A 72,089-nucleotide genomic window follows, 5' to 3' on the forward strand; every position below is an offset into this window, starting at 1 on the left:
GCGCGGGTGATCACATGAATCTTGTTTCTGCAGACACACAGTCCCTACACGCGGTGTAAGCAAACGTTTCTTTGTAGAAAGCACGTTGGTGTATAAACATAGACACAGGACAACTACAATTGTTTTTGCCACCGGGCGGCAATACTTTTTTATTGTCCTACGGATAGATTCCTGCACCATATCTGCCGCTACGCCCAAAAAGATGGTGCGAGTCAAATTGGGAAATCGTGGTAGTGGTGATATGATGCGACACGACAACTGTCAGCGCATCATCGTCTCCAAAATCATAGGAAGCGTTTCTTAGCGAACCAGCGTGGCTTTTTCAGGCCCCCCGCCCCCCCGATCATGCCCACGTATACTCCGTAAGAGAGAGTGCAGCAGAAGCTACAAGAGCGAGCTCCGGGCTTTCAGCATTCTTTCCAAGCACCCGCGATCGTGCAGTGTAAGCGGTGTTGTAGCGCGTTACTTTTTTTCGGTGACGTAGTAACGCACTCGTTACGTTTTCAAAACAGTAACGAGTAACGTGCTCACGTTATTTATGTCAAGCAACGGGTAACGTAGCTACGTTACTTGTTACACCTTCCCAAACTTTAAAAATTGCTCGTCAATTTGTTTGTGTGTTTTTAATCACCAAGCAAGGTGCATTTTTCAGTGTTTGCGTTCTTTTGTGTTTTTTCTTGCGAACATTTACGTGAAACCGTAGAAAAAGTAACAGAATTATGTTCAGTTCCTGCATGAATACGTGCATAAAATATGGCGATTTCGTATCCCTATGACAACCTGGAGCTGAGCTGGCTGTTCAGCTGGTATTCTAGAAAAGTTGCATTTCTGTACCGTCGAAAGGGTCAACGTATTAACTCATAATTTAGAAAGTAACGAAAAAGTAGCGGGAGGTACTTTTTTTGGCGGTGGTAACGGAAACGCGTTTGTTCTCGAGGTAGCTGCAAAGTATATCTTGTGAGTCTAAAACTATAAAGGTTGGGTGATGTGTTAAGGGTTCGCTGCAAGCATGCTCAATTGATATGGAAGTGGCGCGTTCCTCTAAGCCATCGATGGCGTGTGGGTTAGTGTGTTCTAGAGCATGTTCGTGGTGTTCAGAGGAGTAGGAAATCGTTCGGGTGTTGCTGTCGGTTGGAAGGCTCGCATCTGTGAGGTAGACGCGAGCATCTTCTTGTTTTGGCGTGAGTACTCGCTGCGTAAGAACCCGTGGTCTGAGTTCTCGGTGCTTTTTGTTTCTGTGAAGTTTATGTTTTGTGGGATTTGCTCTACCTGAAATTCGGGAAGGATGTTCCACGGCTGTGGTGCTGGAGGATGTCTGAGAGAGTGGAGGTGTCGTAGTTGATGAGCGACAGTATGTGTCTTCCCTGCTTGGACGTTGTATGGCCTTAGTAACTGGGAGGCTAAATGCAGCGGTATGAGCTCGTCTATTGTGTTGTATGTTCCCGTGCCGATGACTTGTAATGCCGAGGCATACTGTGCAACCTTCAGCACGAGATGATAGGGTTTCATGAGAGCTCTTTTTATTACTTGGAGCTCTAAGGCAGTAGGCTGCAGGTAGGGAAGCAGATATAGAATTTGGGAGGTGATGAAAGCGTTGATTATATTGAATATTGTGTTTCACGGGGGCCTTGATTTATTTTTTATACTCTCCTTATGAGATATGTAATTTGTTTGATTCGTATGTGTGGTTTGACTAACGTACGGTGTGCCCTGCCTTTTGGTTGTATATCGAGGCCAAAGACTTTGACTGTAGGTTTGCTTGGGAAGGGCTGGCCGTCACTAGTAGGGTTGAAGATGCCCCGCTCTGGGACAGCTCCCCGTCGGTTGGAAACGACGAGAAGCTCCGACTTGTCCGGAGTCAGTGTGAGGCCCAGGGAGGTTGCGGACTTTGAGACCCTATCGCAGCAAGCCTGGAAGGCACCCACCTGTTCCCCGGGCGAGCCGGTGTTTTTCCAGATGGTGACGTCGTAAGCGTAAACTGAGTGAAACTGGTCTTGGATTTCGGTCAGTTGTTGGGGGAGTTTGAGCATGGCTAGATTGAACCGAGTCGGGGACAGAACCGACCCTTGTGGGGTGCCTCGAGTGAGGTAAAAGGAAGTTGAGTTTTTTCCCGGCAAATAGAAGGTGGCTGATCTGTTTCTGGGGAAGTCTCTTATGTAATTATATATATTTGTGCCGCAGTTGAGGGGGTCTTGACAAAATTTGTTATTAAGATGTCGTTGTTTACGCAGTCAAACGCTTTGTGAATGTCGAAGGCCAAAATACAGCGTAGTTAGGATGCGCTGGCTTCTTCGAGGATGTCGTGGTGTGATCTAAAGTGTGTGTCCTGTGTAGATATGTAATGACGGAAGCCTGTGAGCGTAGGTGGCATTATGTATTTTGTTTCCAAAGGCCATTCAAATCATGTAAGGACCATACATTTTCTCCAACAGCTTGCCAATTGCAAGATCTTAGAGAGATAGGCCTGAGGTTTTCTGGAGTCAGTGACTTACCGGGCTTAGCGATGAGTATAATATTGGAGTGTTTGCATTTGGCCGGCATTTTCCACGTGTCATATGTTGTGTTGAATATCTCTAGCAATTTGGTGCCGGCTGCTTTGGGGAGGTTCTTGAACAATTTATATCTAATGGCGTCTTCCCGTGGGGTGGTGCTTCGCCGGAAAGAGGAATGGGCACTCATTGGTTCGCCTCGTGTGAAAGGGAAGTCCAGTGGGCTTACGCCAAGCTGTCGAGGTGTGAGATTACTTGTTGGTGTGGGAGTGCTGTCGGTGTAGAGAACCCTAATGAGTTCTTGTTCTAGCTTATGTGGGTTGGCGTTTGTGGCCACCGAAATTTTAGATAGGTGATCCTTGCGTCAGGAAGGCTGGATTAGACTCCTTATCCGTGCTAAAGTGCGTTTCGAGCCCATTTGGGTGTTTAGCAAATGACAGAGATTCTCCCTGTTCTGCTGTGTAAGATGTTGGGCGTAGTTCTCTGCTTTTAGAGTAATATCTTGAATGCGCTTCTTTAGATTCTAGTTAGATTCCTCTTTATTCAATGTTTTGATTAGCGAGCTTTTGGCCTCCCGAAGGTGTGTGAAATGGGAGTCTAGGCATGCCGCTTGTTCAGTGGTATATATTGTTTTTGGTGTGTTACAGCTGGTGCCTGACAAGCATGACGAGCCATTCCTGAGGATTTATGTTCGGATCCGGAGGGCACATATCGATGCGAAAAGCATCCCAATCTCTGAGGGATTTGAGTATGTATGTATGCATATTCTTCGGTTGATATAGTGTCATGGTAAGAATGCTTTAATCACTGCCGTAAGCTTCCTGGGTGTTGGACCAATTCGGAGTGTACGCCGCTTAAGAGAAGGCGAGATCGGGATTGGTGTCACGCTCAACAGAATTACCGATTCTTGTAGGGAAGTGTATGTCATTTAAGTGGGTTAATTGTAATCGTTGACTGACAGAGACTAGTTTTTTGCCGTTAGGTATTTCGCGGGGGTAGCCCCAACTGACATGCGGACAGTTGAAGTCTCCTAGTACAAGGGTGTCGTGTGTGTTGCTGTTATAAGGTGTGAATATCGGTTTGACTAGCCGTAAGGGCTGTCCTAGGTGAGGATATACATCTGAAGTGTTGTGGGTTTTTTTTTTGTCCAGACGCACTAAAACTCCGAGGGTGAGGCTGTGCTCGTCAGACCGATGGGCAATATCGATTTGTGTGGAGCTCAGGGATTTTCGGCCTAATGTAAGTAGATTGAGCTTTGTCCGGTCGGTGCCGTCTCCGTAGTGGTAAGTAGTGTATTCGGCAAGTTTAAATAGAAGAGACGCTTTTTGGCAGAATATCATGACAGGGGGGGGGGGGGGGGGGGGGTGCGTGCTGCTATACGTAGAGGTGTAATGATGATCATTTAATGTGTAGGCCATGGAAATTCCATTGCCATATGACGAGTGGTGTAGGCTTGGTTATAGCGGTGAGATGTAACAAATGACGTGCGGTCTCGGCGTTGTTTAGGGTATTGGTGCTTGTGCCCTGGGAGCGCGAGGGACATTTCCGGAGAGACGTAGTATACGATGAAGCTTAGGGGGGCATCCATAGAAGTATTTTTGCTGTCTTGCGCAGTGAGGCGTTGCTCGTGTTGTTCCTGTTGAGCTTCTAGGGTGGTAATGTGCTGCTGGAGGACGGGTAACTGTTCGCAGAGGGTTGGAAAGGGAGTTTCAATAGTCGTCATTGGTTGTGAGGGTGTCGGCGAGGGCTACGCGGTGCGCAGTGATGGAGTGCTACTGCGTTGCGGTAAGATGCCACTCCCTATTTTATTTTACTGTAAACACAGTAAGCTCACTCATCAGAAATGTACACGAAACGTACTATTTTCGACCGCCCACATAAAAAAAGAACTTAGCTCAATATGTTAAGCCCCCGAATTATGTGGCTCAGTGACTTCTCAAAATGAAATAGCAATGCGGGATGCTCATATTCACGGTTTTCACGAGATTATCATCCCCGTCAGTCATAGTTTAGACGACGACTGCGAAAACGATACAGCGTTTTGACACAGGCAGAACAAGAGCCAGAATAAAACGACAAAAATTCATACGCAAAATCCTATATATAAAACGTACAAAAAATATTGGGGAACCTCGTATATTAATAGCAAATTACGCGCGATATTGAGCATCTAGAAAGAGCGCGTGTTCTTAAGTTCTTTCACGTGACTACCGCACCGGCAAAACCAACGTTCATAGGTATGTCAATTGACAAGCTTCACTTAAGAGCTTTGAGCCAGAGAAGAAATGTTCAAAAACAGTTCTTCTCTGTGCAACCCGTGAACTAACTGCAGTATTGACAATATTTGTGAACAGACCATTTGCTATATTACCCAAGCTTCAAGGAGAATGCAGGGATTGGTGTTTCACGCGCCACACGCGCACGCCTTCCGCGTATAAACAAAATTCGATGTAAATAACCAAAATAAAGCGCTAAATAACGCGCGTGCAAGATGCCATTTGTTTTAGGGATTTTCTTTAGAAAAAATGCTACTGCTGACTCCAGCACGTGCGGCGCGTGGAACACCGATCCCTGCATTCTGCTTGATGCTTGGGTAATATATCTATAGGTCTATTTATTTGAGCAGACTCATACTGTGTTAAACCCCACTATGGAGTGCCATGTTCTTGACATTTTCCATAGATATAAGCCAGATTTGTGAAAGCCTACTTTATTAATGCTGGGAAACAGTAATCACAGTGCTTCATGTTGCGAAATGAATTTAGAGCACGCAAAAATGTGTGATAGTATAAGTCGACATGTACTTAAATACAAAATAACACTAACATTCCTGGAATCAATGTTGCTCTGGATGCATATTTTGTTCTTTTTGAAGCAGTTGCAGAATAATATCCTTAACTTAAATCTGGGTACTTTTTTGGACAAAGGTTTTGAAATTGCAGGATCGTTTTGTTTTTTCTTGATTTTAACCAAAGACGTAACAATAGTAGCCATTATTTAACATACAACTACGATGGTTGATGCAGTGAAACCAAAAAATCTATAGAGCTTTCAAAAACAATCCGTGACCTGCAAATATCGAAACACCTAAAGTTATAACCAGCGAGCAAAAAATCGAGAGAACAAAAGCTAAATGCATATTCTTTGAAACATATTAGTCTAAAATAAAAAAGGATATAATTCTTGGAATATATACAAAAATATTTAAAAAAAAGTGTTAAGTACCTATACTGTAACTCACAAAATATTGCTGCGCGCGCAGCCGGCCACGTAAGCAGCGCGCGCGTAGCCTAATGGTTGTCGTACTGGCCTCCCACGCGAAAAGCCAGGGTTCGATTCCTGGGAGCGACCTATCTTTTGTTTATCCCAGCATTTTAGTGTTCTTGCAAATTCGGGAATCCTGGTGCTTGTTCGAGGTGCGAATGTTCTACGCGTCGAACTTTCTGCGCCGATTATTCCAGAAGCTCACGCGTGTACACAAGGGACTTCGCGTAGCGATCCAGAGTCAGTCTCGCCCCAGCGTTCGACTCTGCTGCCACGCCGACTTCGACGCCCGCGACGCTCTATTATTATCATTTGTACTCTTCTATTTTTGGCACAAGTTCGCCACATTAAACGTTTATTTCTTCCTGTTTATTTGTTGTTTTTGGTCACCACCCGTGACAATATGACGTTACAACATGACGCTTTTCAAAAGGCACAAAGTTTAAACGTTCCTTTGCGCTCTGTTTTCACTGGGCGTTAGAAATAAAAGCACAGCTAGCTCTGTTCTAGATGAAACATTGCCCATGGAAAATATAGCGTTTAAAATAAACGATATGGTAGTATTATAAGCACACTTATAATATTTCAGAGGCTGCTTGCTGAGCTTGCCTGCCAACAGAATCGCGAAATATTTTGCTCGTTCAGAGTCCCCATATGTGAAAATTATTTTTGAAACGTCACTGAATAATTTATCTCTACTAGATGATTTGAAGATAGCTTCGGTCGTATTAGTTCATACATCACGGCCTCAAAACGACACCTTCAATTACCGTAATAATCAAATGGCATATGTTTTTTTGTAAAATTATGTACCACATTTTGAACACGTCAATTGCGAAACATATGGTTCCTCATTCATTGTTCAATCCGAAACGACATGTTTCCCTGAAGGAGTTGTCCTGCGTCATGCAGGCAGACATGTACGTAACGCGTTACAAGTAATCGATTACAATTCGCTACAATTTTGTAACGCTTCACTTGCGCCATTTAACGAGTAACGATTCTTGTAATTCAATTGCTTGTTTTTACTGCAATCGATTACAAACATACCCATTAAACTTTTTATCTTTTTTCTTTTTTTTTTGCGAGAGGGGTTAGATATGCTGGAGAGACGGAAGCTTGGAGCTTGCGGCAGCCGCCGACTGCCGCGAGCTCCAAAGTTTCTGAGAGCGACCGAGAACCGTTTGCGCTGAGCCCGAGATAAACATACCCTGAGGTTCAGGGCGATTCAACCGTTATTTATTTGTACCTTTTTCCCCATAGATGGCGCAGAATTTTTCTGGAACAAACGAATTGCATGCTCGCAGCTGCGCATGCAGGTCGGGGGCTTCCGGTGGGCTCGGCCCACGGGCTGTTCGCCGCCGATCTCGAGCTAGATCTTCTTCGCTCTGTGTCCGCCGCTGCCTTCCCAACAGTCAGCGCGAGATACGAGCCAGTACATACGTAAATCATCGTGGCTTACAAAACGTAGCATAAGCTGTGATTTACGAATGAATTCAAAGTTCCTACCACGTTCGAAATCATCGAAAGCACAGGGTGCAGCGTTGCGGCCGTTTGGACCACCACATTTGGCACGCAAGTCTTGTGTTGCGTAAAAAAAAAAATGTTCATTTTTAGAGCTCAATTCAAAGCTAGAAAACCAAAAAGAAATCAAGTGGCAGTTTTGCACTTCCTATGTTCTATATCGGCCTGCTCTTTGTCTGAATGCTGGTTTGCAAACCCGCTCCCAGGATGTGTGGAGTAAAGCCCATCAATCCTGGAGGAAAAGTGGCGCGATACATTTTGAGGAAATGCTTGAGACACGTGCCGCGCGCCACGTCTGGGAAGACCTAAAGCCACTAAATGAGGTGCGCTTAGAGTATCGGCACTCTGTTCCCCAACATTGTTTTCGGCGCCGCCATTTTGTACTTGTACAGAGCAGACGCAACTGCCGATCATAATGATTCTAAAGTGCGACTTCCTCAGCATTAGATTCGGTGTTAGGAAGCTCATATAATATTCCTTTGCTATGCCGTGAACCGTCTAAACATTTGTGGAGGGCGGAAAAGCGTCTCCTGTGATTTCAGACAAATCCTCAGATAACTGGCAAACATGATATTAAGCCACAGTATGAACGCGTGTTGTTACTCTGAAGCGCAGCGTGTTTACTGGCACTAGGAAGAGCATGGCGTCTGAAATCTAGCTGATTGCTCCGCTGTTCCCCCATGATCTTCCCTACGGCCACTAATTAAGCTACGCTTCAGAGTAACGACGCTTCTCCCTATTGTGGCTTAAAATCATGGTTGCCAGTTATCTAAACATTTATGTGAAATCACAGGAAACGCTTTTACGTCCTCCACAAATGTTTAAACACTTCGCGACAGAGCAAAGCAATATTACATGAGCTTCCTAACACTGAATCGAATGCTGGCGAAGTCCCATTTTTGAATCGTGACGATCGGCAGTTGCGTCTGCTCTTTACAAGCTCCATGATGGCGGCACCTACAGCAATATCGGGGAACTGAGGGCCGACTCTAAGCATAGGTAATTCAGTGGCGAGGTCCACGCTTCCACGCGGCGAGTCAAAAGCAACAAGATGCAGCTGTTTTCCACCCGTGAACTGTACCAAGGAGGTCTCTGTTAGAGGTTTATATGTAAAGAAGTATGCACACAAAATGACGGAGCACACGTGGTCCGCAGCCGAGATCGGCCTGCCAGCATTCCAACTGTCTCGTGGCCGCTGCACGCTGTCCTACACGGCGGCCGCCCGGTACGTGGGGCTAGCTGCGACCACAACACCCTTCCTCCAAAAGTCCGTGGTTATGGCAAACAACGCTGCGGCGCCTTTCGGACTCTCGTAGATTTTCGGAGTGCTGGAGACTGTTGAGCTACTGGAACCTCTGGGCGACAGCTGTCTGCTGGGCTGACGGACAGCCCTGGTTTTTCTGTGATGCCAGAACGGAACTCGCTCGTCAGCTCCACCTGCACATCTGGAGCTTCCCCATCTGCCTCCTCTAGTTGCTGCCCGATGGACTGCGGCAGATGCTCTCTCGATTCGCCCTCCATTAGTTCAGCCTCCGTGACCCGATGCCGCAGGTGGTCTCCATGACGGTTCCAAACTGAACCATCTGTCTGCTGAACCTCGGCCGACGATGCGCTGGTGGTCGCCCCAGCAATTGCAGGTACCGAACGAGGTCCCGGCCTGAAATTCTTGGCCCAAACAGCATCTCCCGGCTGGGATACCGGCTCTGCTCGTGCTGACCGTTCACTGTATAGTTTTTGCTGCAACTGTCGGAACTGCACTTTGCCCCGAAGATCCGGCCGGAATAAGTCCAATGCTGTCTTTAAGCTCCGACCCATGAGCAGCTCTGCTGGGGTGCGTCCGGTTAGACCATGTGGTTTTGTCCGGTACGTGAACAGCACGCTTGCGATCTGACACTCGAAATCCCCAGGCGCAGACTTCTTGAGTTTCTCTTGCACAGTCTGTACCACCCTTTCTGCGGCGCCGTTCGAGGCCGGATGGAATGGAGGGATAAGTATTGGCCTGACCCCGTTAAGATCCAGAAACAACTGGTACTGTGCGCTTGTGAATGCGGGACCATTATCAGTCACTATCACATCCGGCAACCCATGACTTGCAAAGATCGACCTCAGACATTTCACGGTAGCCTCTGCCGACGGTGACGGCACGCGGACTACTTCCACCCACTTGGAGAACGCGTCCACCAACACCAAGAAGTAGGCACCTTGAAAAGGTCCCCCGAAATCTACATGGAGACGTGACCACGGACGCTTCAGAAGGGCCACAGTGTCTGCTGCACTGCCGGTGGAGCCTTCCGATGTACTTGGCAGAACGCACATCTGCCCACTCTGGCCGTGATGTCATCATTGATGTACGGCCACCAAAAGTGACTTCGACCTACCAGCTTCATCTTCTCCACTCCCGGGTGACTCTCGTGCAACAGATTCAACGCTGCCGCTCGCAGCGAAGCTGGAATCACCACATGGTTCCCCTGTAGCACGTAGCCGTCCATCACCAAGAATTCCTCCATACGGTTTACAAATGGCTGCCACTCAGCTCCGGATGGTGGAAGGCGGCCAGTCCACAACGCGGTACGTAATGACGCCAGCACTGGGTCTCGGCCAGTCGCCGCCTACGCTACTGCGGCAGACAGAACCTTTGGGTATGTCGCCTCGAGCATGAACACATCTAGGACTCTTGACTCCTCCAACATTTTGACTGGTAGTCGCAGTCGACTCAGGGCATCTGCATTACCCAAACTGGCACCTGGCCTGTAGGACAGCTTGTAACCGTAGCCAATCAGTGTCAACGCCCACCGCAGTATCCGCGGTGAACTCTGGAGCGGAATACGGCAATCGTGCCCAATCAGAAATAACAATGGCTTGTGGTCTGCAAACATTTCAAACAACCTTCCCCAGAGGTATTGGTGGAATTTCTTCACCCCGAACATCACTGCCAAAGCCTCCTTGCCCAACTGGCTATAGTTCTTCTCTGCTGCTGTTAACTTCCTTGAGCAAACGCCACAGGTCGCTCTGCACCATTTGACATTCGATGTGCCAACACTGCTCCAACGCCATACGTCGACGCATCGCAACATAGTAGCAACGGCAACTTGTGATCGCAATAAATCAGCACATCAGCAGATGTCAGCAACTTCTTACTGGTTCCAAAAGCTGCCGCTTGCTCACGACCCCACTTCCTAGATGTTCCTTTCTTGAGTAACTGGTGCAGCGGATGAAGCACAGATGACAAGTTCGGCAAAAAAAACGTCGGTAGAAGTTAAGAAGACCCAAGTAACTTTGTAGTTCACGTACATCCATTGGTTGGGGTGCTTGGACAATATCCTCGACCTTCTGGCGTGCCGGATGCAGGCCATCCTTGTCGATGACGTAGCCCATGTACTCGACGCCAGCTCCAGATGTGCAGGTGGAGCTGGCGAACAACTTCCGGTCCGGCATCACAGAAAAACCAGGGCTGTCCGTCAGCCCAGCAGGCAACTGTCGCCCAGAGGTTCAGTAGCTCAGCAGTCTCCAGAACTCCAAAAATCTACGAGAGTCCGAAAGGCGCCGCAGCGTTATTCGCCATAACCACGGACTTGTGGGGGAAGGGTGTTGTGGCAGCAGCTAGCGCCACGTACCCGGCGGCCGTCTCTTGGGACAGCGTGCAGCGGGCGCGGGACAGTTGGAATGCTGGCAGGCCGATATCGGATGCCAGCCAAGTTTGCTCTGTCATTTTGTGTGTGTACAAACAGTGCTGTGAATTTGCCGACCCAATTTTCAGCACTGTCGACGCGGTGGACGTCTTGCAGACTGTCGAGCGGCATGGCAAAAGCTCTCGCCCAATTCCTCCCTTGAAGAGCCCGGTACCCTCCTCTGACAACGAACAAAGGCAACCAAGCGTTCCTTCTGCGAACTCGGCAGCCACCATGGCCTTCCCGGCAACCACCGCCTGTTGTCCGAAGTATCCTCGCAACTTGACGTCGGACGGTTGAAGAGTCACTGTCGGGAAACACCGTTTGAACTCCACCTCATCCATCACCGAGCAGACGGCCCCCGTGTTAACTTCCATACGCACCGTCTGACCCTCAACCGTTACCATAGCACATATCGGCGGTACTCGTGGCTCTAGAACGTTCACGACTTCGGTTTGCGCAACTGCAGCAGCATCCTCCGCCGACCCGTGCTCCAGTAACCACAAGCTGTCGACGTCTGTCCCTCCAGCTTCGTCGTCGGACGCTGTCTCCACCACCATCACGGTTCGTCGGGCGTTGTTTCCCGCCCGGTCACCGCCATGCTGTCTGCTAGAGACCGTTGTGCCCTCCGAATTCTTCGTTTTCTGCTTAGACGGGCACTTCCTAGCCGCATGTCCTTTCTTCTGGCAAAAAAACACTCTAGCCTTAGGAATCTACACGCAGACTCATAGTGTCGGCCACCGCAACAATGGCGGTCGTCGGCCGCCTCCCTGGCACTCGATACTCGATGCAGAGCCGTCCTCACCGCCTGGCCAGTCATCAGTTCCGCTCCCTTGGCTGCTGCCTCCGTGCTCGAAATAATCTGTACGGCTCGGTCCAGTGTCCATTCGGGCTCCTCCAAAAGACGTTTTCTTACGAGGTCGTTCCGAATGCCGTGTACGAGTCTGTCTCTTAGATTGTTGTCCAGCTCCCGACCGAACTCACATGGATCCGCCGGCTTACGTAGCTCGACGACGACATCTTTAATCCCTTACAAAAATCTGCAGTTAAATTCTTTTGAATTTTTGTTGAAAATTTTCCGGAGTCGTATTGAATTTCTTTTTAAACTTTTTTGATGTTTTTTTAGACTTTGCTTTGACAACTTATTTAACTCCTAGTTAAAATTGGCCACTTAAATTTTTTAGAATTCCTTCTTACATACATTCTTTTGAATTCCTTTCGACGGAACCACAGATTAACGTTTAGAAAAAAGAACTCAATTTTTTAAATATATTTTTGAATTTTGTTGGGAAATAGCGTCTTTTTGGTACATACACATCCCACAAATAAGCACCAGAGCCTTATATAGCCTACATATTAAAAGTAATCATTTGGCCGGTGACCACCTCAGCACTTACTAAGTTTCCCAGTCTCCGGTCTCCTTCTCGAAAGTCTGTCAAAGGCGAGACAGTGTTTCGAAGTTCGTGGATCCCATCTCTAACTAAAAAGCATTGGTACAACTAATAAAAATTTCGTGTAGTCGCTAAAACAACATCCACAAAAACGGCTCATTGAACAAATAATATCGCTTCTCTGCATAGCACCACTCGGGACGAAGCCAGTCAAGGCGGTTGCTCCACTTTAAAATAGTTATTTTGCTCTTCTTTACTATCCGAATAGGGTCAATAATGCCACGATAGTCATTTACAAAGTGAGAACGGCTGGGCGTGTTTTTCGAACGCTTGGCCTCCAGCACGCGCCCCATGCCTTCCGTCGTGCTTTGACTGCGCGGTCGAGCTTGAGGGGCGCGAGACGTCGAAGAGTTGACAAGGATAGAAGAATCGCGCTGGAGGCAGGAGAACGGAAGCTCCTCCCTACGATTCTCAACTTGTCAGAGACTATTCAGAAACTTAGTGACTTTTGACATTTAGTCAAGTTGTATTATGTTCAATAAAAAGTCAACAGAAAGTCTGTAGCTTTTCTTTCGACATTGACTACAGAAAGTCAACTGAATAACTTAAATATGAAGTAAACGGAACGTCTGTAGTATTTCTGATAATACTTTCAACAGGAAGTCAACAGAAAAAGATCCAACGAAAAGTTATTAGTAAGTCAATAGCTTTTCTTTTGACTCAGGCAGAAGAAAATCATAGAAAAAGTTTCAACACAAAATCAACAAACTTTCTGTTGACCATGTCAACAGGAAGTCAGTCAAAAGAAAGTAATGAGTGAACAAGAAGTCAACACATTTTCAATAAAAAGTAAAAAAAAAATCCGTCATATCGCATCCCGCACACGACCTGAGACCAAATAAAATAATAAAAAAAATGTCTCTTTTCATAAAATAATAAAAAAATGTCTCTTTTTTTATACACTGTCTACTCTGATTCTATGGCTGCTATACGCTCCTTGCAACAGAGACAAATTCCTGCCGATCTTCGAGAGGACCTTGAAATGGCCCTACACTCTCTCTCCTCATCCTCGGTCACGATTCAATGGGTCCCTGGTCATGCAGGGATAGCAGGTAATGAGCTGGTACATCAGCTCGCCCGCGAATTTCACAGCCGGGCACCGGCAATCCCCTGGCTAAGCCCCCCGACCAATGACGAGGCAGCAGAGTACAAAAAAACACTCAAGTTACATTACAAACAGATCAGTATATCTCATGATATCTACCTCGACCACATCCACAGCTTAGTGTCGCGCAGACCCACATTCTTCGTAAAATCCAGACAAACACCCTCGTCACACCTGCTCGCCTTTACCTCTTCCGCTATCGATCAGACCCTTCCTGTCCCAACTGCCCAGCTCCCTATACCAATCAAGAACATTGTCTCCTTCATTGCCCGGTCGCCTACACCACCTCATTTCTTCCTAACCCCCCACCACCCTCCTGGAGTGCATGGTTGGCGTCGCCGCAGCTGGAAGATCAGCTCGCCCTGGTACTTCAGGCGGAGGATACCTTGGGTACTTAATCTGTGCTCTAATTAAAGTGATTTTCTCTCCCTCTCTCTTTTTATAAAATAATATGAAGAAATAATGTCAATAAGTTTTCTTTTTGTTTTTTAGAAAATAACCTACAGAAAAACGTCTTTACAAGTTCTTTTTAATTTTTTAGAAATAAGTCTACCAAAAAATTCAATATTTTTTCTTTTGAAAGTTTTTTGACAATAGTCAAAATAAAGTGCGTTTTTAAAGGAATTCAGTAGGATTGCGGAAAGGCAATAAGAAGTCTAAAAAATTAAAAAGACTGTTGAGACCCGTTTTTGTAAGGGATTGCTTCACCTTTGTTTTGCATTCGGCAATAGAAGTGGTAGCGTTTGACAATCACGGACGGTCTTGGTGCATAATAATCCCTGAGCAGCTATAAACTTTCGCTGAGGGGAACTTCACTGGGGCGTCTTGGTGCCACCGACCTCCGGAGCAGGGAATAGGTCGGTCTTCCGTACGAACTCAGGAATACTGCACGGTGTTTGTCCGCCGGAACCCTGTGAGCGATGAGGTATTGCTGCAAAACTTCAACGTACTCTCGCCACGCGTCCCCACCCTCTCCGGTAAATGCTTCCAACTTCGGCATGGCGCCGGCCCGGTACAGAACAACACTGTTCACTCACGTTTCTCCTCGTCGCCAGCAGTTACAGGTTTATATGTACAGAAGTATGTACACAAAATGACGGAGCAAACGTGGCCCGCAGCCGAGATTGGCCTGCCAGCGTTCCAACTGTGCCGTGCCCGCTGCACGCTGTCCCACGAGGCGGCCGCCCGGTGCGTGGCGCTAGCTGCTGCCACAACAGTCTTTGTCCAAGCAAGTGGCGCGGCGCTACTATACTCCGTTTCACCTTATGTTGTACCGCAGAGAAGGCTAGGAGCGCGAGGTCATAGCGTTGAGAGCTGCTTTTAACGGACGAGAGCCTGTGCCGCCGAGATATGCGCTAGAACAAGGAGCTCGCGCTTGTAGCCCTTCCTGCGGTACATCATAAGGTGAAACAGAGTATACTAGTTCACAACCGCGCGCCAAGTGCACAGCAGCTGACAACATTGGCAACGGGTATGGCAAGAAAGAACACGTTATGTCGGTCTGCCTGTCAGCGAAAAAGTGCCACTCAAATACATAAAGCCATGTTGCACTCGAGCTATTTTCGGAAATTCTCTTCGTAAGTTGAAGGCGCTGCCGCCAAGTGCGGCCAAAATTTCTTTGATAAAATTCACGTTTACAAGTGCCGCCAAACATTGTTGTGGAAACGCGCAAGACACGTGCCAGGAGCTGGTGCTCCGCTGCCTTTCGCTTCCAAGGGAAGCTCATTTTACTGCCTCGACAACTGATTCCAAGGGCCGCTCGCGGCTCAAGGCACGGGCCTCGTTCACTGGCGTATTTGACGCTACTTCCAAGACACACGCAAACAGATCGAAGGGCTTATGCCCAATTCACACGGCAGCGTAACGGTACCTTTAGCTTAGGTCCCTTAGCTGAAGAAACCTGTAGTGAAAGGCGTTCTTGATCACACGATAAATAAACGGAGCACTTTAAGTTGATGTCGATTGCATCACAGCTTAACCGTGAGAGGAGCACGTGATAAACAATTATTCCTTGAAATCGGTTTGATGCGCAGTTTTTTTTTTTATTATCATTGTGTGTGAAATATGACATTTGAAATATAAATATTATTTCGGTCTGCTTTTGCGGCACTTTCCTTTTTTCTCTAAGTCTAAGGGCGCACCTAAATGAGTCTTGCTTTAAAACGTCCGACCCGTACGGCCACACTGGCCCTAAATCATCTGCGTTTGCGAGTTAGCATTGCGCGGTGGGGGACCTTTTCATGTTTAGCAGCTCCATTGTATTGCAAAGTTCTCACTGAAGTGGCTAAATAGAACCCGGCAGAAACAAACCACGACGGAGTCTCACGGTTACGCGGCCAGCCACGCGGTCGAAAGGGATGGCGGACGACGAAGATAGAGGGTCCTGGGCGGGAGAGTCGGGCGACTCATCTACAACCTCGAAAAAGAGCTCGCAGTGGTCCATCGCGTTCGGGTTCGTAGCAGACATTGTCTTCCACGTGCCGCCGCTGCTGCCTGATGGCAAGAGCCTGCGTTCATCGTTAATGTATTATTCGATCACATTTGTGTTCACAATCATTTCATAATTTGATACTAATATATATTCAATTTGTTAGAATCCATTAAACAAGATATATTTTTATATTTGTGATATTATTTTAAGTTCGGTGGCCCGAGGCTACTCTCTGTAGCTGTTACTGGGGTATCCACACGAAGGAGAAATCCGCCCCTTTCCTCCGCGGAGCGCGCATCACGTAAGACATACGTCATCCCTTTTTGACGTCTCGCGACGCCGTTCTTCTCCGTGGCGGAGGCGCGGAGGCTTCGTGCTGTCAGCACGAAAGCTCCGCAGGTCTACGCGGCGGAGCCGGGGACGGAGTTTCCCAGGTTGTTGACGTCCCGACATCGGGACGTCAACAACCTGGGAAACTCCGTCCCCGGCTCCGCCGCGTAGACCTGCGGAGCTTTCGTGCTGACAGCACGAAGCCTCCGCGCCTCCGCCACGGAGGAGAACGGGAGAACGGAGCCGCGAGGCGTCAAAAAGGAATGACGTATGTCTCACGTGATGCGCGCTCCGCGGAGGAAAGTGGAGGATTTCTCCTTCGTGTGGATACCCCTTGGTATCCACACGAAGGAGAAATCCGCCCCTTTCCTCCGCGGAGCGCGCATCACGTGAGACATACGTCATCTCTTTTTGACGCCTCGCGCCGCCGTTCTCCTCCGTGGCGGAGGCGCGGAGGCTTCGTGCTGTCAGCACAAAAGCTCTGCAGGTGCACGCGGCGGAGCCGGGGACGGAGCTTCCCGGGTTGTTGACGTCACGCCATCCGTCCGCGGAGTTCTCCCTCGTGTGGATACCCCTTTAAAGGGGTATCCACACGAAGGAGAAATCCGCCCCTTTCCTCCGCGGAGCGCGCATCACGTGAGACATACGTCATCTCTTTTTGACGCCTCGCGGCCTCGCGCCGCCGTTCTCCTCCGTGGCGGAGGCGCGGAGGCCTCGTACTTTTAGCATGAGAGCTCCGCAGGTGCACGCGGCGGAGCCGGGGACGGAGTTTAATGGGTTGTTGACGTCACGAAATCCGTCCGCGGAGTTCTCCTTCGTGTGGATACCCCTTAAGGGGTATCCACACGAAGGAGAACTCCGCGGACGGATGTCGTGACGTCAACATCCCGGGAAACTCCGTCCCCGGCTCCACCGCGTGCACTTGCGGAGCTTTCGTGCTGTCAGCACAAAGCCTCCGCGCCTCCGCCACGGAGGAGAACGCGCCGCGAGGCGTCAAAAAGGGATGACGTATGTCTCACGTGATGCGCGATCCGCGGAGGAAAGTGGCGGATTTCTCCTTCGTGTGGATACCCCTTTAAGGGAGCTCGGCGAGCTCCGTTTAACACAGGACCTCCCTTAGCGAAAAAAAATTTTATGCGCTCTGCGATCACGATCTCCAGCTCCCTTTACTACAGGTACCTGTGCTGAAGGTACCTTTACGCTGCCGTGTGATTTGGGTATGAAAGGCTGAACTCCATGGAACGAATTATGTGACGAGTAACTGGTGAACGTCCCCCGATGGCACGCTTGCTTCGCGCGCAACGTAGCAGCCACTGTGTTGATTCCACGCGCAGCGCGAAAGCCGCCGGGCAATATTCGGAACATATTCGTCCCATTTAGTTCAGCTTCTAGTCCAGACAGATAAAGGAGGATCGGTGGCCGAGTGGGTTAGAGCAGGCTTGTACACTTTACTGAAAAATACTAAGGAATTGACCTTTTTCAGAGAATTTTGTGCGCATGCCCGAACTTGAGGAGAGAGTAGGAAAGGGAAAGGCGCCATCTTTGCGGGCTCTCGTCGTACGCCTGGCTTCGCTCGCATTGCTAGGCGCGTCTGTCCGGCACTGTCGCGATGCCTCACCGCTGCTCGGCTGTTGCACGTACAAACAGTAAGAAAAACACGCCGAACGTGAGCTTCTTTAGATTCCCGAAAGCTACCGCGCACCTCAAGAAGAGAGAAAAATGGATTGAAGCGCTGCGACGCCAGAACTCCGACGGGAGGCCTTGGCAGCCATCTGCGAACTCGCGTGTTTGCAGCGTCCACTTCCTTGGAGGTTAGTTCATTCATATTTGTTCGAACTCAGGAGATACCCGTCATACTTTGTGCAGGCTAGTCATTCATAGCAAGGTTTTGTTCCTGATTTTTACGACGCAGGGGTATCTTCACGAGGCGAGAATCACCCGGACTTCGCTCCCTCCTTGTTTACATAGAAGCCGACACCTGCCTCCGCACCGAGTTTGCTTGCACGGTACAGCAGGGCAGCGAAGAGGCGGGACGCCAAGCCGTTGTCACGGAAAACAGATCTTTACACTGTCGCATAGTGTAAAGAGCAGGCCAGCTATGTGCTGGCATGTTCCGCTCAACCTGCAAAGTTTATATTTACGCTTGAAACTCATTCAAATATTGAATAAAAAAAATGTCCTAGTACAGAATTTTATATCAACACGTCATCTAGTTCGATAAGTAGATCTATGACATAGCTTGGCCCTTTTTAGTTGCATGCTGAAGTACCACAAAAAAGACGAAGGCGACAAATCTTTTTTTTTTTCTTTTTTAGATAACTTATCGCGTCACGCATAAAGTATGATCAAAAGACTGGCACACACAGATTTTGATACAAATCTGCCGAAATGATAGCGACTATGGGGCTCACGTCTTACAAATATTGACACATCTTGTAATCCTTAAGACACATATTATTACATCGCCACGGGTTTTACCGAAGAAATAAACTCCCACTGCAACGCAGTCGCAAGACGCTTGAACGATATCGGCGCTCTTGGAAAGCGATATTAGTTGCCTGTAATGTCCCGGCTTCTTAGACGGTGCACAGGTGCTCCTTACAAGGTGAACGGTGTGGTCGGGATCAAAGTTGTTCACCGTGACCTTCTTGACGTGGGCTTCTTTGAAGGCCCATTCTTACCGGAGTAAGTACCGATCGACGCACGCTGTGTCGACGACCGGTACCGATGCCGCATCGGCACTCCATCCGTCTTGAAAAGCGTACAGACGAATAAAGTCCGAAGTGTCGAAGACGGTTGCTTTACTCGATCCTCCGGGATCGTCATCAGCCATTTGCAGAGAACGACAGCCGGAAAACGGCGAGAAAAACTTTCCACAACGAACGCACCAAAACGATCGCGTCGAGGAAGCGAACGGGGTGACGGGAGGACGGACTGAGCCCGGAAACGTTTTGGATTATCTCCACAAGGGTGCGCCACAGTCGCTTCAACGAACTCTGAAAAAGGTCAATTACATTTACAATTACTAAGGGCTAAATTGTAAGTTATTACAATTATGATTACCCTCCCATAAAAGTAAGTGACCGTTACCCCCAAAAGTAATCCGTTACTTTCGTGGCGTTACTTTCTAAAATATTGTCCTAAATTAAGAAAAGAAAGGAAGAGGGTTATTCAAGTGCTTATTGTTGCGATCTGTTCCATTTAATGACCTTGAGTATTTTAAGCAACAGCTGGCTCTCGAAAGCCTCGTCAGACATTTTGCGTTATTTTTTACTCAATACGTCGACTGTTACGCTGAGCACCCTTTGAACTGAGGCACTGAATGGGAGTGGCATACTGCGCTTCACGAATGTTTTATGCTCTGCATTGAGTTTCTTCAGCGACGCAAATGGAAGTACTATTTACCTCGAAGATAGAGCAAAGCTTCATCGTTGCAGCCGTTGCCTGATATTCGAGAGTTTTAGTAGATCGTTCCAATACCTCCGACTCCCCTGATAACTCTATAATGAATGCGCAAAGGTGGCGACGGAGTATCGGATATCGTTATCGGAGTCGTTGGAGCGATCTACTAAAATTCTCCATTGTCGAAATCGCGAAGCTGTAGAAGTCATCATACATTTATCGAAAACTAGAATAAGAATTGATTTATGTACATCTTACTATACCGTCATTTATTCCCAGACAATAGCAAAACATAGTTGAAACAGTATGGTGATAATTAAATATTAAATACGGTTTGACTCGATATTCTTCTTCCTTTGGGTCTGAACAGGTCGAGCCTCGGTTCAGACATCGGTGAATAAAAGAAACGTTTCCAGTATAGAAATATAAGTAATCGAAAAAGAAAATACACTCATAACAACATTTAATTAGAACGTCGGTTAAAACAACGAACTGTAAACGCACGTTTGCCGTGTGTACCTTTCTTGGTGCCGTTCAAAAACGCACGGAGCACGAACCGACTGAAGTTCACCCCGGTGTTCTCCGGATGGACGTCCGCTGATGCCACGGGCAGCGAAGGACAGAGTACCAAGTAAGCCACGCTCACGAGTTTCACTCTTTCCTCAAGCCCAGAAGCCCAGAATATCAAGTCACGGGCAGCAAAGGGCAAAGTACTAAGTAGCCCCACTCACGAGTTTCACTCTTTTCTCAAGCCCAGAATATCAAGTCTACGTCAGCCACCCGTATGTTTTATTTGTAAAAATATCTGCTTGATATAAGATGCGTCCTGCTAGGGTAAAACAGCAATAAGAAGAAAAGAAGACTATTACTATTTGCGAAGTGCTTGCGAAAAGCTGATTCACAAAAAGGGTGACTGAGATACAGATAACCTGGCTGCAATTCGCAAATAAAATGGGCCGACCCTGGACGTTGGACTACTAAAAAGTGAGAAGTTTTTAAAACAGGGTGAAATAAGGTAAAAGAAACAGACAAATATACATTCTGTTTTTTAAGAGAAGATGATAAGTGTGCAGCAACGAACGAGTATGCTTGTGGCAAAAACAACTTCACATATTATCGCATCTCTTTTTGTGGATCTTAGGGTAGACAGAGCGTTGTCTCGTGTTGTGACATTATGAAAATGGTCATAGTCACTATAACCGAGAAGGACATTGCTAATTCTTGTCTGTACACTTACTGCCTCGAGCTTCTCGAAGAGGCACACAATCACTTCGCGTCCCCCTCTCCCCGTCTTCGATCGCAAAAAAAAAAATACAAACATAAAATAAAATAAATAAATAAACAGAAAAAGACGAAGGGATAAAAAAACGGATATAAATAACTTAAAAAAAGGAGTCCCCCCTTTTTCTTAATTTTTCTTTATTCTTTTTTTTTAGAAATGCCCATTTGGATTATTTGTTATTGTTGTTAGGGTCTAAAAAAAAATAGATTCACGGGCTTGGTGTTGCGAAAAAGGCTTTGCGGAACTCAAGAGTGCCAAGGCTGCCTTTACTGCACTCGACTTATCAAAATAAAAGCAATTCTTTTGGGGAAAAAAAGGGGGGGGGGCGGGGGGGGGGAAGGGGTCGGTCCTAAACAAAAATGTAACGTATTGCAAGGAAATCTTAAATAAAAAATGTAAGGGAATTACATTAAAATTACTCTAGAAAATATATAATTTTTCCGTTAAAAAATTACCGATAATTGTAAGGGATTACAAGTAATATCGTTACTTGTAACGGATTACGTACAAGTCTGGTCTAAAGCACACCAGCTCGGAGCACGTGGAGCAAAAGCTCGCGCTCTATAACCCAGGGATCCTTGTTTCAATCCCCACCCATGCCCGTTTCGATCTGGATGAGAATCGTACCGGCGTGCGGTCGTGTACCACTATTGGTTTGTGCACGTTAAGGACCCGAGGCTACCGGCTGTACTGCACTGGCTAAATTTCCCATCTACAGCTGGGAGACAAGTCGCCCGTTGAGGCAGACTATGTTCTAGGCTGTGGAAACATACACACACCCTGATTTGTTCCCAGACAGATAAGGTAGCTCCGGTTTATTCCACCGTAGCATAGTAAGATCGCTGTTAAAAGAGGTGTTCATAACGGGCAATAGCATAGTGAACTCCCGAGGTTATTTATGAAGACACTAAAGTTATCTAGAGGTTCCTTTGATTTTGCCTAAAAAATACAGAAAAAATGAATAGAAAAAGATAAACAAACAAACGTACGCCTTATTTTTGGTAGAAACGTATTTTCTAACTGTTGATGACCCGTTTGGTTTTTTTACGAATCCGCAAAACGGGAAGCGTTAAGTTTACAAGAAAAAAAGATTGTTTTGTGCGCCAAAACGTAATGTCAAAATAGACCCTTTCCGAAATTCAGTGCCATCTGGGCCGGTTTTCTCGAAGCGATGGTAAACCCATTTTGGTAAACCACGGTGCCTAGGAAGGGAAAAGTACCTGTGTACTGTAATAAACGGCTGGATATAGAACAACAATAATTATTTTTGATTGGCCATTAAGATGCGACATCTATCGGTGAAGCAAGTCAGTCATTTTGTTTATCCCCTTTTTCCGCTGATTGTCATCAATCTAGTATGGTATTTTAAGTCAATATATATAGTAATGTTGTATTTGAAGGCCAATTTATTTGCTTCCGAGGGTACGAAGAAATATTAGTTACTATGCTAGACTTTGTCGACGAATATTCGAAAATGTAAAAAACATTTCCTTCAATATGTTTCGCCAAAAACAACGCATAACTTTCCCGTGTTTCTTCCAGTCTGGCAACGCCGGTGCTGTCGTCTCGTTTTCTTTCCTTGCGACGCAAGTTTCTGCGATTCCTGCTAATCTCAACTGTTTGCCCTCTTTTCCGTTTGCCCAACTGATTCACCGGTGACGAGAAGCTAAGCTTCTCGTCACCGGCTTCTTGTCACCGTTGAATTGCTGGCCACCGGGGATATGTATAAACCTCAAAGCTGTCGGCATACTGTCGGCACACTGTGAACAAAAAAACAGTACAATGTCTCAGCTGTTCACCGCGAACGAAGACTTTATTGAGGATAACCCCCTTTCTCCGCAAACTAATCGCTGCTCACGAGTTGGCGTGCATAGTGTAACAAATTAAACGCCTTAGTATAAATATGTACCAACACTCGTTCGCAAAACGTTTTTTTTACTCACCATAAAAACAATTGCAAGGCTTACGTACCGTCATATGTCTTGGATCTCGGATTGTTGAAGAGTGATGCGTTCGCGGAATGCTGCCGTCGGTTAGTTTAGTAGTCCCTCTGAACTATCGCTTTGCTTGACGTGCTAATAGGTTGATGGTGAGTCCTTAATATAACAGCCAGATCGAAATGAATGTTCAGCAGAACCAAGCAAAACTATTACCCTCATTAAGCGACGCCGCGGCCATTTTGCTTCTAGGTACTGCTCCTCCCTCGGCGCCCCTGCTCTCCCAGTCACGTGACCTGGAATTCCCCCTTCTAGGGCTAGTGTCCTTGCGCTGTTTTAACCCTTCTAGGGACAATAGTTAACTTTAAACCACGGTTCGCGTTCGAGAAAACGGACCCAGGTGGTTTGTAAAGCAGTTTAGGTTTTGTCATATCAATGGCGGAAATGAACTTGTATCGGCACCGTCACTTTCGAGTGTCGATGGTACGCGAGGAATTGGCCAGTGTGAGTCCTTTCTCAATCACTTTCAGTTCGATGGTGACCAAGAACCTGCATTCAGAACAAAGCTCCAACCCACTCAGATGCCTCGAGAAAATTCTATACACCAAAGTGCTTTAAAGCCGATTGTGTGCCGCCCGCAGATTGACTGAATATGATTTATTAGAAATAAACGCTTACGTAGCTGTTATGATCCATTCCTACGTTGCGTCGTACTGACAACCCGATTGTACAGGCCTCGCAAGATCTGCGGAGGAGCGTCTTCAACTTCTTCCTTCATCAGTCACTAGAAGGCCGCCAATGATATGGCACAGATGCCGTTCCACAAATGATGATAGTTATCATAATGGCCAGACAGAATTTCGCTAAGTGTCTATTGAAATTGCATCTCAGAGTAAGCGCCTGTTTCTTGGTGAAGAAAATATATTGTAAATTGTTCAAAATAATGAAAATCATGCTTCTTTTTTTTGTTTTTTATATCTACTAACTACCAAACCAGGTCTAGAGAAAATAAAAATATCTGAAATAATGTTTCATAAAGTAAATGTTGTTCGGAATAGACGCTTTGCAGCAGCAGTGCATGGTCGCCGCCATAACGGATATTCAGTTTTTGTTTCCCCTTATTACGTTTACTTCACTTCATTATTACCATAACAGGCTAGGTCATTCATTGCCATCCTAGATTTTATTCTCTCTTTCTCCCCAGCATTGGCCTTTGTGGAGGCTCGTCCACACCAATTTCAGTGGCTCGATATCTCGGTAAAACAAGAGAATGTCAGTAATGGCGGCTGTATTCTGGCACGTGTGTAAAGCGTCTATAAGTATTCCAGCCCTTGTTGTATTCTTTGAATTAAAAGAGATGGCGCTACCGGTCTCACGCCGACCGGTACAGCGTATGACGCAATAAACACGAGCGAACGGCACGCGCCTAGGAACTGGCCGGAAAAAGAACAGATGCTCGCTGAGCCTTGACTTGGCTGGACTGCTTCTCTGCGCCTCCGGGCGTCTGCTTCGGTCACCGGACAGTAACCGCCTTCTCTTATCATCTATTTTTGGTCCCTTTTTAGCGCATAATATTACAATGGCGGCGAGGATGGGATTGTTGTTTAGGGGTTTTTGCACGATGTCCAGTTGACACAGGTGTACGGGTCGGCGGCTCTCCGCGTCCCGGTTCGGTGGTTTCAATACCGGCGCGTAACCGCCCTTCAGTTTTCACGGTTGCTTTCTCTGCCGGAGTAGGTCCCGGCAAACGTTTCCAGTATGCGGTTTTCTTTTCGCTCCGAGGTTTTTGTTTCGGCGCTTTGCCACGTTCTTGTATAGGCTTAGTATTGTTCTCCTTGTCTTGAGGGGTTGAGGGTGTGTTTACTGTCTGCACAGAACCTCGCCCACTACTTCCACTTTTGCGTTTCACATAACCCTTAAAAAATGACTTCATCTCCTTCTTCCACTGCAACGTCGTCAGTTGCGTCGGTCGGGCCGACAGTGTTTCCTCCGCCGGCCGTGTTCTTAGCTGCACCTGGCTTGCCAGCCGTGGCTTGGCCTGGCTGGAAGTGTTCCTTCCTCTCGTTCCTTGACGCGTGGCGGTTAGACGACGTCGAACCTCTTCGTAAGAAAGCCATGCTCTTTTCTTTGTTGGGTACTGAATGGTAGCGCATCGAAGGTGCCTTTGAACTCGATGAGGTGCCCGTTGCTGAAGGAACCGACGCGTTTCAAGCATTTCTAGAAGCCGTCGGTAATCACATCGAGTTTTTCGGCTGTGTTTTGCTAAAACGCAGGAAGTTTCGAGGGGTGATTCAGCGTGCCGGAGAGACGGTTACCGAGTTCCTCGCCCAGCTGTGCCGGAAGGGCTCCTTTAGTGCTTTCGGGGACAACCTAGATGAACAGTTGTGTGAGGCTTTCCTGAAAGGGTTGGACTCGAAACGCGTCTAGGATCGAATTCTTCGAGAATGTACCGGCAGTGAGATGCCTACGCTATCTAGGTCTATCCAGTTAGCACTTTAATATGAGCAGTCCGCGAAGAAGGCGGAATCCTTTCATCGTCACGAACAACCTCGGGCATCTGCCCCGGCTGAAGTCCAGCGCGTCCAGGAGCGCGCGCCATTTCGAATGCCGAGTCGACCGAGCTTTCGAGATGGCAGTCCAAGGCCGTCTTCCTCCACCGGTGCTGTTCAAGATGGCTAACCCGGCTACCCCCGTGGCCCTACCATGGTGTCATATACTAGTCGATGCCGCGAGATCTACAATATTTACTGAGTGGGTCCTCGCGACAGATGGAGCCGCATGAAAAATTAAGAAGACTGCTGTGTTCTGAAATCGCTAAACGTCTCCATATTGTATTGTCGGCTCTGGAGTCTTGGTTTATAACAGCGGCGAAGAGGCTGCTATTCTGCGGATTTCGACTATGAATTCGTGAATCGATTCTCTCTCTTTTTGACAACGATTGAAAAACCTAAAGCCCTCAGATACTTCGTTTGTCTTCGGGTTGTAGTGCGCGTCTAGAGCTGCTACCACCTCAGCATTCGTTATGTTATGCCACCTCAACATACGTTATGACAAACCCATCGGGTTTCGACCCAGAACTCTATCAGCCGCCGAAAAAAATTGTTCTCAATTAGAGCGGGAGGCTCTCGCTCTGGTCTTCGGCGTAACGAAGTGTAGAGACTTCCTAATTGGACATAAGTTCACCCTGGTCACGGATCATCAGCCAGTCTTGGGGTTGCTGAGATTCGACCGCCCGACTCACGTAATGGCTGCGGCGCGAATTCAACGATGGGCGCTGCTTTTGGGAAGCTACCGCTACAAGCCGCAATACAAGCCTGGCCAAGAAATGCTAAATGCGGATGCCCTGAGCAGGCTAGCGCTACCGGCAGTAGCAACAGCAAAAGCAGAAACAGGTGCTGAAGGTGAGCTACCCGAATATGTGCTTGCTGTGGAGCAGTTAGAGGAGGGTGTCGTGACAACCAGGGAGTTGAAACAAATGACAGCTACAGACTCGGTGTTAGCGCAGGTCAAGAACTACATCATAAATGGATGGCCCAAATGTGAGAAGAGCCTAGACTCGAACCTTCAACCGTTTTACGGAAGGAAACTAGAACTGTCGGTGGCAAACGACCTGGTATAGTGGGGCCACCGCGTCATTGTGCCTAGGGAGGCTAGGGGGCGCCTCCTACAACTCCTTCACGAGAGTCATTAGGGAGCGTCGGCTATGAAAGCGATAGCAAGATCTCAATTTTGGTGGCCTGGACTGGACAAGGAAATAGAGCACACGTCAGCGACGTATGACGCCTGTGTCAAAATTTTACCCATGCCAGCGTCAAAGGCACAAGTTAACTGGCCCGAAACACACGAAAACGGGTCCAGAGTACATGTTGATTTTCTAGGCCCTTTTAAAGAAAAAAGGACCTCGGTAGAGGTCGACGCACACAGTAAGTAGATCGAGGCCGTTCCTATGACACAGGCCACAAGCGCAAATAGAGTGTGGTGTTTGCGAGATGTGTTGAGCCACTTCAGGATATCCCGCACATTGGTCTCGGATAATGGTACACCTTTCACCAGTGCCGAGTTCTTGAAGTTCACGTCGAAAAACAACATAACGCACATCAGGACCACACGATTTCACCCTCAGTCAAATGATCTGGCGGAACGCGCGGTAAGAACTATAAAAGATGGGTTGAAGAAAATACAAAACGACGACATTACAACCAGCCTGGATAGGCTTCTTTTTGATTACAGACAGACACCATCAATTTCGGGAAAGTCACCATCTGAACTGCTGCTTGGATATCAAATTCGCTCGCGACTTGACACATGTTTCCCATCACACTCCACAGCAAATACACAAGACACAGACTGGGCGAACTAACCTGGGGACCCGGTGTACGCCAGAAACTATGGGAAAGGAAACAAGTGGATTCCTGGAAAAGTCACGGCGACAGCGGGAGCACGCATGGCAACCGTCGAAACTCCGTCCAAAGTGATAACACGCCATGCGGACCAACTACATAAACGGCCGCCAGACAACAACGAGGTCATCCCGGCTCCTCCACGGTCGTCACCAGGCCCATGAGCCAAGTCGAAGGTGCATAGTGATTGCAGCCCACAACAACCGCCGGAGACCTCGAGTGAAGTATGTGAACGTGCACCCCAACGACGCTCCACTCGTGTGCGGAAGCCGGTACAGCGCGTTCAATGTTAAGAAGAGAGGAATGTTATATACTGGTCGATGTCGCCAGATCTATAATGTTTACTAAGTAAGACCTCGCGACAGATGGAGCAGCGTGAAAAATAAAGAAGACTGCTGTGTTCTGAAACTACTACATGTCTCCATATTGTCCCGTCGGCTCCGGAGTCTTGGTTTACAACACATGGATATACCCCTTCGCGGCCTGGACCCAGGATGTCTTGGGCCCCAGCCGTCCCTGGCTACGTGCCCCGGTTTGCGGCGCGGTGCTTTCCGCAGCCGCAAGGTCGATATCCTGCTCCGCGACGGATTAGATGGGGAGACGCCGACGGCGCCTGCTACTTCTGCGGCCGACGTAATCATGAACGAGCACTGTGCCCGGCGGCTCAGGTGACCTGCTTCCTGTGCGGGAAGTTGGGCCACTTCGCGGCAGTCTCTCGGAGCCATCGTCCGCCGTCCCCTGCCTTCATGTATGACCGGCGTCGGTCTTCGTTCCCGGTGCAAAGCCGTGACTCGCGGTGAACCTTCGCCGACCGGCAGTCCAGAGGAGCCAGGTCTAACCTGGTGGGCCTGGAGGATTCCCCTCCTCCTCAGGATTAGCTGTCAGGTGTGACGTACCTGGAGGACAGCCCGCTTCCTGTCGAGACGGTGGAGCGAGGTGACAGCGGCACCACGTATCGAAACGCTTTAATGGCGGAGGTCACGGTAAATGGAATTCTTCTCCGCCTCCTTGTTGATACGAGTTCCTTTTTATCGACCTTGAGTAACCGTGCATTTAATAAAATCAAGAGGGATAACAGCATAAAGTTATATTCATTACAGAAGACTCTCGTACACTACCTGCAGGATGTGATCCCTGTCCTGGGATGCTTTGTCGGACAAGTAATTTTAAAGATCGATGGGCGGCTTTGGAATTTTACGTCACTACTTGGCATCGATGCTGTCCGCGACTTCAAGCTTATTTTAAATGGTGCAAAATACCAATGTTTATATACCGGTGCAGCTGAAGGGAGAGGAGCACCACGACCTGATGTGAGATCAATAACCCACCCGCAGCAACGACCGGCTACCGTGTCGTCCGATTAAGCCACCCTCCCTCCTGGTTTCCAACAAGCTGCAAGTTCCGGACTGGCTTTATTTGAGGATATCAACAATCCTTCATCTTCTGGGTTCCAACGAGCTGCAAGTTCTGGGCTGGCTTCAGCTCTGGATGTTAACCGTCCTTCATATTCACCTTCATTTCCGGTTTCTGAAAAAAACACTCCGAATGTCCTGGACGATTCAAGTCCGCAACACCATCCTGAGAGTCAAGGATTTCAACGTCCACACCATCATCCTGCGAAGGCGAGTCATCAAGTTCTGCGTATATAGATCCAGCAAGTCATCATAAAAATACAAGCAATGCTCCCGTTACATCCAACGCATCCACACGAGATACATCCAAGTTGCCGCCAGGATTCGAAAAATTCGAACATCTTTTCAGTCCTGGACTGGGTGTGGTAAAAAACCACACACACAAGGTTAAGGTGCGACATACTGTTCCACCTGTACAATCGAATCTTCGACGTCTCCCGATTACTCTAAGGGATCGTGTCTTTGAAGAGATTTTCAAGTTAGAACGACAAAGTGTCATTGAACGTGTTGATGCTTCTAAATGGGTGTCACCCATCGTCGTCGCACAGAAACCAGACGGTAACATCCGAATGTGAGTTGATCTTAGGGAGCGGCAAAAAGCTGTCGTCATAATTTAATTTCCGCTTCCTCATATTGATGAACTTTTGCATTCCTTGCGTGGAGCAGCAGTCTTCTCAAAACTGGATTTGGCGTCTGGATATTCGATTTAAGAGAGCTTGCTTCGGGGTGGCATCTGCACCCGCAGCGTTTCAACAAATCATATCTAAACTTCTCAAGGGCTGCCCTGGCGTCCGATTCTACTTGGACGATATCATCGTCTATGGATCCTCTTTGAAGGAACACGATGAGAATTTCCGTCGTGTGTTGTGTCGTATTTCCCAAGCGGGAATGAAATTAAATCGTAAAGGTGTTTTTTGAGTTAAAGAACTTTCATTTTCGGGACACCTTCTTTCTATGAAAGGGTTAGCACCCCTTTCATCTGAGGTAGATACAGTCCTAAATTTTCCAACTTCATTAGATTCAGTAAAGTTAAAAGCGTTTTTGGGTCTTGTCGAATATTATAGTAAGTTCATCCCACATTGCTCCACCATCGCTGAGCCAATGCGTAGACTTCTTCGTAAGGGTGTTCATTTCAACTGGTCCCCGGAAGTCGAGGCTAGATTCCAGAATGTAAAGGCTTCCATCCAAAAAGCACCTATTTTTTCCATGTTTGACGCAACATTACCTATAGTCGTGGCAACACATGCTTCACTGTACGGTCTTGGCGCTGTTTTACAACAACAGTATGGTAATCAACTTCGTAATGTGGCTTTTGCACCTCGCTCGCTGACTGATGCTAAGCGCAGATATTCAACCGGCGAAAAGGAAGCACTCGAATGTCTTTGGGCCTGTGAGAAGTGGCATGTTTACTTGTGAGGAAGAGCATTCGTCATTCAAACTGACCATGAAGCGTTGGTTACTCTACTTTCAAACAAGGGTTCCGGAATTCCTTTTGACGAATCACCCGCTGGTCGACAAGACTGTTAAATTACAATTTCAAAATGAAATTTTAGAAAGAAGCAATGAATGTCGTTGCTGACGCATTTTCAAAATTACCAGTGCCCGACACTGAAGAAGGCATGAAGTTCGACGAGGAAGTAGTTTCTACCATCATAACTCCATTGTCTGAACAAGGTTTTCAAGAGGCTACGGCCAACGACACAATCCTGCCATCAGTGATTCGTTACAGTACTCCATCCTGGCCGCAAGACGGTAACTCAATTGCAGATCTACGTACTTACTATCAGGTACGAGATCAACTTTCTTTGAACGAAGGGATTCTATACAAAGGAGAAAAGATAGTTGTTCCTGTGAAACTACGTGATTGTATAATTGAGCTGGAGCATGAAGTCCACCAAGGAATATCAAGAACCACAAGTGTAATCCACGAACACTACTGGTGGCCTCAGATGAACCAACAGATCAAAGTGAAGATAGAAAATTGGACAGTGTGCCACTCAACGGACAAAACAGTCAAGGCGGCACCAGCTCCTTTACAGCCCATCAAGTTTCCAAGCCAACCTTGGGAGAAACTCGGAATCGATATTGTTGGCCCGATTGATCGTGCGCCACCGTCTCAGCGATTCTTCATTGTTCTCATAGATTACCACTCTAAGTGGCCCGAAGTCCAAGCTACGTCTTCCGTGACGTCAGCCACGGTTATATCGTTCCTGAAGAACGTTTTTTTTTTCCCGGGAAGGACTTCCATGTGAGATTGTCCCTGACAATGGTGTCTGATTTGTATCTGGTGAGTTCCAAGATTTCTTGCGTCAACATGGTATTGAACATTGGACAACAGCTCTGTATCATCCTCAATGTAATGGGCAGGTCGAAAGATTCAATCGTGTCCTGAAGTCTTGCCTACAACTCGCTGTAGTACAAGGTCGTTCGCTTCCTGAGGCTGTTCGTGATCATCTAGAAGCATACATTCTAAAAAAAACGGAGTTGTACTTCCTCCTTGGAAGGAGGAACTCGTGTGTCCGTTATATTGCTCTGTGAAGGGAGGAAATTTCCTCCTACAAAACGAAGACGAAATTCGCTCCCCTAAGAAGAGGGGGAAATTGCCACGTTTTTTCTCTCGATGGAGGAAACTTTTTCCCCTCGTGTAATTGATATAGCTTCCAACAAATAGCGCTCAAAACGGCAAAAAAAAAAAAAAAAAAATGTCGGAGAGGCGTTGTTTTTTTATTTCTTTAGGTTTTGCCGACTTTGAAACGCTACATGGTAGAGATGCACATACATCACTGAACACAAAATATACACGGAACACAAGCAGATCTACCCCACGTACACAACAGCTACAACGCAGCGACACCGGGCCCCCTCGCCTCTCTACGTAGGCTAAGTTCGCACTAGCTGTATTAGGCCCGTGCCCAAAGCGGCCCTTGAAAGCGAATGGCGGCGGAGCACCCGCTCGCGGCACGTGTCCAGCGCGTTTCCACGACTATAGTTGGCGGTACTTGTAAACAAAAACGCCTTTATCAAGGGGCTTTAGCAGGTTCCTTGGGTTCTGTCGCCCAGAGCCGTATATGTAGAGAGTTTGGTCAATGGGAGGCGCGGGCAGAGCCAGGCCGTGCGGCAGACTGGGAAAGAGGGCTTGGCATGCTCTCTTGACCAACGAGAAGCCGAAAAGAATCCCCTAGCGGTGGTAGCGAGAAACAATTCTGATCAAAGGTCTATGTTCGTATATGGTTTTAATAAGCGCGTAAGAGTGATGCATAGCAACTCTTCGTGATTGAAAATAGGGGGCACGTGTTTTGATCATGATCATGCAGAAAGATATAAGAAACGAATGCGCCGCTCTACTCTGTTTTGCGCGGACAGAGTGTGACCTCTCGGACGGCAGATTCCCGGCCCTCGGCGTTTGGCGTACGGATTACGTCGATTGTTCCGCTAGTCGCACTCTTCCACCATCATTTTTGATGTGCGTGATTGAAACATCACGTGTACCATATTTTCAGCCATCGAGAGTTACTCCAAAGCAGTTATCAGGTTTGTTTCTCGCGACCACCGCCAGGTTAATATTTCCGGCTTCTGGTTGGTCACATTCGAATTTCTGAAGACGCCCTGGAACACGCCCAGCCCGCTTTCGGCCAATGGCGCCTCCTCATTTGTCTCCTATACTTCCCAACGAATGGCCAAATTCTCTACATTTACGGCTCTGCTGTCGCCCATCTGCATGCTACCGTCGTGCGATCGGGTAAGTAAGTAAGTAAGTCACATATACTGCGTAATGCACGTTAAATACCTCGAGCTAACAGTTGCACTGCACTTTTTAGAATCTACATGGGGTAATAATGTCGCCCTACGAAACTCCTGCTCTTAAAAAAAAAAAAAAAAAAACTAGCAACTACTTTTGAATGCGCCGTTACATTGCATTTTTAATGTGTGTTTGCGTTCTTTTTTTGTCTACATTTTTTATTATGTGTGTCTTTCTTATGGTGAAACAGTCTGTAGTTGTCGAACTTCTGGAAATATGTTAATAACTAAAAAATGGCACGTAAACGTAAAAGACAAAAAGAAAGCAAAAAAACTATAGGCGCACTTAATAAAGAAAACGAAGTAATTGAATGAAATATTATTGTGCTTTAAAAGGTTTGAGCGCACCGAAAGCTAAAAAAGCGAGCTCCATGCTTCGAACGGTGCATTGACACCTCTATACTGACTCCATACTGTGAGTATTCGCGACTCCAGCAAAACGAACAGCACCTAGCGGGAAAACACTGAACTGGCCGGAACAGGTCCCTTCGCGATTTCTGTTCGTCTCTTCTGGCTTCCGTGCTTGTTTACATGTTGTCGGTGGTTTGCGCGACAGAACTGTTCTACCCGTGACTGTGTCGTAACCGTATTATCGCCTTGTGACTCAGGTTGCTCTGCACGCGACCTATGAAACCGCGTGAGGCAGAAATTCTGCGTTTCTCAACAGTTCATCAGCCCCGTGGATGGACAGTGGGTTGTCCTTTCCTCATTTCCCTTAAAAGAGTCAAGCCTCTGGAAGTTCGCTTACCCCAACAGATCGCCGCAGGTTCGAAACGTGGAAGATAAAACGCGGGGGAACCAATTTTGAGCCCAATGCTTAATTGCTGGTGCCCTAGAGTTGTGCGTTCAGCTGCCACATGGCACGGCACGACCTGATGCCCGATAGTGGCGTCCTCTATAGGTTGCTGGAGTCGCGAATAGACGAGGCTTTGACGGTGCGCTTGTTCGCTGGAAGAGTAGTTCAGGGCAGCATGCTCGCGCTTTCATGTCCCACTTTGCTCGCGCGACAAAACTAAACACTTTACAGGTAAGGTACTTATTGAAACAAAGCTTACATTCTGCATATGTGCAATGTCCCCAGTTTTCGCGTGATTACAAAGTTGCGTATCATCATTGCCTGCGTTTCCCACTGTGATTTAGCTTATGCCCTTTTTGTGTGCAAAATGCATTGAGACCAAGGTAACCCAGGAGCATTTTATTTCCCGGATTGTAAAAAAAAAAGTATGCTACTTGCCACGTGTGCCACAATCAATACCAAATATTCCAAATTCACATGCGGCCGCTTGCGTGAGTAAACAATGTTGTTTGTTAAGAACAATTGCAATTGTATGATATCACGTGGGAAAAACTCGCTCGTCGCCATTGGCATGCAGTGAATACTCATAATCTGAGCCGAGATGATCTGTAGCTGTCAGCAGGTGGAGTCCTCCTATCACCAAAGATTTAGAATGTTTTCGTCGTTCTGTTGTAAGAAATCAGGAGATAACTTACACGCAACATTAGGTTAATAAAGAACTATGAACGTTCAAACATACTGGCCTGAGCAGTAAATGTGTACAAGCTTTGGCTTTCGATGCACCTTAACTTTCGATACTCTCAACGTTGTGTAAAATGTAGCGCTATTTCAGTCTTAATCAGCGTACTATGTGCGTGCTTACACTAAATTTTATACAACGTCAAACTCTACCGTTTCCATCTTTTTAATTTTTGCACTCCACTACTTTCGTACATAGAGCACCAAATTATAACTGGTACCTTGCTTAAACTCGGTGAAAAAGGTATCCACACACCCAGAATCTTTGCTTGTCCAGTCATTGTATTTATCAATGAACTCGTGTTTAAATGAATTATTATCCTTTATTGCTGCGAGTTAATTTTAACCTTAGCATTTTTTTTATTATGACTCCCGCACCAGCCCTACTTTGGGTTTACAAAACTCTATATCTAAACCTGAGTGTAATGTTTTTTGTTTTTCAGTCTCGTTGTTTTGCTCTATATAAACACCCAGCTACATATATGAGACACCTGACCCTCCAAAATATAGTTTATTTGTTTTGATTTTTGAGATATTTAATTCCTCCAGCTAGAAGTTTGGAAACCCAAGTCTATCACGTCATCAGAATTTCCTGGAAATACACAAGGAGGCAAGGCGAACATATGCACAACAAAGGGGCCGGCCCGTAAATATAAATCAGATCACATTTAAATATGTAAAAATATACTCCGAAATACGTACGGGGTGCTAACGGCGCACAGGCAATTTTATTTTTTTCATTGCGCCGGTTGTTAGCAGTGCATGTCTCGCCATTTGTCTTAGGTTGATTTTCGCATTTTGTTCTGAGGAGTGCCACTAAATAAGCTACTTTTCAGAGTAACTATACTTGGCCATATTGTGGCTTAAAATCATCTTTGCCAGTTATCTGAAGATCTATCTGAAATCACAAGAAACGCTTTTCCGTCCTCCACAATTGTTTAAAGAGTTCGCGGCAAAGCAAAGCAATTATGCATGAACTTCCTAACACCGAATCTAATGTTAAGTAAGTCGCACCTTTGAATCATGGCGATCGGCAGTTTCATCTGCTCTGCATACGAACCAAAATTTCGTTGCCCACAACAATGTCGGGGAACGGAGTGAAGATACTCTAAGCGCAGGTTATTTAGTGGCTCTAGTTCTCACCACATTTGCTGAAGACGTGAGCTCGGAGGGTAGGCAACTGGCCCCCTTGCACGAGAACTGGCACAGCCGTGCGCGTTCCAAAGAAAGCTCGTGCCGATAAAATCAAGCGAAGGACCAGAGATGTCAAATTCAGGATATAGAAAAATGCCCCACTGTATCGAAGCGCCACCACACACGACTTCTCGCTTGGATGCACAGGCGTGGAAGACGATCCCACCACCATCTGTTGGTTCAGAATCACACCAACCAAGGGTGTGGTTGCACCTCAAGTCCGCGCGACATGTTATATATATAGAAAACAACAGCCATCTTTTTCTTTTTATTTCTTACTTCGCTTTTTACTTGATTATACCAATGGATTATGTCTCAAATGTATTCTGCTACAGCCGTCAGTAAGGAAATAGAGTACCCTGTTCACTGTAACCTGCTAGTTTCTGCATCTCGGTTGGAATGCTGGTCATACGAACCGAGAGGAAAGTATTTACTCCTTCCGTTCAGATCGGCACACTCTAAGCTGGTGAAGACAGGTATTGTTAAGTTATGCCTCACGAACGCTCTTAAAAAGTGATGTGTTCATTCTCTCAAAGTAAGCTTCAATCCACAGATTAGTGGGTTACAGTCAGCGAGATACTCCATTTACTTACTGACGGCTGCAGCAGATGTTTCAAAGAAAATTAGATGGGATAATTAAGTAGAAAGCGAAGTAAGAGATAAAAAGAGAAAGACGGCTGTCTTTTCCTCTATATATAATGTTTCGCACGGACTTAAGAGGATACGAAACCGTATCAACATTAGAGAGTTTTAGAATAGGGGCCCCCAAAGCTTGGGGGCCCCAAAGAAATAGGGGCTCACCACTGCGCATGCGCAGAACCCAAAATCTGTTTGGGGCTTTGGGTTGGCGCTTGGGGTCGGGTTGCGTCGGCAAACATGGCGGCGCCCTTTCTGCTCGCTTCGGAGCAAATTCGTCATGGTCGCTGCAGTATTAGCCCATTTAAATGCCAATGAATAGTGCAACCGGCTTTCGCTTTGCTTAATCTCGCTCAAGTCACAAAGAGTGAGCGGTGGGCTCGCCCCATTTTAAAGATCGTACCTGATTCTGGCCGTTCCTAAGCCTAAACATACGTCGTCACTGTTGACATGGTAACGTATTGCTACTCCGCGGCTAAAGGCTCGTTCACACAGACCCTTTTCTTTCTTTTTCTTTTTTTTACGTTAAGTTACGAATAGGAACCGGGAAACCTGTCCTTCGTATTAAACTGTGCCAGCAGCAGGTCGACCCGGTCGCGGATGGCCCGCGTGGGGAAATTTCTTCCGATTGCTTCGGAGACCCTTTCGGCAATTGAAGTCCATCTCCTGGAATCCTGGAATGGGTTAGTGGCGTACGCACATAAATGTCATCGTCGATCGAGAAGCGAACGCGCGCGGGAGCCTTCTCTTCCGCCATTTTCTTTTGGCCTTGGATCGGCCTCGACTCGTTCGGCCATCCGGCTCCCAACAATCCAATCCGTAGCGCTCTAATTTGGCGCTTGTTCTCGTAGTAACATAGAGAGTTGAGCTAGCTCGTACTTAGAATGCATACCTAAAACAGTGCACAAGCACAGGAGGAAGTTAAACAAAACACAGGAAGGGGCGCTGACTCCCAACTTATGTATTGTGAAAGAAAGAGAAAGAGGAAGCTTCAGATATGAAGCCCACGTTGTTGTTTTTCTTTCTTCTTTTTTCTCATCTTTTTTTTCTTCGTGACCTTATAATGTCAGTTTTCTCCTTTTCTATTGCGACTTAGTAATTTATATGTTTTTATTCTTTCTTCTTTATACCTTGTTTGTGCGCGTGGGCTTCATGTCCGAAGCTTCCTCTTTCTCTTTCTTTCAGAATACATAAGTTGGGAGTCAGCGCTCTTTCCTGTGTTTTATTTTCTTCCTCCTTTGCTTGCGCGCTGTTTTAGGTATGGCTCGTTCTCGATTTTTTTGGGCGATCGTGTGCGCTTTGCCCATATGCAGCCAAAGATTTCGGCCTTCAACTATGCCGAGACTGAGACGAACGCGAGCGCGCATACTCTGCGAGCAGTTGCACTATTTAGACTGAGCTGGAGCGACTTTGAAGCCTTGAAATACTTGTTTTCAAGATGCAGGTATCGTGCCACGAGCGAAATCTACTCGGAGCCACGGAGCAGCAATACGTTGCCATGTCAACGGTTACCGCGTATGTTTAGGCTTAGAAACGGCCAGAATCGGGGGCGATCTTTAAAATGGGGCGAGCCCACCGCACATTCTTTGTGGTTTGTGCGAGATAAAGCAAAGCGAAAGCCGGTAGGACTATTCATTGGCATTGAAATGGGCTAATACTGCAGCGACCATGACGAATTTGCTCCGAAGCGAGCAGAAAGGGCGCCGCCATGTTTGTCGACGCAACCCGACCCAAGCGCCAACCCAAAGCCCCAAACGGATTTTGGGTTCTGCGCATGCGCAGTGGTGAGCCCCTATTTCTTTGGGGCCCCCAAGCTTTGGGGGCCCCTATTCTAAAACTCTCTATTTCTCGAATTTCACGTTGGGGGCGCGAGCCAACCCAAAACCCCAAACGGAGTTTGGGTCCTACGCATGCGCAGTGCTGAGCCCATATTTCTTTGGGGCCCCAAGGCTTTGGGACCCCCGATTATAAAACTCTCTATAACTGTCGTGCTGCTTCAGCTACAGGATGAGCTAACAGCAAGCTACACCTACCAGCGTCGTGCCTGTGACCGGGGAATGGCCCGTCCAGTTCTCAGATAATTCCATTGGCTCACATGATAGCCTGGTATTTGAGGGCGTGCACTCTCTTGTTGACCAGAGAAGTAAATCTTCTGATTCAGAGACGGTCGGCAGATGGGCCTTGCTGTGCCGTTCCAACTGGTGTTACCCTCCCTAATATTTGAACCGCAAACCACAATGAAGTGTCGTTTCGGCGGAAATGTTTGGCGTTTTAATAATTTTTCACTGTTAAGAAGTTCGTTCGTTGTCCACAATGGCGCTGCATGCGAAAAAAGCGAGCGTGCCGCGTTGCGTCGTCACAAACCCTATTCTATAAGCACGCTGCGTGAGGTGTCGTTGCGTTGGGTACCCCAAAGCTTTGGGTTACCCAAAGCGTTGGGGCCCCCTATTCTAAAACTCTCTATTATCGTAGCCTTTCAGCTCCGTAAAAAATGCTCAGCCTATACAGGAAGGTGAATATGTCAGCACACCGTGAAGCTGGTTGTACAAAAAAGCACCAGAAGAGATTTGTTACTTGCATCGAGGGGGTAGGTTATTCCGTTGAATGCTCATGTGTTAGAAAATATATAAGACAAACCAGGAGGCGCTGAAACGATCGCTTAAGATGACACTTCATGAAGAAACGCAGAGTCGTTTCGGGACACCTGGGCATACACTGTAGTAATTATGAATGCGTCCCGCATTTTGAAAAAAAAAATGTTCTTTAATAAGAAAACGTCGGCACCCGCTCACCAGAGAGATAATGGAAGCTAAAAAAATAGCGCTTCTGGCTGAGAAGTGTGTTAGTAGTCCGTCCATAACACTGTCTCAAATAGGGCTCGCATTTTTATCCTGATAATTCCGGTGGGCAGTGAGTAGCATATTTAGAAGTGTTTCCTGCAATCACGGAGATTGAGAGAGTCAACCCAATGACGAGAACAAAGAAATAACAGGATAGAAAACGAGTTGTAAGTCAGCTAACGCGTGTGTTCGTCTTTTTGAGTTTTGGTGTGTGTGATTGATCGTGCGCGAAGCGAGGACCTTAGGATCTGGTCCTCGCTTCGCGCGTAACCTGACTGCCACGCACCCAACACGTCTTTATTTTCTTTCGATTTATCTTCAATAAACGAGAGTTCCGTCTTCAGCCTAACTCCGGCAGGTAAGTTTGTCTGTGTGTTCTCTTCGCCAAAGGAACCTGAAACAAAACAGAGGAGATATTTCCCCTCCACACCAAGCTTGCCTTTGCTTTCTTGTCTCTACCTCGAAAACTTTTCTTAACCTGTCAGTGATTTTTTTTATAGAAGATTAGCCACCTAGAAGATTTCTATACATCGTTTTGCCTTACCTCCGGAAGCAGCGGACGCTACGAACTATCCAAGCAAGTCCCTTTCTGCGGAGGTAGCCCCTGATACGCTTTCCGCGCGTCGCTGCGCCCCCACGGCCTATGCTTGTCTCCGAGTGCCCGTAGCATCCGCTGCGCTAATACGTAAGGGGAAACGGAGTATAGGCAACACCACCTAGACAGAAGGCCTCCGCACTGTGACTGTACCCTCAACACAGTTAGATCGATCGAAGCCTGTGATTTTGCCCGAGTGTTGTGCAGTGTTTGTGTGGGGCTAGAGTCCAATCAGCGCGTCGGAGATCGGGCTCGGGCCCAATAGCCGAGTTAGCGTGATCCGACTCGGATGACAGTTCGTGAACGAAGAGTGAAGCTCCGTTTCGGAGGCCTTCGTTATTCTAGATGGTGTTACTATAGGTGGTGTTGAGCTGCTTCCTATCTTTTGGTGTATTTTATTTATCTTTTAGAGCCAGTGTTGTGCACGTTTCTGGAAAAAAGGAACGAAAGCTCGTTCCTCGTTCCTTCTGATCTTTGGAACGCGTTCCCGTTACAAGTTCCATTTATGAAAAAGGAAGTCGTTCCCATTATAGTTAACAAGATGGAACGTATCGTTAAATATACGTTACATTTGTATTTTGATGCTTATCACATTTGACTAAATTAAACAAAGTTTTTTTTTCTATCCCATCAAATGACGAGATAAGAATTTGAATGTCGTGATGGAAGGACACCAGATGCCCAAATCTGAACAATTAGCGGAAAAGTCAGTTAGAAATCGGGCGACCGTGATTGGCCGGCGCCAAGGTCAAATGCGGCGTCGGCCGATCCCGGCCGCCAGATTCCTCGCAGGCTGCTTTGCCAAGCGTCCAGATTACGCCCACAGGGGAAGAAAACAAGCGGAAACAAGTTTTCATTTCTTGATATAATCACCTTAAGAAATGTAAGCTCTTAACCATATTGATGTTTGTGGGGTCGAATCAGACAAGTAAAATGTACTGTTACCGCACACTGCACGATCGTTTTACAACCTCACACGTTTCAACATAACAAAGTCCCTTGTTTGAACTTAACTACAGTTGACTCTCGATTTTGTTGTCCGCAAGACGAACAATTGAAGAAGACGGTTGGGCTTTTGGAAGGTGAGTTTTGCAATCCACCAATCGCTCTTCATGAAGGTTGGATTTGTTGCTCAGTTTGAAGGTGGGGGACAAGGGGAGAGGGAATAAAGGTTGATTTTTATGTATCTTTTAAGCGACCGTTGTTCGGGTTACAAGGGTGCATTCGATACCTGGTAACCTGTTTTTTTTTTAGTTCGGGACGTCCCTCTTTCTGTGTATTTTCCTTCGAGAAAAAGTGTTGCTTTTTGTACCGCAGTCTTGGGCACAGCGAAAACAATGAATGTCCACTACCTCTCCTGCGCCCGACTGTTACCAAGTGAGAACCCCAGAATATAAACTCTAACATAACTAACAAAAGCGTTAGCGAGACCCTGTTCCTCGTAATAATATTGTGTTTATACTTTTTTCTTAGAATTTCCCTCTTATAAATAAAATATAAATTACCCCACGGGACGAAAATAAAAGGAACGCCGTTCCTTCTCCCGTTCCAGTAAAAATGTAACGAGTTCACGTTTCAGTTCCACCGATGCAAAATGAAACAGCGGCGCTCCTTCGTTCCTGATAAAAGGAACACGTTCCAGGAACGCCGCTCCTTGGAACGGCGTTCCCTACAACACTGTTTAAAGCGCAGCTCTTAGGGACCCGTTTCCGTCCTGAGCGCCGTCGGCGTCGGCGTCGCCGTCGGCGTAACCGCGCGGTGCATCATGGTAAATGTCCCATAGTGCAGCGCGCAAGCCCCCCCATCCCGGGGTCACGTGACCCCCCCGCGAGGTCACGTGGACCCCCCAGGTCGCTTGACCTGGGGGGTCCACGTGACCTCGCGGTCACGTCGCCCCTTGAGGTCACGTGACCTCGGGGACCTCAGGGAGTCACGTGACCCCATTAGGTCACGTGCCCCCCCCCACGGTCACCTGACCCCCCGAGGTCACGTGGTCCCCTCCTCGAGGTCACGAGACCCCCCTCTCCGACGTCATGTGACCCCCGATGACGTCATCAGTGACGTCACTGGTGACGTCACCGGCATCCGCATCGTCATCGTCATCATCACTGATGACGTCATCAGTGACGTCACTGATGATGTCACCGGCATCCGCATTGGCATCGTCCTCATCATTGATGGCACCGTCAGTGACGTCACTGATGACGTCATCGGTATCCCCCTCACCCAAGGTCACATGATCCCCCAGTACGCCTCCCTCCTCCTCCTCAAGAGCTGCGCTCTAATTTGGCGTTACAGGGAGCTGTTAACGGCTTTCACTTTTAGAGCGCAGCTCTTAGGGGCACGTTCCCGGCTTGAGCGGCGTCGGCGTCGGCGTCGCCGTCGGCGTAACCGCAACCCTCGTAACCCTCGTGAGGGTTACGAGGGTTAATCTCATGAGGGTTACCCTCACGAGGACCACGAGGGCCACGAGGGTTGCTTACCCTCGTAACCCTCACGAGGGTTACGAGGGTTAGTTACCCTCAAAAGGGTTAGGGTTACGAGGGTAAGTAACCCTCGTGAGGGTAACCCTCGTGAAGGTAACCCTCAAGGTAACCCTTTTGAGGGTAACTAACCCTCGTAACCCTCGTGAGGGTTACGAGGGTAAGTAACCCTTGTGAGGGTACCCTCGTGAAGGTAACCCTTTTAAGGGTTACTTACCCTCGTAACCCTCACGAGGGTTACGAGGGTTAGTTACCCTCAAAAGGGTTACCTTCACGAGGGTTACCCTCACGAGGGTCACGAGGGTTATGAGAGTTACCCTCACGAATGTCACGAGAGTTACCCTCACGAGGGTCACGAGAGTTACCTTCACCAGGGTTACTAGGGTTACCCTCACGAGGGTCACGGTGGTTACCCAGGTCACGTGACCTGGGGATACCCCCCGATGTTACGTGACCCCCCGTTGACGTCATAGCCACTGATGATGTCATCAGTGACGTCATTAATGACGTCACCGGCATCCGCATCGTCATCGTCATCATCACTGATGACGTCATCAGTGACGTCAATGATGACGTCATCTGCATCTTCACGTGGCCCGAGGTCACGTGACTCCCCGACGTCACGTGACGCCCCAAGGTCACGTGACTCCCACAAGGGCACGTGACCGCCAAGGTCACGTGACCCCTCGCCCCCCCCCGTACCCTTCCCTCCTCCACCTCAAGAGGTGCGCTCTGATTCGGCGTTACAGGGAGTTGTAAACGGCTTTCATTTTTTCTTTCTCTCTTCTCCTATTGTTTTATCTTCTCTTGGAAGGAAATTGACGTACCCAATTAACATTATCGTTTTTGCGCATGGCGAAGGGGACGTGCTCTTCTCGTTATTATAAAAATGAAAATATTCTACTGGTTTCGTCAGTTCGTAAATAAACTGGAAGCGATAGCGTCATGGAGCAACGAAGCCTCGCTTCTCCTTTGCCGCACACACTTAAAGGGAAGATAGTGCACTTATACATTTGAGAAAAAACGCTTGAATCGCGTCCATTTGGCCTTTGGAATAACAGATATCAAAATTATATTTCAATGCGACGCGCCGGAGAACCACAAGAGCAATTTCAAAATAGGGCTGAAGCCCCGCCCCCCTAGCCTTAGGCAGCCGAAAGATCCCTCGATGACGTCATGGATAGCGACTGTCTTTCTCGTTTTTCTCGCGTTTAACAACACTTACGCAGCAGATGGTTTGGGTAATCGGGTTCACGTGGTAAAAATACACTGAAATTCAATTCTAACTCATTTTTTCCACGAAGCTCCGTAGCTTCCCTTTAAACACGTTAAAGATAAAATTAACGTGACTTTCGAATGTTGGTTCTCTCGGTCACTGCTTAAAATTCTTTCATGCCCAAGGACGACCAACTCCAACTTGCCGACGCACATAAAGCTAATGTGCTTTTTTGTTATGTTCCTTATTTCACTGCGCAATTTTAAAGTGTTTAAATATGACACCCTTCATTTTTGGGATACTTAGCAAGTTTCGCTTGGCAGCTTTAGGCTACAGCCTGTAGTTTTCAACAGGGGCCCTATATGCGCTTTTTGGAATCCCACGGCGACTAAGAAGAACGAAGTGCCGTAGGTGTGAATGAACGTATCTTAGCTTACCAATGTCCGCTCACTTTTTTTTTTCTTCTGCAGAATGTCGTCATCAGCCACTACACAAATCAACATCCAAAGAGCTTTGTTGACGTTGCTTCCCTCTCCCTTGTCGCACTGGGAGTTCAAAAATCTCGACGTAGGGCCCCTGGCCACTCTATTTTCCAGGCATACTTCCAGCAGTGCTGTTGTTCGTGTACCCTCTCGTTCTTGTCCGTTTACTTGAACTGTTTTTAGCTCTTAAGCAGGAAAATGTTTATATTAAAATTCATGAGCATGCTTCTACATTTTTTGACTGGTTTAGGGGGCATCACTTTCGAACATCTATATCCTTAGTTCTTATTTGCTACGTTTGATTGGGTTTGTCAAAATTATGTATTCGTCCCTAATATCACTTTCCGAATAACATCCCTCCATCAACCGTGCCAAATGAAAGTAAAAGCTATGTTCATGACACCAAATGACCGACGCGAACTTCGAGAGACAAATTCTGCTGAAACTGAACAAAGTTGAGCGGAAAAAAAAATGAAATGTATCAATGGGGAACACCTATTTAAATCTGTATATGTGCTACCATAACGAAACAAAGTAGTATGAAAAGTAACATGGGAAGTAAATGATTACTTTAGAGTACTTTTTCGATCACTTTTTGAAGTTGTAATTGTAAATATGTTCGGTTGGTTTTTACAGTAAATTAATTGCATATGTATTCGGTCACGTTTTTCAAGAACGTGTACAAGTCTGCATGCCGGTAACCGAGCTCTCTCACAATTAGTCTTAGGCAGGGGATAACCGTAAAACTGTCGACTTCTTTTTTGGACTTGTGTGGTACCTCATAAGCTAATGCTAGAAAAGTTATCACATGATATTATTATTTGTCAAGTTATCTCCTGGATTTCCGAATATGTACATGAAAGATGCCAGTATGGTGTAGTAAATGGAAGTAAACCAATAATTGCTCATGTAACATCGGGTTCCTACAGGGGTCGGTGTAGAACCTTTTACAATTTCAATTTATATAAATAATATAAATGATTTTTTCACTTCATGATTGAAAATGTTTGCAGAAGGTTGCATGTTATATATAGAAGAAACATGCGATAATGACAATTTCAGGATTTAAAGGGCTGTAGATACTATCAAAACAAGGGGCGAAAAATGGCAGATAAAGTTGTACCTAGATGGACCGCGTGCAAGACATTTTCCGGAAAACAAGTAACAAGCCGCTCTTATTACGATATCAATAACACTCGTTTAAAAACGGTTTCACATAGTAGGTACCTATGTGTTTACCTTACATGCTCGTTGAGCTGGGATCGCCAGGTAGATTATACCGTAACAAAAGTTTTAAAATTTTGGGTTTCTGGTGCCGAAGCACCCGTAACTTTCCGCAAGTTACGCGATAAAACTGTTATTTAAAACAAACGTGATACCATTATAACAATATGCCTGCATACATTAGAAAAACGTTAAAAATCTAGTGGCTTGGTATGTGTCGCGTTGGACCCCGCCGCGGGCAAACGACGCTGGAAAGATTCACCCCCATATTCTAGAGAACAATCAAAAAGCCTCTCTCTTTTATTCGTCGTCCTTCAATATATATCTACCTGGGCACCTGAAAACTCGTCGCCACATTTCTCGAACATCAGGTCATTGTTATTTGATGCAATCGGGCCTTGAACTCTGATTCAGCGGGGCATCTGCTGGCTTCCACGAAACACAGTTAGACGCGATTCGGCCGTATCCGCTCAATAACAGCACCTAGTTAAAAACAAAAAAAACAAAACAAAAAAAACTATTTAATAAAAAAGTACACTTTACAAAATAGAGAGTTTAGTTCAGCGTACTCAAAACAAGTGTTGAAATGAGAGACACTGGAATGGCCGCAGAGCACGGCTCCGTTTCGCATTTTTCCACAGCATATTTCACTCCCAGACAGGTATTCCACGATAAACTTACCTGTTTCACCGTATGAGCTATCCGCGCGCGTGGATCATATTCATGAAGTGCGTGAATATATGAGCAAAACTGCGGCTTTCAACTGTTTTTTTTTAACAGTGTGCCATTGGAACAAATTACCTGGTACAGTTGTCTAAGTTTTAATCAACGATGCCCTTTTTACTGCTTCTCAAACAGAAGGCTCATCATATTGATAATATTGCGTAAAATATAGATTCCAGGCAGACGTTTTATTAACACAGTATATTATAATAATGTTTATGTATAGGTCCTGGAGATCTTGTACTTTGAGCGATAGCGTTTCGTGTAATATTTATTTGTTTTCATTGTCGCTAAGTGTGATGGGTTGAGTGACGCGAAATCTGAGGGGGGCTCTAGATGTGCCGAGACGTTCATTTGTCTCCTGCCTGTTTATTTGCTGTTCTTTTCTTTTTGTGAATATCTCCCCTGCTCTGCTGCCAAGATGTACAACTGATACTAAATTTAAAAAAAAAAAAAAAAAAAAAAAAAATACACGCATCGCCGGATTCTAAGGGTTCGCCCAAATAAGAGCACTAGGGTTTCGGAAAGCGTTCCAACGTTTCAGGGTTTGTCCTTGTATTACTCAGTACAAATAAGTGTTTTCCTTAATTTTAGTTGAAAATGGCGGCCGGCGGAGCTTATCAGTGCCTATAGAGTAACTGTGTCAGTTACCAGGAACGCGGCGAGTTTACAATTGCATGTTTCAGAAAATCTCTCCTAACACTTGATTGAAAGAGTGGAAAGTTTTAAAACCTTGAAATCTTGTACTGAACGCTTTTTTGTCAAGTAAGGTGGTGACTATGCATTCGGGCGTGTGTACTTCATTTCTGAGGTTAAAAAAAAAAAAAAAAAAAAGCTTGTGGAGTATACTTTCTAGGAAGACTTTTTTTGTTTGACCTGGTCGATTTGTTTGTTTTGGCCTGTTGATGTGGACAACATATTCTATTTAGAGCACATGAGGCATACGGCTTTGTGAAGCGCGGCAAACGTCGTGATTCCGACCACGATTTCAGTATGGGTCAGAATTTGTGAGCCGCTTGGCTGGAAGACATCTGGTATTCATACAGGAATCATATACGCCTCGCAAGTGGGCTCATTTTCGTCTTCTGCAAAGGAGAAAGGAAGTAGTGGTGACGTCAGAACGCCGAGCCCTGATTAGCTGATCGCAGACCCCCTATCTGAGCGTCGCCTGCTCCTTTGCAACGTCGTCTGCTCGCAACGTCGTCTGCGTCTCTCTTACCTTTCCTGCGACTTTCGGAAGTCGAGCGAGCTCGACTTCGCTTTTCAGATAGGGCAGACGAAATAACTCGAGCGGTACGCTTTTTTTTCTGACAACTAGCAGACGCGCATCAAGGAGGGAAGTCAAAGGACTCACTGGCGAGGTGTCCCGAGGCGCCGAGGTTTGTTTCCTAAGAACCGAGAGTGAGCTTGCTAGTGTCCGCAAGTTCCCTCCCAAATACGTTTTCCCTCCTTTCGTTTGCGGCGAGACTCCTCACTCTTTAACGGCGTTGGCGGGTCGGCGCAGTTGAAGGGGCCATTAAGGCAGTTTCGAAGTTTTATTCGACGATTGAAATGGATGTCAGGCACGTCTCAGATACTGTTGACCAAGTTCTAGCCCGAACAGAAATTTGGGTGCCGCACCAATCGAGCAAACAGGCGCAGTAATAATAGCGCCGGGAACGATGCCTGAGACCTCATCGAGGCGGCGGCAGAAAGGTGAACTAATGTGCGCCGTCGAAGCATGACGACTACGGGCTCCGCGTCTGGCGATTGGTTCAAACGATAGACGAGCTCTTGGTTTTGATTTCGGTGGTGAGATGTGATGAAAAAAGTTTATTTGAACGTTGGCTAATATTTTGAAGTTGTAGTTGGGAAGTAATAGGTTTCATACCGTGTATAAAATCATAATCTGAAGCAATCCCTCCGTTTGTCACTGGTTGAACGCAACCGGCACTGCTACCTCGGGCGCGCAACAAGCATCGAGCAACCATGAACAAAAAAGAAAAAGAGGTACGAGCGCCGGGGGCGGCGGACTTTTGGTTTTGGTTTCGTGCGTCGTCTCGTGTTCGCTTTGCGAATTGGTGTCTCACCAATCATGCCGCGTTTATGTGCAGTAGTAGGTTGCGTGAAAGGTCGGCTAAAGACGTGCGGTCAATAGGGCGATGTTAGTTTGCATAAACTGCATCGGTCGCCAATCTAGAGTTCTGCGTCCTTAGCAGCATCTCCTGTTCAGTCGGCGTGAGGTCACTGAACGGGAGCTCAAACTCGTTTGCGAGCGCGGCGTTGTCGTCCATTTCTTGCAGGTTTTCTTCACAGACCGCCATGCACTAGAGCGAACTACGGGAACCACACTGAGTGTGCACTAAAGTCTACCGATGCCAACAGTTCTCCCTGTCGTCACTTCTCTTTCCAGAGGCGAAAAAGGGAAGAAATCTGAATGTTTGTTTCGGTTTCGCAAATTTATTTGCAGGTACAAAAATAAGAGTAACAACGTTCTAGAAAAATGGTGTGGCATGCCAGGACCCCAATGCTCCCAAAAACATCTTCTTTAAAAAAAAAATTAAATTGCTTCATGGTCTTAACGTCATCTGCTTTACGTCTGCTAGTGAAATCGATGGCTGCTTTACCTTTCCTGCGTCTGTGGGAGATTCACCGCTTTTTTTACGGTCGAGAGTCACCGTCGCCTCGGAAAACAAGGAGACGACAAGAGGAAGAGATTGACCTCTTAATCTAAAATTGAGGTCAGCGATCACAGTATAAGACGGGAAGGGTTCACAAGGGTCGCGCGGGCATATTCCATTCAGCACGCCAGCCGGTCGTGGGCAGACGGTCGCCGAGTCGGGGTGCCTGCTAGGCCTATCTGCCGAGCTAACTTTGTCGTTGTTGGTGGGATCGTGGCCGTTAAAACTTTTCCCGAGTGTTTCTAGATCCAGCGTTCTTGTTCGTCGTGGTCTGTTTTAAGTACTTTTTTACTTTTTTCTTGCTGCTTGAAGAAGGGATGCGTGAGAAGCGCACGTAGAAAAATAAACGTCCGTTGGTCGTCACGACCGCGACGCTGTCGGCCATGCTGATTTGATCGTAAGTGCGTAAGGCAGCTTCGGAGCTGTTATAGGATTTCGTCCTAACCTGCGCAAAACTTACGAAATTACGAAAATTTCGTTTCGTGAATACGAATTTGTTCTCAAGTTTTGTCTTACGCATATTTTTGGCGTAATATCATTTTGTGAACCTGGCCTCTGGCCTCTGCACTTTCAAAAGTCGCAGGATAGGTGAAACAGACGCAGACGATGTTGCGAGCAGACGACGTTCAGATAGGGGGTCGCGATCAGCCAATCAGGGCTCGGCGTTCTGACGTCACCGCTTCCCCCTGCGCAAGAAGCAGACGAACTTGGCCTCCGCATTGACCTTGTATGTCCCCGTCACTTCGCTTCGTAAGATCTCCAACACTCATATTTTAAACAGCGCAACTGGGCTGGATATGTAAATATTTTAATGCACATTTAGATTAGGCGTCAAATCACCCCCCCCCACCCCCCCCCCCCCCCCCCCCTTGCTTGAGGAGATTATGCTAGAACACAAGAAGAAGAACAAAACGAAAAGAACAACAATATATTTGTGTGTATTATTCCATGTTTTGTTTCGTTGTTTCGGATATTTTATGCGCGTTTTGCGAGATGCAGCACACGCCCCTGTGGAACGCGGCTCGGCATGCTACAGTCTACAGTACAATTTTCATGGGGGCATCTTGTGATCGCTGCAGGCGACAGTAGACAGTGATGGAATAATATACAGTAGGTAGTTTTAGGGAATTTTTGTTTTATCTTCCATCGTCCCTAACACGCTTCTAGAGGATTGTGAAATACCTAATCAAAATGCGTCCACGCTTCAATAAGTAAATGCAACTTTGCTCGCAGAAAAAGGAAGAACAGGCGATAAATATTAACGAAATCGATGGCGTTTGCGCAGTTGAGGAGTTGTCGCGTAAAGATGTTGAAGAATATGAAAATAAATGAATAATGTTTTGAAGAAAATGCTCTAGGCAAACATTTTTAAGCGGAAATTGAATTTAGAGATTAGGAGTTCTTATATCTTAGTTATTTTACGGCAGGACATACATTAGGATTCATCTTAGTTATTTTACGGCAGGACATACATTTAGGATTCATCAGGCGGAAGTTGTATTTAGCTCCCCCTGAAACTAGTTTGCTAGCTTTTAAGTCCTTCGTCAGATCGCAGCTCGAATACGCCAGCATCATATGGTCTCCCCACCAGGATTACCTGATTGACCAAATTGAAAGAATTCAAAACAAAGCCGCGCGCTTCATATTTAGTGACTATTCACCATACACGAGCGTTTCGGCACTGAAACAAAGGGCTAATTTACCTTTATTAAAAGTCAGGCGCAAAGTCTCCCGTCTTACCTTCATTCACAATATTTATTACTATAATGTTAGCCTTAAGGAACTCTTATTACCTCCACCTCATCGCATCTTTCCCAGACATGATCACCCTCACAAAATTCGTTTATCAAATTGTCGCACTAACCAGTTTCGCAACTCGCCATTACAGCTTGCCATTGCAGAATGGAACTCTTTGCCCCACCACGTTGTAGATATCATAGATAAAAATGAATTCAAATTATCATGTGAACGTTTGTTTCACTTTTCCATGGAATGAATCGCGGGATGGTGTCTTTCTTGTTTTTTATGTGCAAAGATGGTCTTTTCTCTCTCTTTTTGTAGCCTGGTTGGCACGTTGTTTCCTGTTTGTGTAACAGTGTATTCCTTTCGAGTGGGTGCATTGCATTGTTTCTTGTTTATTAAGCAAATATGTACGATATGTATCGTTTCAATATTTTTGTCGAAAACCTTGTACTCCCCCCCTCATACAATGCCCGAAAGGGCGCTTTGAGGTAAATTAAATAAATAAATAAATAAATAAATAAATTACTATATATTCCAAAGAAAAACGCAAATATATATATTCATAAAGGAAATATTAATAGTCTTACCTCCAATACCTGCTGACCTTGGGTATCATCTTTGCCTTGGTGTTTAGCCCTAACGGCTCACGATCCTGTATGAGTCGGTGATGAGTTGTAGAATCTTATATGTTGAAATGTTCTTGCTTAGTTAAGTCGTCAGAACGATGTTAGAGAGAGAGGTGCCGTAGTGTTGAAGAAGAATTGCTTGAAGCGGGGTACATAACACTATTCCATGCCTTGCGAATATCCTGTTTTCTAAAGCATCGAGCAGTCGGGAAACCGAAAGCATACATTTACCGGGTCAATATCTACAACTACAGTTGCGCACAGCTGCAGTTCCCTCAGTTGTTTAATTCTTCTGCCGTTTTTTTTCAGCTGTTCATGTGGTGTTCATAACAAGCGTGTTCGGATATCGTTACGTTTATACTGTATATCGCTTTGAATAACAACTTGAGAGAAGGAAACCAATAGATCAGCAGTCCGCAAATTGGAGGATTGATAGGTCTATGGATATCTTAGTGGCTTTTAGAGACATTTGTATTATAATGGGTGTTGTATGACCCCTGTATTACACCCCACATTTTGAGATTTAACCTTCCCCATCTGAGCCTGCTTATTCAAAAGCTTAGCCACAATAGTGCAGCTCATCTGCCGCATGCTATCCGCGTAGATGTGGTTGCTTCAGAGCGGAGCCCTAATTTCTAGACTAAAAACATAATCATGTTTTGCTATCTTCATACGAGTGATAACGTATTGAATCCGCTTCAAGAGTTCTCCGTAAGTTTGAAAGCCTACGCTGCCTCTATGCAGTGCAGTGCCTGGTGCTTTGGTGGCCGTTTTTGGTGGCGCTCGTGCCTTGTGCTCGTTAAGAAAGGAGAGAAACACGGGCTATTCCTACCAAGTTCTCCACACGACTCTCAAGGATGAAAAGAGGCACACACCAAAGTGCTCGTCAAGGAGTAATGAAATACGCTCCGTGTAGTCAAGTTTTTGATTCTCTGCTGCTACACAGCACCGGCGGCTTAAGAGGCGTTCACCCTCCATTAATGTGTTGCCCATTCCTCATAAGTGGCCGGTATTCTTTTCAGGAATAAACAAGTTCTTGGCAGTTGCGCATGCAGATCAGGCGCTCCCGGTGGGTTCGTGCCATGGTCTCATACAGCATTCAAACTGTACAAGTCTAGCTTTCGATCTTATCAGCCCAGAACGCGCATGTTCGTCTCTTCGCAGATCAAGCAAATCATGTGTCATGCGCACAAGCACTGAAATAGGAACAGGCCAGGAGCCCGTTTTTGTAATGATTTATACAACACTTCCAAAGCTCCTGGCGCGAATGCGTCGCTTCAACTGTGGTTTCGTCTGCGGGAGAATACGCCCCAATTAACGGCGTGATTAAACCCTACGCTCGCGCCAGTAGGCGATTTGCGTTTCTTTCCTATCTCAGTCACGTGCGTTCCGTATCTGGGTACGCGGAAAAAAATTAAAAAAAAGTCATTTCAACCGAGATATGATTAAAATATAAAAATGATGCAAAACAAGAATGTCTCACAATTTCGCATTTTTGTGTACACCTTCCGGCGGCGCTGTGAAATTAAAACTAGGTTTTAAAGAATACCAGAAGTGGCGACATTTAAGATGGCTGCGCCCTTGTGAAAAGGGCAGCATGTGCCGCCCTTTTTATGTGACGTATGGCACAAGCTGGCTCTTATTTCCGACTGGCTCCGAAGTTGGAACCAAGTTCGAACCACTGAAACATAATTTGAACACCCCATTTGCTTATGGCGTTGCCTGTTAGTAGTACACTCAGATTTCTAGCGTTTAAAAGTGCGTCATCGCTCACAAAATCTGATGTCTGGACATTGTCCATCGACTTTCGCAGTGTTTGTTGCTTGTAGATCGCGTGGAAAATGATTCAGACAAATACGTGGCGGTCTGTTCAATTCTGCTGTTAAAATTCGCTCCCCGGAGTTCAACCTTTAGATGCAAAGCTATACAATAAGCAAAAAAAAAAATAGGTGTAGTCGGCGGTATCAAACGCAAAAGCACCCTTTTCCTGAAAGATGCACCCTCCATTACCCAGCCAGTGTACTTGTATACCGACAATCAGCATCCTTCTCTCCCCTAAGAACCTCTTGGTGTATCAGTGCACCGCCACGCTAGCCACGAGCCCCGATCAGCTTGTGCTTGGATTCCAACTTGAGGGTCAATTTTTGATTGGGAAGTTTCTTCGGAAGTATGGAGCTGTTCTGTTCACTCAGTATTGACAGTACACTCTTTAAATAAAGGGAGTACAAAGGTAGTCGCTGCTTCCATGACTCTCTTCGCTCCCTCCATGACTCGCTTTGATACTTCACGACTCTCTTATGGCGCATTCACACTGGAAGTGGATCCGCGTTGGCGAAGCGGTCGCGGATGCGGTTCGCGAGCGACCCCGTTCAGACACACCGAGAGGCGGTTGGCGGTTTCTCGGCGATCACGCGTGATCTTATGAGACTGTCGTTTGGCAACCCTGTTTTACAATCCAAAATCCACTTTAATTCAAGATCCAAAGCCAAACGTTTGCTATTTAGGCACTCGGAATATTTTTCTCCGGGATGACGAGTTCAGGCAGCGAAAAAAGAAGCATAGACCCGCCAAACTCGCCTGTGATTCCCTCGACTTCGCCCACAAGCAAAGCCCAGCTAGGCGCGCCTTGCTGACTCAGAACAGGATGCCCCCGACCTTTTCTTCGAAGTGGACCCTTCCCGCATTAATAGCTGACCTTGGTTTGGGGATAGAGGGCCAGTTTCCCCCCCTCGTTGTTGTTCGCTCTTATCATTTTCGAAGTTCTGGGCGGTGGGGTGGACCGTGGTGCGGGGGAATGTGTTCGGTGCTAGCCGGTCGTGGCTTGGTTGGTGGCGGACTCTCCTCGTCACTCGCTCGTCGATCGAGTCTACTGTTTGTTTGACATTAAGCTCAAATAAACGCCGTATGGATTACCTCTGCATTGTCTGGTACGTACACTTTATTCCTTGAGTAGGTTCCCTTTATTTATTTTATTAGTAGCAAGCGTTAAAGGTCGAGCTAGCGCAGGGACCCTGCCCCCCCCCCCCCCGCGGTAGTGCGTTGGCTACGCAATCAAGCTCACGACGTCTCTATCGGCCTTCGTGGTAGTCATGCACGGTGTCGAAAGCTTTCAATAGTTCACGCGACTAACCTGGTGGGTAGAAAAGCTGACATTTCGGTCGATCAGGGGCGGGTTCCGACGTTCTACGGGCAGAGACTTGCAAGGCAGTGAGCTTGGGCTTGTGGCACCCGGAATAATAAACAAACTCTTACCCGAACCAAATCACCGGTGCGAAGCGCGTTAAATTTACGAGTCACTTCTTTTCCCGGCGGATTCAAGTGACAGACATGAATATGAAGTTTCTCCGATGATTTGTCGAAAGCTAAGATTACAGCGCTAGGACTACAGTGCCTTCGACGCCTCACCAGGGACAGGTGCCATCTTGTTTTGAAAGTCACTGACGTCACGTCAGCGTCGCGTTGTGATTGGTTGCCGCTTTGCGGTTTGTGAGAGCGGTTGGGAGAAATCGGTCCCGAAGCGGTTGGCAAAAACGCGCCCCAACCGCTCGATCCTAGCCGCTTTGCGGCTGAGAACGCGCGGATCCGCTTCGCGAACGCGGATCCGCTTCCAGTGTGAACGCGCCATTAGAGGGTCAATGATTCGTGTTACTCTGTTTTACTCTTCTCCTTCTCAACAGGAGTCACAGGTCAGCAGGTCAGCAGCATTTGCCCTACCGAAAACAACAGTGTGATTACAGTATAAAAAACAAACCGGGAATCTAAAAACAGGCTTGAATATACCTGGGAACTTGCACCTCTAGAAAGGGAGTCCCATACCATTTAGTTCAAAGCTTCGTTGACAACATTTTTTTTCAATAGTAATTGTACAAAAAAAAAATTAAAAGGAAAGAAAAAAAAATGTATGCGCGAATTTTCGTCGACATACATTTTTCTCAATAATAATTGTAAATAAAAACAAAAAAAACAGGTATGTTAATTAAACTTGAGGAAGAAAACGAGAAAAGACGGACAAACACAAACAAAGTTTGTGTTTGTCCGTCCTTTCTCGTTTTCTTCTTCAAGTTTAACTATCCATACCAACCCGCTCGTTCTGTCCTTACGTATGTTTATTTTTTTATCGAACCTGGGTTCACTCCGTATGAAGCGGGCATCTTTCCACATAGCTACACCTGCGAGTACTCGTTTTGAGAATTCGTTTTACACAAGACCCAACAAGTTTCGCGTCGGCGTAATATTCTAAACCGAATCCTGCGTCTGCATTTTGCATATTTTTAGAACTGTCGTGGGGTGCGTCTCTGGGAGTGAGTGAAGGTGCAGCAGCTTATTCAAGACTATACTTTGTTTCATACATAGCGTGCAACGCAGTCAAAGCTAGCGCACCGGATTGCATCGCCGAACGTGTCTATGTTCACACCATTGAATAGTGCGTCCCCTGCAAAAACATTAAAAAAAAAAGTCGAAAATGTGCCTCCTTGGAGCTCGTAACTGATAGTGGCGTTATGATTTTGACGGAGCAAAAGTTTTTTTTTTTCAATAAAAAGGAAAATATAATGTAAACTACTTTAAATTGTTTTCGTTTTCGTCAGTGCGGCAGCCACTGCGGGTTTTCGGGTTGTGTGGCACTGGCTGGTTTTGAGAAGATGGCATCTTACGCGGCAAGCTCAAGTACCTCTCCTCCTCGGATATTTTCGAAGATTCGTTGTGCGAAGACCTTCAAAGAGTGCAAGCAGGTGATCGCCAATGCTTACGCGAGTACAAGAACGCGTTTCCCGCGGAAGTCGGTCGTAAAGTCTTGGAGACGGTCAGTAACGACACCGGAGTGTGCGTCCGTACTGTCGCGAAGTACAAGGCGCAGTGTCTATCTATCTGGCAAGGTAGGCGTCCCCGAAGCGAGGACCTCGCAACGTTGAAGTTTCGAGCATGGGGACCGCCAAGCATGCCGAACTCACACACAACGCCATTCGCCTGAAGGTGCATCGCAAGTACCCCGAGAGAGGGATTGCTACCCTTGGCAGCTATTTCAAAATAAACTGTTCAGGCCACAACTACAGTCGTTTAACGACATATTATAAATTTTGGGACAAGGCTGCTATCAGTGAGATTCCTCATTCCACGCTGCACGAAAGAAAAAATAAAACTCGGTGCTGGAGGCAAATAGTACTTGCAAAGCGGCAGAACAGATGGTTGAAATGTGGCCTCTCGGCGGCTTATAAATAAAAAGCAAGAAGGAAGGAGGAATTGAAATATGCAGCTCGGCAATGCGCACAATCTTGCACCAAAAATATGTCTAAGAAAGCAGAAAAAAATACAAGAAAAAACTCTGCGCGTCTAGTGGAGTTTGAACCACTGCCGCCGAGACGTCGGTATCGCCAGAGCAGCGCCTTGTATCACTCGTCACCGGGAAGCGCGGAAGAACGCATTTTTTTTCTTTTGCATTTTCAACGCGCACCACTTCAGTACCTTTGACAGCTTTGCACGCTATGTATGAAAAGGAGTGTAAGTGCCCACTTTGAGAACCACACTACGATTTGAAGCAACGCCGAAGGCTCGCGTCTCGCACGCCTCCTGTTGAATAACCATTCGAAGAGGTTGCACACTGTGAAGGTAAGAGCCTTCGCACCGAAGAGCTCTCTTTACAACGCCTACACACACACACACAGAGCTCGCAATTGAAGGGGACCACGTGTGTTTTAAGAGCCACTGATTGTAGTAATGGCATTCCAAAGACGCCGCGTTGTCGTAGATTGTTTTTCACCAGCTAGGTCCTGTAGGGATGAGGCCAAAGCCAAGGCTGGGGGTCTCATCGTCGGAAACGTAAAGGAACCAAGCAAACGACATGAGGCTCGCGGACGCGGTTCCTGGGAGCCGACGACATCCAAGCCACGATCCGAGCAGCCCTAGTTCCAGCCTTGCTTCTGAGAAGACTGGATATACTTTCCGGCGGGCACACAATACTTAGACAGCATGCTTGCGGCGGATGTGGATTGCAGGAGGTGGAAAACAGGACAACCAATGCATAGAAAATAGGTTGAGCACGCACAGAGAACGGTTGTCGCCGCCATGTTGAAATTAAACGAAGGTGTACCAGGCCAAGCTACACTTCAGTACACAACGAAATTGACACAGGCCAAGATTGAGTACAGTACATAACCAACATACTTCATTACAAAGAATTAGATAAATGTTAAAACAAATTTTTTGACGTTTAAAAGTTCTAATGTATGTCGACTAAAACAGGAACATTCACGTTGCGTCAAACGAGTTTCGTCGTAACCAACGTTATTAGATTACCTCAGTTGTGGAACTCCCTTGGAGGGGGGTACCCCCCCTTAGTAACTTCAATCCGCCATGAGCCGTTCGAATCGCCATCTATATTTTCGTTTCACAACTATGCGTTCCAATGAGCCCAGCTGAAGCGCCAAACGGCAATCACAATGCCGCCTATTACCCTGCAGCGGTCACTCGAGTAACTGCTCCTAATATCTATTTTGGCTTCAATCGGCCATTTCGGAGCCGAATCAGATACAGTGGAAAGGGTTACAGGAATGTCACCCCCGTCTCCCCATTGGACGCGCCGCGAATTCATCCCGAAGTTAAGATGAGCCTAGGTCGGGACGCGCTACCTGAAATCACCGCTGAGGCATGGTTGTATAAAAAATATATTATTGTGCCACAAAACCTAGCAAACTAAAGATTTTAGAAAACATCACGCGCCCCCCATTTTGTATTAAACTCCAATAAAAGTTACTACAAATAGAGTTTCTTTCCGTTGGTTTTTACGTTTCTAGTAACGTTGAAACGTACGGAAACGTACGCATCCTGATTCAGTTACCAAAGCAACCGTCTGGCGGCGCGTCGAGCGACGCTTAGCGACGCTTAGCTTTGTGGTGCCTGAGTTGCGGTGAGCGGACGTGTTTCCTGGTTCTCCTCGAGCATCCGAAGCTAAGTGCCAGTTTTTCTTCTTTTCTCTCTCTTTTTTTGAGAGTTGATTGGAAGTGACTATGCGGTAGCAGTATTAGGTTTGAACAGCAGCAGTTAACGTTAGTTTCGCAAAGTAGGCTCTGTTTGAATTTTTGGCGGGAAGGGACGGTTTGTTCCCGGTCTAGACATGGGTCTAGATTTGGGTCGGCATGACAAGGGTGGGGACGAGTTGGTGCAGTGCGAGGGGTGTGGGAGGTGGTGTTACCTGGAGGAGACGGGTTTCGGGAGCCTGGAGGTGGCGGCGGAGGTGAGTTTCGAGTGTCGGCTTTGTGTGAAGCTTCAGCAGGTAACTGGGGAATGGGAGGGTAGATTTCGGGAGATTGAGGCCCAGCTTAAGGCAGAAGGAGAGAAGCGGGTGGGTCTCGAGGCCCAGGTAGAGGAGCTTAATCATGAGAGGGAGCAGCGGGTCGGCCTGGAGAAGCAGGCGGAAGAGCTGGGGGAAGTATGGAAGGCGGGTTTAGAGGAGCGTAAGAGGGAGTGTGACAGTAGGGTAGAGCGCCTGGAAGGGGTAATTCGAGCGAGTGAGAGTAGCGAGGGAAGAAAGGAGGAAGTGTCAGTTCTAGCGGGACGAACCACCAGTCTGCAGGCTGGGGTCCCTGGTGGTCGGGAGTCCGGCCTGTTGGCAGGCGGGCTCGACGACGCTGGAGAGCTGATTGAACCTCAGCTCAATGGCGCCTTCGAGCAGCAGGCGTCGGGCAGTCAGGTGACAGGAGATAAGTCGCAGGACAAAGGCGCGCAGGCACCAGGGGGATCTAGGGTACTGGTAGTGGGGAGCTCTAACGTAGCACGGGTTAGGAGGGGTGTACATAACAGGGTGAAGGGAGACCAGAGGGTAACCGTAGAGGTCCAGCCAGGGAAGTGTATGGTGGATGCTATGACCGCAGCACGTGAGGGGGTGTGGGATAACCGGGAGGGAAGGAACCTAGTAATAGTTCATGCGGGGCTTAATGATGTGCTGAAGGGTAGGAGCCAGAACCTCGGAAAGCAGCTAAACGTGGGAATACGTAAGCTGAGGGACGTGTCTGAGAATGTGCATGTGGTTGTGTGCACCATTCCAGAAGTTCGGGGGCAGTCCGGGTTAACGGAGAGGAGGGTTGTCGAAGCCAACGGAGTAATTAAGGGTATGAGTCGACAGCTTCGGTACGACGTAATGGAAGTAAACAGAGAGGTGTACGAGGCTGGCTCCCGCCCTTTTGCAGATGGCATTCACTACAGTGAGGCCACGGGTTACAGGGTGGGGGATAGGATGGGCCGCACGGTGACTGCTTTTTTGGGGGGACCGAGGGCCCTGGGGGCACTGAAGTAATTGAAAACCCAACGAAGTCAAGAGAGGCACCCAGGGTTAAAAAGAGGAGAAAACGTAAGAACAGGTATAAAAAAACAGCACAATCAGACATTGGATATATTAACATGCAGGGTGGTAGAAATAGGTTAAAATGGGAAGAGGTAGAGGAGCAACTAAGAAAGGAGGATTTAATGGTGTATGGGTTTGTGGAAACACATCTCAGAGACATGGAGCAGCCACCTTGCAACCCTGACTATGTGTGGGAAGAATGCAACAGAATGGAGGGAACGAGGAAGGGAGGTGGAATCGGAGCATTTATTAAGAAGAATATGAACTTTCAAAGGATCAGAAAGGAGTGCGCCGAACATTTGTGGCTAAAAGGAAAAGTCGCTGGGGAATCAACAGTCCTTGGAGTGGTTTACTTATGGACAGGGACAGGTGCTAAAGAGGAAAACAGAAAAATGATTGATTGCATATCAAGAGACATTAGTGAACTAGGGGAAGGCTCCGAAATAATTATTATGGGAGACGTGAATGCCCATATTGAGGGTCTGGATGGGTATACGGACTCAACTGGAAGCATATTACTAGAACTGGTGGAAAAACATGACTTAGTTTTATGTAATACCAGTCAGAAGTGTGACGGGCACATAACTTGGGAAACTGGCAATCTGCATTCAACTATAGATTACGTACTCATGTCACACAAAATATATGGTAAGTTTCAAGTAATGAAAATAGATGAAGAAGGTTCCAAAAGTCTTGGTAGTGATCACAAACGTATTAAGCTGAATTTTGCCAGAGAAGTAAATCCTGAAACTAGACAACATAATTCAAAGCAAACTTTCTGCAGCGACAAAGAGTTGGAAATAGTTGCTGAAAGAATAGAGGCAGCAGTTTCAGGGCACCGGCATACAGATTGGACCTATGAGAGCCTAACTAGGCTTTTTGCTCTAGAACTAGACAAAGTTAAGAGTAAACGAAAGGGGAAGCAAGGACATAGACCAAAAAGCTGGTGGGACAAAGAAGTGAAGCAAGCGATACAAAAACGTCAGGAAGCCTCTAGAGAACACAGGTATTCCAAGCGTAGTGGGGAGTCCGAAACGGAAGTAAAAAGAAAATGGGACAATTTTATAACATGTCGCCGAGAGGCATCCAGTTTGATCAATGAGAAAATTCAGAGAAAGGGTGAGGAATGGATGAGTAATGTAAGTAAGAAAGATAGAAACGCTGCCAAGAAGTTTTGGGAGCACTTGAACTCACTCGGTGAAACAACGCAAGCTAGACAGAGGTTCATACTCTCGCATCAGGGAGATCAATTAGAGGGAGATGATGCGATACAATATATAGGAGCAGTGATGGAGGAGAAATTTCGGGAACGGTTACATGTGGAAGATAGGAGAACCGAAGGAAGTAGCAGTCCAGTTTGTGACATCGCGGATTTTGGACAAAGAGTATGGGAAAAGGCGGAACGAAGAGTCCCTAGTGGCACGTCGACAGGCACAGATGGTATCCCTATCAAGCTGGTGAAGAATTTGGGTCCTAAATCTAAGGCAAAACTAAGGGAGGTAGTGAGTACCATGATAACAAAAGGAAATATTCCAGATGAATGGAGGCTTAGTAGGATGAGTATGATATATAAGGGAAAGGGAGATAAGTCTGATATTAGGAATTATCGTCCTATAACCGTGACACCGGTTATTTACAGGTTGGTAATGCAGATTATAAAGAACAGACTGGAGGAATGGGTAGATTGCGAGGGCATACTGGGCGAATTACAGAACGGGTTTCGAAAACAAAGAAGGTTGGAGGACAATTTATTTTCTCTAACACAGTGTATAGAAATAGCGCAAAAAGAAAACAGACAGCTCTGGCTGGCATTTCTGGATATCAAGGGTGCCTATGACAATGTGAACCAAAGAAACCTGTGGGACATAATGGAGAACTTAAACCAAGATGAAGGACTAACAGCACTATTAAGGAACATTTACAAAGATAACAAGGTGATTATAACATGGGAAGGAAAGGCGACAGGGAAAATAGAGATAAGACGAGGCCTTAGGCAGGGGTGCCCGTTATCGCCTTTGCTGTTTATATTGTATCTGAGAGGATTGGAGGATAGACTAGAGAAGAGTGGGCTTGGGTTCAACATTTCTTACAGTAAGCTAGGCCAAAAAATTCAGCAATCCTTACCGGGATTGATGTATGCGGATGATATTGTACTAATGGCTAACAACAGGACAGAGTTGCAGGAATTAATGAGCATCTGTGGTAGGGAAGGAGAGGAATTAGGTTTAGAATTCAGTAGCGAAAAATCGGCAGTCATGATTTTTAACGAGGATGAAGTTGAGAGGCTGAAGATACAGAATATTACAGTTGAGAGAGCTAGTAAATACAAGTATCTAGGAGTATGGATATGTGATGGTGCAGAATATCTCAGAGACCATGAAAAGTATATAATAGGTAAGGGCAACAGAAATGCAGCTGTAATGAAAAATAGAGCACTTTGGAATTACAACAGGTATGAGGTGGTGAGAGAGATTTGGAAAGGGGTCATGGTGCCTGGCTTGACTTTTGGAAACGCAGTGCTATGCATGAAATCCGAAGTGCATGCGAGACTAGAAATAAAACAGCGCGGAGTAGGTAGACTGGCTTTGGGGGCACATTGCAAAACGCCAAACCAGGGAGTACAAGGAGACATGGGATGGGCATCATTTGAGAGCAGGGAAGCGGTGAGCAAGGTAGAATTTGAGGATAGGTTGAGGCAAATGGACGGGGAGCAATGGACACGAAAGGTTTTCAGCTATTTATACATGAGGAGTGTAGACACAAAGTGGAGACAGCGCACTAGGAACTTAAGAGGAAAGTTTTTGGGCTATAGCGAAGATACCGAAGAGCAAGTCTCAGTTAAGAAGAAAGTTAAGGCCACAGAAAGAGATTGGTGGCTAGAGGGAATGCAGACAAAGACGGCTCTGGAAAGCTATAGATTAAACAAAAGAGTTATTGCCAAAGAAAGCATTTATGACAATTCTAGGGGAAGCTCATTGCTGTTTGAGGCAAGAACGGGTGTTCTGCGAACCAGAACATACAGAGTGAAGTACCAGGAAATTGATACAGTGTGCACTGCTTGTGGAGAGGAGGACGAGACGGCTGAGCACTTGATACTCTACTGTAAAGGGCTTCACCCTATGCCTACCGAAGACAACATAGATTTAATAAAGTCATTGGGTTTTAGAGACAGCGAAGGGAGAGTGGATTTCAAGACTGTAGAGATTACCAAGCAAAGATTAAGTGAATGGTGGCAGAAATCGAGAGAAAACTAGGTATTTACTTATCCACTGATGTCAAGGGGGTTTCATAGCCTCACTTTCTTTGCACTGCGGAGTGAATATAGATTTCACATTTAAATATTCTAAGCTTAAATGGTAAAACAAAATGGCTAGGTGGCGTAAGCTACCGCCCGATCCAAAGGGCTCAGCCGTATTCATCCATCCATCCATCCAGCGAGTCGCGGTGAGTGAGCGGAAGGGGGGGGGGGGGGGGGTACTGTTTGTGCATGCGACGTCTATGAGCAGTTCCGTAACTGAGGTAATCTAATAACGTTGGTCTTAACCACGGTCGTCGGAACCAACGAACGTCGCCGCATCGCCATTGCCACCGTAACCAAAATCAAAAACAAAGCAAGCTGCAAAGTTTCGGGTGGTCTCAGGCCTTTAGGCTTTCGAAAAAGCATCGAAGAACGTTCATCGAAAAACAAAAAGTGTCCCAGGTTCCGGCTTGCCCATGGAACCAGCTGTGGGTTTGAGTATACACCAACTCAACTCTCCTACGTCACGCCGCGGTGGTGGCGCGCCGGACGCACTTCCGGTCTGGGGCGGTGGGCAGAAGTCGCCGTGCCAGACATGCATTCCAGTGTTCCCTTGGAAGAAACGAGACAAAAAACCTGCCTTCTCGTCAAAATGCTGCGATGGGGGCTTTACAAAGAGAGTCTGGGAAGGTTTGAAGATCAGTTTTCATGTGTTTTTGCACCCTCCGTTCGTCCGAGAACGTCGATAGCAGCGGTGAAAAGGGCAAACCTGACGCTGTCGAACTACGATTGCGTGTGCGGGCCACAATTTGTAGTCGCCAGATGTATTTGCTTTGTTCCAACATGACCGAGAGAAAACCCCCAAGTTGTCCGGACCACCCACGGATTCAGTGCGTCTTCAAATTCACACGGCCGCCTGATCGTTCGAACTTTCGTCTGCTCTTTCAAAGTTGTCTGCTTTTTGTCGTCTGCTAGTTCAAACAAAAGCGGCCCGTAGACCAAACTTTGACCCGGTGATTGCAATAAGAAGTAATTGCAGGCCTCAAAAGACTTAAGTAGGCTCGGTGTAAGCAGTAGATACAAGATGTCGATCATTGGTACCGGTGGCCATCACCGACTTGTTACGCTTCGTCTGTTCCCGCTTTCGATTTTCAGTATCGACGTCGATCATCGCCGCTACCTTCTTCACTTTTGCAGCACGAGGGTCGTCGCGACCGAAAATAGCTAGAAGAGTCTCATCATGGTTTTGTACGTCCATTCTGCGGCGGTCATGCAAATACATCGCCGCACGTCAAATTATTTATGCAAAGTTTAGCAGCGTAACGAGCCTTGATGATTTCGCTCAGGCGATTAAAGTGGTAAGACATTGCGATGAGGACGTAGAATCGACAACTCCAACGCGAAAAAGAGTATGCAGACTCACACAGACGCCGACAACGTGACATTCGAATGGTTTGTTGACGCGGGACGCGGTGCTTCTTGCCCGTACTCCATTGCGCGTGCGTTCCAACTGTCGTCTGCTCTTTCAAACTTGGCTGCTTTTTGTCGTCAGTTCGTTCAAACGACAGCGGCTCGTAAACCAAACATTGACCCGGTAATTGCGATAAGAACTAAGTGCAGGCCTCAAAACACTTTTGAAGGTTGGTTGGGGTAAGTCGGCTAAGTGTAAACAGATAAAAGAAGTTGTTGATCATTGTTACCAGTGGCCATAACCGACTTGTAATGCCCGATTCTACTTGAGGTTTTCAGTATCGATGTCCACCATCTCAGCTACGGTCCACGCTTTTGCAGTCTGAGCGACGTCGCGACTGAGAATAGCGAGCAAAATCTCGACGGGGGAGTCAGGCTTTAGCGCCCATTCTGCGGCGTCCACGTGAAATGAATCGCCGCAAGTCACATTATTCACGCAAAGTTTTGCCTCGATAGTTTTGCTGAAGCCGCTCAAGTAGTCAGACATTGTTAGGAGGACGTAGAATCAACAATTCCAACGCGAAAAAGAGCACGGGGACTCCCACCGACGCCGACAACAACGCAATTCAATGGTTTGTTTATGGGCGACGGCGGGCTTCTTGCCCACCATCCACGGCGCATGCGCGGCGCCGGTGACGTCCGCTAGGGGCGCTCCGGTTTGTTTGTAAACATGAGTTGGTGTATACTTGGTGAGTACTCGCCCATTCGTTTTACTTTTTACGTGCTTTCTTTTCGGAGCGTTTGTGACTTGTCCTTGTGTATGTGTGTGCAGGATGCGTGAAGGCGAACTTGTGCGGCTCCTTGTCGCACACGTGCTTTGCGCATTGGATGACCTTCGAGCTTTCCCCAAGGACGTCCCAGAACCGACCTGTCACTGCGCTAGCAGTGAGATTGCGGGAACGCACACAGAGGCGAAGGTCCCATTGAAGCCAGAGGGGGGGGACAGGACTTCGTAAGTGTATCGGGGAGCTTTATCTTGTGGATCGGTGGACAAGACGAGTTCTACAAATCGGGTGGAGGCTTGGTACCACCTAAGTAGGCGGTATGTTTCGCAGACCCCATGACTGCTAAAGGTACCCATTATGTGTTAGTGCTCGTATTTGCACCCCGTTCGCTTTCACTGCGGGTGTTCGCACTCCGAACTCCGCTTTCACTGCGGGTGCACAGCGTCACCGAAAACCACTAAATCAGTCATTTTTAGACAGACTTTGAGCGCGTAAGAAGCGTAGTAGTGCACTAAAGTTTCGACTCGTGGAGCAGGTACAAGGCTGGGGCTAGATTAGAAACGGAAAAATCGCGCGGGAGCCTTACCGCAGCCGCTAGCGTTGTACTATCGGCGAAAAATCAAATGCGAACAGAGGAGCGCGTGGCTCGCGGTACAGGCTGCGCCACCTGGAAGTGAGCCTAGGGGCGAGGGTACGTGGTCTACTCCAATGTGTTCACGCCGCTCGCTCAGCGCTCCCCAAGCTTCGGCAGTGCGCTTCTCAGTACGCTGCAAGCATCACCGCTATCTTTGCTGGCTCAGCGCGTGCGGTGAGAAGAAGCTCGCTGCACACGCCGAGCGAGCAAAGATAGTTGACGTCGTCGTCGACGCTGTCAACGTCGACGACGACGTTGACGTCAAGGCGTCATTCTGATGTCGCATGGCGTGGTGATGACAAGTCCGGTTGCGGTGACTTTATGTGCGTGACGCCTGACGTCTAGGTTGTATAAAAAATAAAAGAAACAACCGCATCTCCACGTAGTGAATGATGTTCATTAGGGCGAAGCTCTGGTGGTGTTTGTCTGGGTAGACGGTGAGCCGCAGCATGCCGAGCCTTTCGTTCGTTTTCATCCATGTCAGAAAGAGATTGTGTGGTATGGAACGTGGTTATATACGCAATTGAGCATTTGACCGCAGCGTGACATGGATGAAAACAAACGAAAGGCTTGGCATGTTGCGGCTCAGCGTCTGCCCAGACAAGCACCACCTGAGCTTTGCCCCAATGAGCATCATTCACTACGTGGAGATGTGGTTGTTTCATTTATTTTTAATACAACCTAGACGTCAGGCGTCACGCACATAAAGTCACCGCAACCGGACTTGTCATCACCACGCCATGCGACATCAGAATGATGCCTTGACCTCAACGTCGTCGTCGACGTTGACAGCGTGCGTTACATGACATCAAGACCTCGCTATGACGTCAAACAAACAAATTAGTCGTTAGTTGTTTATACAGCAGGAGTTTAGTCTGCCAGAACATGGCGACATTGTCACCCACTGTAGATTGAGCAATTTAGCCAGTGCGGTACAACCGCTAGCCTGGGGTCTTTAACGTGCACCACGCAGTAGTGATACACGACCGCACGCCTGTACGATGCTCATCAATATCGAAACGGGCAGGGATGGGGCTCGAACCCAGGATCCCTGGGTTCTGCAGCGCGAGCTTTCGCTCCACGCGCGTCGAGCTGGGTGTGCGCGCTATGACGTCATATTGCGATCACAACTACGACGATGTCAACGTTCACGACGATGACGACGACGACGGCAACGCCACGGGACGTAAAAATGATGGCGTCCTTGTGGATGCAACGTCAAAAGGACGCTTGGTGTCAGTTCGTTGACATCGTTGTCGACATGACGCAACTCAACGTCACGAAAACGTCCCGACAGCTTCAAAACGTCGACGTCATCGTTGACGTCGATACGTGACATCAAGACTTCTGACTGCGCCTCGACGTTGATTCTGGCGAAGACGACGACGTTATATGCCGTCAAGTCTGCTCCGTGAGGTTGACGTTCACGATGACGTCAGGACAACGTTAACGTGACGTCATACAGATGCTTCACGTTACGTGGGCGTCGACGTCAACGTCGGCATCGACGACCACGTCCATGTCGTCCTCGATGTGGTGCGATGTCATGACCGCGTTACAACGGCGACTTTACGTCGTGTAACGGCATCGTGTTAAACGCGACGTCACGACCGCGTTACGAAGGCGACTTGATTTCGCCAAATGGCGTCGTCCCCGACACAACGGGATGTCACGACGGCCTTACGACAGCATCTCAGTGTCGCGTAACGTCTTCGTGTCGTGGTGTTTTGACATTACTTCGGAGGTCAAAATAATAAAATATACGATATAGCCAATAAAGCGTGTTTCACATGCAACGATTTTGGCCCTAAAGCCTATAGTTCACATGCAGCGGTTTTGGCCCTAGAGCGGCGCGATTTCTGTCGTCGCGGCGCTCTGGCCAGCACCAGCAATTCTGCGGCACGAGCGCCGCGGCGACAGAAATCGCGCCGCTTTAAGCCTAGTTCACATGCAGCGGTTTTGGCCCTAGAGCGGCGCGATTTCTGCCGTCGCGGCGCTCTGGCCTGCACCAGCAATTCAGTGGCACGAGCGCCGCGACGGCAGAGATTGCGCCGCTTTAGGGCCAAAATCGCTGCATGTGAAACACGCTTAAGCCTAGTTCACATGCAGTGGTTTTGGCCCCAGAGCGGCGCGATTTCTGCCGTCGCGGCGCTCTAGGGCCAAAACCGCTGCATGTGAACTAGGCTTAAGGGGCTATATTGCCCATATGACCTTCCCCTGTGTCGTTGCTTGATCACAGCGAAGGTGGCGCTGCGACCATAGAGGCTTGGTTCCACCTGATCGCTTTCCACATTTTAAGGTGCAACTGAAAGCATGAGCGGAGCCTGTAGCTCGTCCCACTCGTACCTTCTAATACATTCTAGCCTAGTCGCTGTTTTGCATGCTAGGAGTCGCACACTACCGCCTGAACTGCAGCCCCATTCTCAATCCATTCATAGATTTATGCGTCAAACGCCGTTAAAACAAATGATGGTGTTTTTCTTTTTCTTTTTTCTTTATGGGCATAGAAATGTATAATCTATCAACCATATATTCGTTCACTCTTAAAGGGGCTATGAAACAAATTTTGGGCTGGAACGAATAATTTTAAATTTTAAATATTTAGTTGGCCTAACGAAATGGGGTAGAAAGTCAAAAGCGAGCTTTTCGGTACGAGCATTTGAACATATAGCGGACAATTTTGTACATTCTTTCCTTCGAAAGCTGTTCGCCTTTTCACTATGATACAACCGCGGTTCCCAAAGCGCGTCAGCGGTGACCAGCCGAGCCCAGCTCACGCATTGGACACGAGATCTGCGTCACTCGGACGTATGCGCTCGTCAACAATCAATCCGTCGACAAATATTTGGATTCGCTTTAGTGGCCAATGAGTGCCCTCGTAGAACTTATCGTCACCGGGGAATGGTGTGCACAAAAAGCAGAGTGGGAGCTAGGAGTGATCGCGCCAGTGCCGAAGAATGTCACGACGGCGTGATTTCACAATTAAGGCTGGTTCACACAGACCTGTTTTTTTACGTTACGTTACGAAACGTCACCGGGAAATTTTGTGTTTCGTACTATGCGTGGCTACCAATTCAAGGCAATAGCCTGGCACGCAACATTCTAAACACGAATGTTTTGGTGACGACGAGCTAAGACGGTTAGTTACCGTGGCAACCAAAAACACAAGGCTCGTCGTAACGTAACGTAAGGAGTTAAGCTCGGTTCAACTTTTCACAGAGCAATGTTTTCTTACGTTGCGTCTAAGTCACCGAAACATTTGTGTCTCGAATGCCGGGTGCTAGGCTATTTCCTTGAATTGGTAGCCATGCTTAATACGAAGCACAGATTTCCCGGTGACTTTTCGTAACGTAACGTAAGAAAACGGGTCTGTGTGAACGAGCCTTTAGTACTTGAGTGAAGGATTTAAGCTAAGGAGGAAGAAGTAGGAAAATCGTTTCATGACCCCTTTAAAAGGACAATGACGCCCCCCTTCCCCTTTTTTTTAAATCTTTGCCAGCCAATATAACATGTTTTCATATGAGCAGTCAGTCACTATTCGGCTACCGCGTCACGTATATTTTATTGAAAAGGTGCAACTGCTCGAATTTTCTGGTGAAACTGGTGCGGGGAAGAAGAAGAAATAGATAGGAGGAGAACTTTGGGCCGAAAATCACGGTGCGACTTGTTTTTTTCAATCATCGTGTTTTTAGTTTTTTAGACGCCACACAGCATGGGTATCGTGTGTTTGGTTTTCATTTTTAATATTGACTGTGTGCCTTTCATGATCCACGACTTTGAATTTTTTTAGGTTGTGTCTAAACCATACAAAACGTCACGTGATCACGGAGAAGAGAGTGCGTTCGACTTAAAAACGGCCACTTTTTTATAGGCGGTTTTTCGCCGCTAAGAAAACGAATTTCGATCCGCAAATTTCGCTCTTGGTAGTTGGGCTCAAATGTGCCTTGTAATAAATATAACCTTCGAAAGCATGAATACCCTGTCAGTGCCCCTTTAATATCAGGCTGTTCTTCTGCTGAAGAAGCGCTATCACTAGAGAATGTCTCAAAGCTTGGAGCGCGAGCTAGCTCGCGCTTGCAGTTTTGGCTATATACATAAAACAAAGGGTTATTAACAGGTTTTATTTTTCGTCTTCGTGCGTATGGCGCGTGATTTGCTCGTTTTGTGAAGGGACGAGCGTGCGTATGTTGGGCTGAAAACTTGTAAATACTGGAATGGTGTATAGTCTGAAATAAAAAAAGGTCATAAAACAATTTGTTTTTTAATTTCGCTGAATGCTACTTAAAATCTCTTCCTAACACTTATAACTCAATACTCTAGACATAAGCTCTCTTACTAAGCAATGACAGTCGCCAGAAATAAAATCAAGAAATATGAGCATCGTTCATCGCCTCAACTCGGGGCCAGATAAGGCGACCATGTGGCCTGGCGCCTCTCATTTGCCGCCAGTATTATTCAGAGCCACGCGCTGGGGTTGCCGAAGTAGGAAACGCATGCTGTGCTAATAATTGGCGGTTGTGTGGATATTTAAACAGCGTGTAGTTGGTCAGCCATTTCAAAGTTACGACGAGTCACTCGCTGTAGATGAGCAATTTAGACAGTGCATCATAACGGCTAGCGTGGGGTCTTTAGCGTGCACCAAGGAGTGGTGATACACGACCGCACGCCGGCACGATGCTCATCCAGATGGAAACTGACAGGGGTGAGGTATGAACCTAGGATTCTTGGTTTTGCAGCACGAGCTTTCGCTCCACGTGCTGCGAGCTGGTGTGCGCTAGAGCCACTCGATATGGCAGCGTAGCTGCCAGAGTAGCGCCACGCTTTTCCCTGTGCCGCCTCTCACCGCGATTGGTCACACGCGGTACCATAGCAACGAGCTGAGCTGGCTCGGTTTCCGTAGCAACCTAGTGACGACTCGTCACGTGACCTCTCAAGAGCCGTGATGTCATCGGTAAGATGGCAGCGCCCAGAGCTGGTGGATGCGTGTTTGTTCGGTGCGCGAAGTCGTGATATGCCGCAGCTTGCCAACGATTTAGGGCTTCTTCGTGCTTTCTGACGTAGGTATAACGTGAAGATCTGAAAGAATGATACTTTATACCCTTTTCGTGCAAGATCGTTCTGGATATTAGCACCTGTGTGACAGCATCATTAATATCACCTTAGCGGTGCTCGGGTTTCCGGATGTGTTTGAGGGTCGATAAGACGTTTAGCATGCAATTTTCGAATTCTCTTAGCTTTATTTGAACGTCGGAGTGTCTGAGAATTGATGCGAAATCTATGCGTCGCATGTTGGGCCTTAGGGAATTTGTTTTTGCCCCAGGTAACCGCATGATGACAAACTTTTAGCGAGAAAGCTCCCGCGATGTTTACGTTTTGTACTAATCAACCAGGAAACCTGGGTTCAACCCCCACCCCTGCCCGTTTCCATCTGGATGAGCATCGATCGTACCGCCTGCGGTTGTGTATCACTACTGCGTGGTGCACGTTAAAGACCTATAGAGCTAGCGGTTATACTGCCTGGGCTAAATTGCTCATCTACAGCGAGTGACTCGTCGCAACTTTGAAATAGCTGACCAAGTACACGCTGCATAAATATTCACACAACTCCCTAGTATACTAATCAACGATTTTACGATATGCGCACCGCAAGTTCGTCTGCTTCTTTTAGTAGGGGTTGTGGTGACGTCAGAATGCCGAGCTCTGATTGGTTCTGAACAAAGAATAATGGGTAGACCTCAAGGCAGCTTGCTTTTAGGTCTACTCACTCTCCTTCAATCGGAGCCACTCAGATCTCGGCGTCCTGATGTCACCACAACCCCTGCAAAAAGAAGCAGACGAACTTGCGTTCCACATAGCTTTTAGGATAAAATTTTGGCATTTTTCTAGCTTCCTTCGAAAGTCTGAATTTCTGAGAATCATAACGAATGGTATACGGCGCGTGTGGGGCCTAAAGGAAATTGTTTCAGCCCTGGGTTACCGAATAATCACAGTATTTTTTAGCGAGGAAGCTCCTGCGATCTTTAACCTTTTTTACTAATCGCCAATTTTAAGAATTGGCAGTTTTGAAGATTTCGATATAACTTGCTTTCGTTGTAATAGCTTGCATTTGATCGCAGTGTTTTTTGGTTTGTTTTTCAAGTGAAAAGCTGGCGTTTGCTCAAGTGACGTATATGAAATGTCCTGCTATATGACAATGCATCAACACATACTATTAAGCTTAGATGCTCAGAGGTGTGTTCGTCTTTGTAATTAACAAGTCACAGACATATTTATTTCTTACGAGTGTAATATTTATTTACTCTAGCTGGGCCCGTTTTGTGCTCCTTAATGTCAGTGTGCTATGACGTTATCATCATGTGTGTATGGTTCTAAGTATCCTCTTTACAATGCCTACAAAGGCCAAACTGACGTCAGCCGACCCCAACTCACGCATTGGACACGAAAACTGCGTCGCTCGGATGTATGCGCTCGTCAGCAATCAATTCCTCCATGGATATTGGAATTCGCGTTTCTAGCGAATGAGTGCCCTGAAGGAACTTATCATTACTTGCGAGTGCCAATTTCTACGGTGTGCTTAAAAAGCACGGTGAAAGCTTGGGGTCATCGCACCGGTGCCATAGCATGTCACGACTGCGTGATTTCACAGTTCTCTTCTGAGTTGAGGATTACAGGTAAGGAAGAAGAAGTTTAAAAATAATTTCGTGGCCCCTTTAACACGGATAAAAATCCGTGTTAAAATCTACACCAGATAAAAATATTGACTTTTTGAATGCCGGTAAACTTCCGAACGACCATTTGGCCTGTCGGCAAGAACACTTAATATTTGGCGTCCGTCTCTTTTGATGGCGCAAACAATTCTCTAGAGACCACCATGCCGTCCTTCTTGGTTGAACCCCGTCGACGTCGCTCCTCACCAGTCGGTGAGAAAATCTCATCTTGAAGGGATGATCGGGTCTTGAAGAAGTATGATGATAAACAAATATACTCGCTCACTATAGGGCAGTCGAACAGCAGTCATGTTCCGAGCCAATCGTCCTGTCGCGGCCGGCGTAATCGGATTTTGTTCCATCAGAGCGAAGTCCGAAAGTCCCACGAAGCGGGCACCATCCCGGCGGCGCCGAAAACCACTCGCATTGTCCGTGCACGTACGATACCATAGCAGCTCTCGTCGCCCGACAGTCCCTAGGCTGCAAATCGTTTCACTCTTCAGAAAAAACAGGCACCGTTCCTCCAGAAGT

This window comes from Ixodes scapularis, unplaced genomic scaffold, assembly GCF_016920785.2.
Source record: "Ixodes scapularis isolate PalLabHiFi unplaced genomic scaffold, ASM1692078v2 PGA_scaffold0__279_contigs__length_252992795, whole genome shotgun sequence".
Taxonomy (NCBI): Eukaryota; Metazoa; Arthropoda; class Arachnida; order Ixodida; family Ixodidae; genus Ixodes; species Ixodes scapularis.